This window comes from Aegilops tauschii, chromosome 1, assembly GCF_002575655.3.
Source record: "Aegilops tauschii subsp. strangulata cultivar AL8/78 chromosome 1, Aet v6.0, whole genome shotgun sequence".
In the NCBI taxonomy this organism is placed as follows: domain Eukaryota; kingdom Viridiplantae; phylum Streptophyta; class Magnoliopsida; order Poales; family Poaceae; genus Aegilops; species Aegilops tauschii.
This window is the reverse complement of record NC_053035.3, coordinates 476,494,580-476,566,668: the sequence shown is the minus strand read 5'-3', so window position 1 is coordinate 476,566,668 and position 72,089 is coordinate 476,494,580. Positions and strand designations below refer to the sequence as shown.

At 48.5% G+C, this 72,089-nt stretch overlaps 1 protein-coding gene and 1 pseudogene across 1 annotated transcript; both read left to right on the top strand.

Moving 5' to 3' along the window:
- Positions 1-13,957: 13,957 nt before the first annotated feature.
- On the top strand, positions 13,958-17,749 carry LOC120972841 (uncharacterized; annotated as a pseudogene).
- Positions 17,750-18,661: 912 nt separating this feature from the next.
- Positions 18,662-21,297, top strand: LOC120965387 (B3 domain-containing protein Os03g0212300-like). The gene is made up of 4 exons (XM_040391076.3): positions 18,662-18,785; positions 20,113-20,184; positions 20,274-20,555; positions 20,648-21,297. The coding sequence occupies exons 2-4, from the start codon at positions 20,122-20,124 to the stop codon at positions 20,732-20,734; spliced, it is 432 nt and encodes a 143-aa protein (XP_040247010.1). The 5' UTR covers positions 18,662-18,785; positions 20,113-20,121; the 3' UTR covers positions 20,735-21,297.
- The last annotated feature ends 50,792 nt before the right edge of the window (positions 21,298-72,089 follow it).

The window sequence follows — 72,089 nt, the reverse complement described above, 5'->3', positions numbered from 1 at the left end:
AAACATGTATGGGTTTGATCTAGTAGATATTAAAAGAGGTAACCTATTTATTCTTGGTGGACCAGGAAGAGGATTTCTTAATGGTGCCAACAAGAACACACATGGGATAGTTGTCAATGTACTGAAAGAAGTTTGCCCTTAATATTATTTTTTCAAGAAGTATGGTTTAACAAAAAATAGTAAAGCAAGTTGAAAACTTCAAAAACTTTTACCAAGATTGGCAATAAAAACCAGATAAGGATTTTTTTGAAATATAATAACAAATCTAGATTTAAGAATTAATGAACTATGGTAGCAATATTTCTGTGAAGATATAAAACATGCGAATGATCTTGAGATGAAAAAGAATGCATGATAGCCACGAATCGTCAAGATCCATTCATAGATCTTTAAGATCCACACATTGATCTTTAAGCAGACGGAAGGCATCGCGTAAAGTACAAATCTCACTAGAGGCAGTGCTTTGAGGTTGATCATGGCTGAGACAAAGTACTTCATAGTTTCAAATTAATTAATGATGTCACCAATGGTGCTTTGACGTGTGAAGGAGTCCTGGACTAAGGGGTCCTCGGGCGTCCGGCCTGTTAGCCATGGGCCGGACTGATGGGCCATGAAGATACAAAGACCGAAGACTCTCCCCGTGTTCGGATGGGACTCTCCTTGGCATGGAAGGCAAGCTTGTCGACCAAATATGAAGATTCCTTTCTCTGTAACCGACTTTGTGCAACCCTAGTCCCCTCAAGTGTCTATATAAACCGGAGGGCTTAGTTCGGAAAAGGATATAGTCATACAGGCTAGACTTCTAGGGTTTTAGCCATTACGATCTCGTGGTAGATAAACTCTTGTAATACTCATATTCATCAGGATCAATCAAACAGGAAGTAGGGTATTACCTCCATAGAGAGGGCCCGAACCTGGGTAAACATTGTGTCCCCCGTCTCCTATTACCATCTACCTTACACGCACAGTTCGGGGCCCCCTACCCGAGATCCACCGGTTTTGACATCGACATTGGTGCTTTCATTGAGAGTTCCACTGTGCCGTCCTCAAAAGGTCGATGGCTCCTTCAATCGTCAACAACGATGCTGTCCAAGGGGAAGCCTTCTTCCCAGACAGATCTTCGTGTTCGGCAGCTTCGCACCGCGGGCCAACTCGTTTGGCCATCTGGAGCAGATCGACAGCTACACCCCTGGCCACCAGGTCAGATTTGGGAGCTTGAACTACGTCGCAGATATCCGCGGAGACCTGATCTTCGACGGATTCGAGATCGCGGCAGTCCCTCCCCGTCGGCACGATGAACATGACTTAAATCTATCATCGGACCATACTCAGGAAATTGCACCTGTAACCGCTCTGGCCCTAGATCCGGAGCAGATCGTGCCATCCGAGGACGGGAAGCTCTACGCCGCCACGGAGGCCGCAGACTCCGCGGCGTTGGAGCCGCACACAGACCTAACCTCGGGTGATGTCTTTGTCACCGGAACCTCGGACTCGTTTCCGGCTATAAGTTCCGAGCCATGTACGTCCGCGTATGTCGAGTAGGATCGGTCATCGATTGCCGAATTCAGCGCCGCAGACATCTCCCGGCGCTCACCTTTAGGCGATGTGCTGAACTCATTAAAGAATCTATCCCTAGCGGAGGACTCTCAACCGAATTATATCTGGTTTAAACTGGAGGCTGATGATGGAGAATTTCGTTTCCCACCCACCGCCCACTTCATAGCCACTGTCGAAGACCTAACCGACACGCTTGACTATGACTCCGAAGACACCGACGGTATGGACGACGATGCCGAAGAAGAGGAGGCCCAAAACCCGCCGTTCACCAGACGATGGACGGCCACTTCCTCATATGACGTATACATGGTGGATGCACCAGAAGATAATAGCGGCGACGACAAGGAGAACCCAGGGAAGGATGACCCTCCTAAGACACAACCAAAGCGCCGCCGTCAGCGTCGCCGCTCTAAATCGCGCCGCAGCAAAGACAGCAACACCGACACAGGAGATGATAACACTCCGGATGGTGCCGAAGACACAGAAGACCCCGATGAACAAACTTCCGAACACGACAATCGGGAAGATGGGCAAGTTAGCCCTGATGAACAGGCCATAGAAGAAGACTCGGAGGATGGTAGTTATCATCCACTCTTTGAGGAGGAGGTGATCCTCGACAACGAGGATTTCATCATGCCTGAGGAACCTCTCGAGCAGGAGCGCTTTAAGCTTCAGCTAATAGCCACTGCGAGGAGCCTGAAAAAGAAGCAGCAGCAGCTTCAAGCTGACCAAGACCTGCTCAATGACAGATGGACCGATGTCCTGGCAGCCGAGGAATACGGCCTTAAACGCCCAGCCAAAAGTTACCCGAAGCGCAAATTGCTACCTCAGTTCGATGACGAGGCGCCAGAGCCCGCACCAGCGTCGCGCAATGTGGCTGACCGACCACCACGCGGTCAGGATAAAACGGCAACTCAAGCCGAACACCAGACTGCCCCACCTCGCCGTAAAGGCAGGGATAAGGCAGCTCGGGGTTATATATATGACCTTCGTCAAGACCTGGACAGTAGAGCAGGACATACAAGATCAAACTACGGATCGCGAGGACGTGCCTTGACACGCGAGGACAGCTATCTATTCGGACGTGAAAAACCTAGTAACGCCCGGGCCAAAAACCGCAGACAGACTCCATCGGAGCTACGTCGCGATGCGCCCGATATAGAGGCGCTGCACACCCTCTTTTCTTCACTAACGAAGTAATGGATCATGAATTCCCAGAAAGGTTTAAACCCGTAAACATTGAATCATACGATGGAACAACCGATTCCGTGATATGGATCGAGGATTTTATTCTCCACATCCACATGGCCCGCGGGGATGACCTTCACGCCATCAAATACCTCCCACTAAAACTGAAAGGGCCAACTCGGCACTGGCTAAACAGTCTGCCTGAAAATTCTTTTGGCAGCTGGAAGGACTTGGAAGAAGCTTTCCTGGACAACTTCCATGGTACATATGGCGGCCACCAGATGCCGATGACTTAAGTCAGATAGTCCAATAGCCTATAGAGTCAGCCGGGAAATTCTGGACTAGGTTCCTAACTAAAAAGAACCAGATCGTCGACTGTCCGGATGCCGAAGCACTAGCGGCTTTTAAACATAGCATCCATGACGAATGGCTTGCCCACCACCTCGGCCAGGAAAAGCCGAAGTCCATGGGAGCCCTCACGGCTCTCATGACCCGCTTCTGTGCGGGTGAGGATAGTTGGCTGGCCCGTAGCAAAAACACAGCAAGCGAAATAGGCACCTCCGAGGGCAAAAATAGCAACGGCAAGCTCCGATGCAACAGACACAAACGCCGAAGCAATGGCGACAACACCGATGACACGACAGTCAATGCCGGATTCAGTGGCTCCGAGTCTGGTCAGCGGAAGAAGCCATATAAAAGAAGCAATCAAGGACCATTCAGCTTGGACCGCATACTCGATCGTCTGTGCCAAATCCACGGCACCCTGGACAAACTAGCCAATCATACCAACAGAGATTGTTGGGTTTTTAAACAGGCCGGTAAGTTAAATGCAGAGAACAAGGAAAATGGATCACAAAGTGAGGACAATGACGAGGAGCCCCGGCAACCGAACACAGGGGGACAAAGGAAGTTGCCCCCTCAGGTCAAAACGGTGAACATGATATATCCCACACACATCCCTAAGAGAGAGCGCAAGCGGGCGCTCAGGGACGTCTATGCGATAGAGCCAGCCGCCCCAAAATTCAATCCATGGTCGTCATGCCCGATCACCTTTGATCGCCGGGATCACCCGACCAGTATCCGTCATGGCGGTTCAGCCGCACTGGTCCTCGACCCAATCATTGATGGATTCCACCTGACGCAAGTCCTCATGGACGGTGGCAGCAGCCTCAATCTGCTCTATTAGGATACAGTGCGCAAAATGGGCATTGACGCATCACGGATCAAGCCCACAAAGACTACCTTTAAAGGAGTCATACCAGGTGTAGAGGCTCGCTGTACGGGCTCAATTACGCTAGAGGTTGTCTTTGGATCTCCGGACAACTTCCGAAGCGAAGAGTTAATCTTTGATATCGTCCCGTTTCGCAGCGTCTATCACGCACTGCTCGGACGAACCGCAATGCGGTGCCTCATTATGCTTACCTCAAGCTCAAGATGCCCGGGCCACGCGGCGTCATCACAGTTAATGGAAATACAGAACGTTCCCTCCGTACCGAGGAACACAACGCTGCCTTAGCAGCAGAAGTACAGAGCGGCCTTTTCAAGCAGAACCTTAATTCGACGGCCAAGCTCCCGGACATTGTCAAGAGGGTCATGACTATTCTGCAGTAGGACAGCTCGGCTCGTCAAGAGCTCGACTAGCAATTTGGCCTCCGTCCCAGTCCCCCTCAAGTGGTGGCATTTGTACCGCGCATACATAACTACGCACTCAAAATACCATGGTCATAGACGGAGGCATAACTAGCTTGTGATCCGCAATACGGCTCGACCGCTCCCGGACACACATACTTTCACTGTTTATCTTTCCCCTTTTCAGATCTCTTTTCCACGGGCTTTCCCTGATGGCTTGATCATCGGCCCTGTCAAAGGATAAACACACCAAGATGGCAAGAAGCACAAGCGTAGAGGGGAATTTCTAGGTGTTTTCTTTAACGATCACACTACCTATTTTCAGGACCCACACGCAGCTGTCCCTTGGTCGCGGCATGTCAAATAGCCTGTTGCTTATCGCACTATTTGTACTCAATGCGCTTTGACATATTAATAAAATTGCAATGAAAACAGTTTGCGGCCCAAATTATGCGGCCCTAGCTCATTACCTTTGCTCCTTTTCTGTTTTCCTTTTTTTGTTGATAACCTTATCAAATAGCACCCGTACACCTTGGTACGTTTCCATTTGCCAGGGGCTTCATAGCGCCCCGCACTACGGCAACAAAGTTCGAACACTTTTTACAGTACAGTTCGGCACCCCGAATTTAGCATTATATGCATTGGCTCCGAATCATGTCTTTGGTCAATAGTTGGGTTGCCCGGCTCTTGTGCTTGCTACCTTACGTTCCGCTATATCGGCTAAGGTAGTAAAGAGAGAACTACTTCGATTGTGCCCTAGTTTACCCGATGGAGCACCTCAGTAGAGAAATCCGAAAACTGACTGTCACGATGCGGCGAGAGCCGGTCAGCTCTTCGGAGGTCTCAAAACGTTGGAGATTTTTTCAGCATTACGCGAGGGATCGGTACTTACCTGATCAGGTGTTTACAGCATCCTAATTCGGATACTAGGGGTTGCGCCAATATTTTTATTGTCAAACTCCTATGGCTAAGTGAGGGTGTTCAAGCCGCATAGTCTGATTGCCTGGTTCGTTGCGCTAAACACCTCCTTCAAGGACCAAACAATTGGATCAAGAGTGTTTAGATTCCATCCCGAATACCCCCGTACTACCTACGTGGGGGCAAAAGCCGACGACTGGCCAACCCTCAGATTTTATACGACACGGCCACACAGGAGGTAATTTTTTTATTATATTACATAATGATACGTCTCCAACGTATCTATAATTTATGAAGTATTCATGCTATTATATTATCTGTTTTGGATGCTTATGGGCTTTATTAAAAACTTTTATATTATTTTTGGGACTAACCTATTAACCCAGAGCCCAGTGCCAGTTTCTGTTTTTTCCCTTGTTTCAGTGTTTCGTAGAAAAGGAATATCAAACAGAGTTCAAACGGAATGAAACCTTCGGGAGCGTGATTTTTGGAACGAACGTGATCCAAGAGACTTGGAGTTGAAGTCAAGGAAGCTTCGAGGTGGCCACAAAGCAGGGAGGCGTGCCTGCCCCCTTGGTGCGCCCCCACCCTCGTGGGCCCGTGGCTCCCTTGGCCGACTTCTTTCGCCTATATATGTCCATATACCATAAAAACATCAGAGAACAGAATAGATCGGGAGTTCCACCCGCAAGCCACTATAGCCACCAAAAATCAATCGGGACCCTGTTCCGGCACCCTGCCAGAGGGGGGAACCCTCACCGGTGGCCATCTTCATCATGCCGACGCTCTCCATGACGAGGAGGGAGTAGTTCACCCTCGGGGCTGAGGGTATGTACAAGTAGCTATGTGTTTGATCTCTCTCTCTCTCTCGTGTTCTTCAGGTGATACGATCTTGATGTATCGCGAGCTTTGCTATTATAGTTGGATCTTATGATGCTTCTCCCCCTCTACTCTCTCGTAATGGATTGAGTTTTCCCTTTGAAGTTATCTTATCAGATTGAGTCTTTAAGGATTTGAGAACACTTGATGTATGTTTTGCATGTGCGTATCTGTGGTGACAATGGGATATCACATGATTCACTTGATGTATGTTTTGGTGATCAACTAGCGGGTTCCGTGACCTTGTGAACTTATGCATAGGGGTTGGCACACGTTTTCGTCTTGACTCTCCGGTAGAAACTTTGGGGAACTCTTTGAAGTACTTTGTGTTGGTTTGAATAGATGAATCTGAGATTGTGTGATGCATATCGTATAATCATACCCATGGATACTTGAGGTGACATTGGAGTATCTAGGTGACATTAGGGTTTTGGTTGATTTGTGTCTTATGGTGTTATTCTAGTACGAACTCTATGATAGATCGAACGGAAAGATGGCTTCGTGTTATTTTACTACGGACTCATGAATAGATCGATCAGAAAGAATAACTTTGAGGTGGTTTCGTACCCTACCATAATCTCTTCATTTGTTCTCCGCTATTAGTGACTTTGGAGTGACTCTTTGTTGCATGTTGAGGGATAGTTATATGATCCAATTATGTTATTATTTTTGAGAGAACTTGCAATATCGTTTACGCTCACTTTTATCGCTTGCTACCTTGCTGTTTTTATGTTTTTAGATTACAAAAACCTATATCTACCATCCATATTGCACTTGTATCACCATATCTTCGCCGAACTAGTGCACCTATACAATTTACCATTGTATTGGGTGTGTTGGGGACACAAGAGACTCTTTGTTATTTGGTTACAGGGTTGTTTGAGAGAGACCATCTTCATCCTACACCTCCCACGGATTGATAAACCTTAGGTCATCCACTTGAGGGAAATTTGCTACTGTCCTACAAACCTCTGCACTTGGAGGCCCAACAACGTCTATAAGAAGAAGGTTGCGTAGTAGACATCAAGCAGTTTCTGGCGCCGTTGCCGGGGAGGTGAGTGCTTGAAGGTATATCTTTAGATCTTGCAATCGAATCTTTTAGTTTCTTGTTTTATCACTAGTTTAGTCTATAAAAGAAAACTACAAAAAATGGAATTAAGGGTGCCTCATATGCTTCATCTTTTTAATGTCTTTCGCGAAAATGATGGGAAGGATAATTTTGCTCAAGTACTAGAAGAAGAATTACATAGAATGCTTGGCATAAAATATGTGAATGATGAGCATGATTGCAATGTTGTTAGTATGAATTCTTTGAATACCCTTGATGCTAATGATATGCAAAGCCACAAGCTTGGGGATGCTATGTTTGATGAAGATGATATGTTTTGTCCCCTAAGTTTTGATGAGCAAATTTATTATGATGATAGCATGCCTCCAATTTATGATGATTATATTGATGAAAGTGAGTTTGGAAGAGTGTAAACTTTAGGAAGTAATGATCCCACTATTTTGGAGGGTGTTGAATCTTATTGTGATAATTATAAAAGTGGATTTGGAGAGGTCATGACTTTATTTAGTGATGATAACACTATTTTGTAAGAGGTTACAATTGATTATGAGAACAAAGTTGCTATCTATGATGATTATTGTGATGACTTGTATGCTATTAAGAATAATGATAACCATGAAACTTTTCATCATGATTTTAGTTTTCAATTGGATTATGCCTCACATGATAATTATTTTGTTGAGTTTGCTCCCACTATTATTCATGAGAAGAAATTTGCGTATGTGGAGAGTAATAAATTTTCTATGCTTGTAGATCATGAAAAGAATGCTTTAGGTGCTGGTTATATTGTTGAATTCATTCACGATGCTACTGAAAATTATTATGAGGGAGGAATATATGCTTGTAGGAATTGCAATAATATCAAGTTTCCTCTCCATGTGTTGAAAATCTTGAAGCTATGCTTGTTTTGCCTTCCTATGCTAGTTGATTATTGTTCCCATAAGTTGTTTGCTCACAAAATCCCTATGCATAGGAAGTGGGTTAGACTTAAATGTGCTAGTCATATTCTTCATGATGCTCTCTTTATGCTTCCATTCTTATCTTTTGTGTGAGCATCATTGAAATCATCATGCCTAGCTAGGGGCGCTAAACGTTAGCGCTTGTTGGGAGGCAACCCAATTTTATTTTTGTTCTTCACTTTTTGTTTCTGTTTAGTAATAAATAATTCATCTAGCCTCGGGTTAGATGTGTTTTTATGTTTTAATTAGTGTTTGTGCCAAGTAGAACCTTTGGGAAGACTTGGGTGAAGTCTTTATGATCATGCTGTAAAAAACAGAAACTTTAGCGCTCACGAGATGTGCTACCATTTTTTACTGGAGAGTGCTTTTAGGTTGATTCATTTTGCAGATGATTAATATACAAATTCCTAAGGTCCACCAATTTATTTTAGAATATTTGGAGTTCCAGAAGTGTACGTTTGATACAGATTACTACAGACTGTTCTGTTTTTGACAGATTTTGTTTTCAATGTGTTGTTTTCTTATTTTGATGAATCTATGAGTAGTATCGGAGGGTATGAACCATAGAGAAGTTGGATACAGTAGATATTACACCAATATGAATTTAGAATGATTTCACAACAGTACCAAAAGTGGTGATTTATTTTTTTATACTAACGGAGCTTACGAGTTTTCTGTTGAGTTTTGTGTTGTGAAGTTTTCATGTTTTGGGTAAAGGATTCGAAGGACTATGGAATAAGGAGTGGAAAGAGCCCAAGCTTGGGGATTCCCAAGGCACCCCAAGGAAATATTCAAGGACAACCAAGAGCCTAAGCTTGGGGATGCCCCGGAAGGCACCCCCTCTTTCGTCTTCGTTCATCGGTAACTTTACTTGGAGCTATATTTTTATTCAACACATGATATGTGTTTTGCTTGGAGCGTCAATTTATTTTGTTAGGATTTGCTTGCTGTTATCTAGAACAATGTTTTGCATCTTTCACTTCAATAAAAGTGGCATTGATAGCCTTTACTATGCTTATTTTACAAGTCTTCATGTTGTTGTTTGAAAACAGAAAGTTTACCGCTGTTGCAAAAATTCCCTAGAAAAGTCAGAATGTGATAAAATGTTGAAACTTTTTTATAATAAGATCTTTTAAATTTACTACAGTGGGAATTTTCTTTCATAATTTTTGGAGCTAGGGAAGTATGGATCTTGCTGCATTCTTTACAGACTGTCCTGTTTAGGCAGATTGCTGTTATGTTTGCATTGTTTGCATATGTTTGCTTCTTTAATGATTCTATTTGAGGATAGGACTATTAAATATGCAGAGGCATTTAGTATGCAATGTTGAATAATAATTTTAGTGATTTGCTACAGTATAGTATGATAAGGTTTTTGTATTGGTTTATACTAACTTATCTCACGAGTCCTTGTTGAGTTTTGTGTGGATGAAGCTTTTGAGATTTAGGGAGACCGTGATATGAGAGGAATTAAGGAGACACAAAATCTCAAGCTTGGGGATGCCCAAGGCATCCCAAGATGATATTTCAAGAAGTCTCAAGCATCTAAGCTTGGGGATGCCCTGGTTGGCATCCCACCTTTCTTCTTCGACAACTATCGGTTAGTATCGGTTGATCCTAAGTTTTTGCTTCTTCACATGATGTTTGCTATTCTTAGAATGTAATTTTATTTTGTTTTGCTTGATGTTTGAATAAAATATCAAGATCTGAAATTCTTAAATGGGAGAGTCTTCACATAGCTAAATAATTATTTAACTACTCATTGATCTTCACTTATATCTTTTTTGAGTAGTTTGTCATTTACTCGTGTGCTTCACTTATATCCTATGAGTAAATAGTTGAATGATTGGAATATCATAAATCTGAAATTATATATGTTTCATATGCTTATCCCATGGGGAGTAATGACTTCACATATAAGAAGTAGAGGTGGTAAATTTATTGAAGGTTAGCAAACATTGTATTGGTCACTTGAACAATTCATGAAAGAATATTGAGGGAAGAGAGATTTCACATATAAATATACTATCTTAGACATATTTTATGATTGTGAGCACTCATTAAAATATGACATGCTAAACGGTTGATGTTGGACAAGGAAGACAACGTATGTTGAACAAGGAAGACAACGTAATGGGTTATGTTTTCTTCTATCCGAAATAAATTATATTATCATGGATTGCCCAACACGTTGAGCTTGCCTTTCCCCCTCATGCTAGCAAAATTCTTTGCACCAAGTAGAGATACTACTTGTGCTTCCAAACATCCCTTAAACCAGTATTGCCATGAGAGCCCACCATACCTACCTATGGATTGAGTAAGATCCTACAAGTAAGTTGTCATCGGTGCATGTAATAAAAATTGATCTCTAAATATGTATGATCTTTTAGTGTGGAGAAAATAAGCTTTATACAATCTTGTGATATGGAAGCAATAAAAGCGACGGACTGCATAATAAAGGTCCCTATCACAAGTGGAAATATAAAGTGACGTTCCCTCGCATTAAGATTTTGTGCATCCAACTATAAAAGCGCATGGCAACCTCTGCTTCCCTCTGCAAAGGGCCTATCTTTTATTCTTGTCTTTTACCTTATGCAAGATTCATGGTAATCTTCACCTTTCCTTTTTACATTTTATCCTTTGGCAAGCACATTGTGTTCGAAAGATTTTGATATATTATATCCAATTGGATGTAAGGCATCATGAGCTATTATTGTTGACATTACCCTTGAGGTAAAAGGTTGGGAGGCGAATCTATAAGCCCCTATCTTTCTCTGTGTCTGATTAAAACTTTGAACCCATAAATATCGCGTGAGTGTTAGCAATTGTGGAAGACTATATGATAGTTGAGTATGTGGGGTTTGGTAAATCAAAGCTCTAACATAGACTCTTCCTAAAAATAAGATGAACTGTATTTGTCTGATGACTGATAACACGGTTTGCTAGTTTTCAAGAAAGTTTATGATCTATACTTTAACATGTGAATAGCTTGTTACTTGATCATGAGAAGCTTTATGAGATGAGCTACTGTTATGATATATAATGATGCTAGAAAAGGTGATTGAAATTATCATTGATCAAACTTGTGCACCTGCTAGCATTCACACTTCATAAATTATTTCTTTTATCATTTACCTACTCGAGGACGAGCAGGAATTAAGCTTGGGGATGCTGATACGTCTCGAACGTATCTATAATTTATGAAGTATTCATGCTATTATATTATCTGTTTTGGATGTTTATCGGCTTTATTAAACACTTATTATTATTATTTTTGGGACTAACCTATTAACCGAGAGCCCAGTGCCAGTTTCTGTTTTTTCCCTTGTTTCAGTGTTTTGCAGAAAAGGAATATCAAACGGAGTCAAAACCGAATGAAACCTTCGGGAGCGTGATTTTTGGAATGAATGTGATCCAGGAGACTTGGAGTTGAAGTCAAGGAAGCTTCGAGGTGGCCACGAGGCACGGAGGCGCGCCTGCCCCCTGGGCCCCTCATGGCTCCCCTGACCGACTTCTTTCGCCTATATATGTCCATATACCCTAAAAACATCAGAGAAGAGAACAGATCGGGAGTTCCGCCGCCGCAAGCCTTTGTAGCCACCAAAAACCAATCGGGACCCTATTCCGGCACCCTGCCGGAGGGGGGGGGGAACCCTCGCCGGCGGCCATCTTCATCATCCCGGTGCTCTCCATGATGAGGAGGGAGTAGTTCACCCTCGGGGCTGAGGGTATGTACCAGTAGCTATGTGTTTGATCTCTCTCTCTCTCTCTCTCGTGTTCTTGAGGTGATACGATCTTGATGTATCGCGACCTTTGCTATTATAGTTGGATCATATGATGCTTCTCCCCCTCTACTCTCTTGTAATGGATTGAGTTTTCCCTTTGAAGTTATCTTATCGGATTGAGCCTTTAAGGATTTGAGAACACTTGATGTATGTCTTGCATGTGCGTATCTGTGGTGACAATGGGATATCACGTGATTCACTTGATGTATGTTTTGGTGATCAACTTGGGGGTTCCGTGACCTTGTGTACTTATGCATAGGGGTTGGCACACGTTTTCGTCTTGACTCTCCGGTAGAAACTTTGGGGCACTCTTTGAAGTACTTTGTGTTGATTTGAATAGCACTACAAGAAATATGTCAACTTATGACCTTCTGTCAGTGACCCTGGAAGAATTGGTCATAAATTTATGACCATTTTAGACCAGTTGGTCAAAAGCTGTTCAGCGGGCTCCAAACCCTAACCCATAACGACCATTCTGGTCAGAAAGGTCGTAATTTCATTAGAGGAGATGGTCATAAAGCAGACAGCCCTGGTTCGTGCCTCATTTCTAACAAATTACGACCAATATGAATGGTTGTTACACTTGAGTTTTAATGCAGTTGTATGATTAGGCGGCCACCTCAGCAGTCTCGCCTATGTGGAGTGCTTAGTTGTCATTTTTGCTTACATGTGTATATTCAACAAGAGCTCGTTTACAGGAGGGACCCACTTGACATGCCCTAAATTTGTTAGTAAAAAAGATGCGCGAGGCGGGACTCGAACCCACGACCTCGCGCTGTTTAACTTGTTCGCTACCACTAGGCTAGAGAGGGATTGTTGTCCATCTAGCGGAATGGCTCTGCATATTATATAAAACGGCGGTTGTCTCTTGCCAAATCTAAGTCATTGACAAGTGGGACCTATTCCCAGGATCGGACAGAGCCAACACTTAGCCAAAAATTTCTAGGTCTTCCGACCAGGTGGCGGCGTGCTGCGGGCAGGGGCGTGGCTGGTGGACGAGGGCGGGGCCGGCTGCCAAAGCCACCAGCAGGGGCGGGGGCGACCGGCGGTGGTGGGGGCGGGGGCAGGAACGGCCTCGCCGCAAGTGACCTCGCCCACGACCTCGCCGCAAGTGACCTCGCCCATGGCGGTGGTGGGAGCGGGGGCAGGAAATCGGCGGGGGCAGCAGCGGAAGCAACCGGCGGGTGTGGAGGCGGGGCTGGCTGCCGAAGCGACCAGCAGGGGCGTGGGCCACCTGCGGTGGTGGGGGCGGGCGCAGGAACGACGCCCACGCAAGGAGAGGCTCGCCGAGCATGGGGGACTCGCCGCCGCCGCAAGCACACCTCCCGGTATGCCCCCTCTCCTCTCTCACTATCTGCACCTCGTCGCCGAGCATAGATGAATTTTGTTGATGAATTTTGTCAGATGTTCTTCAACATAGATGAATTTTGTTGATGCACTGTTAGGAATTAGGAGATAGCTTGCTTGTTTGGTAGATATTGCATAGATGAATTTTCTTGATGTACTGTTAGATATTGTACTGATGAATTTTTCTTGATGTATTGTTAGTTAATTATAAGCCTTGTTCGGTTAAGATTTGGGGGGAAGTTGAGCTAGATGGGATTTAATCCCTGCCAATATCTGTTAACCCCTCTCATTTATCAAGGCCAGAAACAAGTCTTTGGTCTTCAATTGTTTGTCTACAGATTGGTTGGATAATTGTAATTGTAATTGATAAAAACAACATAGTATTTGTTAGGAGCTAGCTAGCTAGTTTGGTTTAATTTGAATTAGCCTTCTCTGCAACATAAATTCATGCCAATTTCAGTGTTGGTTTGATTTATAGTTTGGTTTGTTTCAATGTTGTGGTTAGGCAATTAGCATATAAAATTTTCTGGAATTTTAGCTTTCATTACTTCCATCCATTTTCATTAATTAATGTTGATGCACTTAGATTGATTTGCTAAGTTGCAACAATTTGTTGTCTTTGGCAGATGGACAGAAGCTGGATTAGAAAAGGAGTTAGAAAGTTTTTGAAAGAACATATGAAAGGAGTTGATGATTTCATTGCATTTGTTCGGGCAAATTTTGCCAACGATGCTCACATTCTTTGCCCATGCTGCGAATGCCTCAACCGTTCAAGAATGGCTCAAGGAAGAGTGGAAGATCATCTACTTCTTAATGGGATGTCCAGCACCTATGATAGGTGGATATATCATGGAGAACCTTTAGACAGACAACCTCAACATTTTGAAGCTGATACAGAGGCCCCTCATATGATGGGTGGTGGTGATGCTGGCATTGATTTCATGGAAAAGGTTTTGCGAGATAATGCTGGTTTGGAGGAAGAGGATGGGCATGAAGATGATATGTTTCCTGACCTATTGAAGGATTTGTACGATGCTGAAGATCGTGCTGATGGACAGAAGTCATTGTTTGCTGAGGTGTTAGAGGAGGCGAAGCGCGTAGCTCATGAAGGGGGTAAATTTTCAAGATTTACCTTCACTGTGTAGTTACTCCACATCAAGTCTTTCTACTGGATTAGCAATGCTGCATTCAACGCAATACTCCGCCTTTTGAGCTTGCAATTCCCTGATAGTTGTGTTCCCAGATCTTACGATGAAGCACTGAGCATAATCCGCAGGCTGGGGTTAGGTTATGTGTCAATACATGTGTGCCCAAATAACTGTGTCTTGTTTCGGAAGGATTTAGCAAAGCATGACAATTGTCCAAAATGCAATGCCTCTAGGTGGAAAGATGCTGATGGGAAGAAGTCAATACCAGAGAAGGTACTGAGGCACTTTTCGTTGATACCAAGGCTGCAGCGGATGTTCATCTCGAAGAAATCATCGCGTGAGGTACAGTGGCACAAGCTGAAACGGCAACCTGTGGACAATGAGCTGAGCCATCCAGCGGACGGAGAGGCATGGAAAGAGTTTGACCGTATACTTTTAGATTTTGCTGCAGCTCCAAGGAACATAAAACTTGGCATTGCCACAGATGGGTTTAATCCGTTTGGTAACATGAGCACGTCTTATAGCATGTGGCCAGTTTTTGTGGTGCCGTACAACCTGCCACCATGGGCGTGCATGGATCAGTCCAACTTCATGATGTCATTGCTTATCCCGGGTCCAGAGTCTCCAGGAAAGGATTCTGATGTCTTTATGGAGCCCCTCATAGAAGAACTGCTCCATCTCTGGACTGGTGTACCTACATACAATGCCTTGAGTCCAGAAGAAAAGTTCAATCTACGTGCTGCAATCATATGGTCCATCCATGATTTCCCGGCTCTACACACTCTGTCTGGGAGGATCACAGCGGGTTATAAGGCCTGTGTCCATTGTGACAAAGACCCTTGCTCAAAGAGAATGAGCAAGATCTGCTATATTGGGCACCACCGCTTTCTTCCCCGAAACCATCGCTGGCGAAGAAGCAAAGTTTTTAATGGTGAGAATGAAACCCGTGACAAGCCAGCTGAATTCACTAAAGAAGAGCTGGAGCAGCAACTTGAAAAGGTGAAAGATGTGAGACCAGGAAAGCTTGCGAAGAAAAGAAAGCGTGAGGAAGGTCAATGTTGGGACCGGAGGTCTTGTTTGTGGGACCTGCCATACCGGGCTGATCTGAAATTAAGGCATAATATCGGTGTAATGCACATTGAGAAAAACATATGCGAGAATCTGCTAGGGACATTTCTAAACATTGAAGGGAAGACAAAGGACACGGTTAGTTCTAGGCTTGATTTGGAGGACATGGGCATAAGAGAAGATTTGCATCTACAACACAATGAAGATGAAGATTCATTTGAAATGCCACGAGCATGGTATACAATGAGTAAAGAACAAAAGCTTGCATTCTGTGAATTCCTAAGAGCGGTGAAATTTCCAGATGGTTATGCTGCTAACCTAGCAAAGTGTGTTACTTCTGATGGATTCAAGATTTCAGTACTGAAAACCCATGGTTGTCACATCCTCCTCCAAAGTATTTTACCGACGGGCCTCCGAGGAATCATGGACAAGGATATATATGAAGCGGTTGCTGAGCTGGGAAATTTCTTTAGAGAACTGTGCTGCAAAACACTCAAGTTAACTGTCCTGGAAAGACTTGAAAAATAAATCCCAATTATTCTTTGCAAGCTCGAGAAGATTTTCCCTCCAGCTTCCTTCACCGTGATGGTCCATTTGGCGGTGCACTTACCAAAAGAGGCAATGCTTAGAGGCCCCGTGCAATATGGTTGGATGTACCCAATCGAAAGAAGGCTGCTTACTTGTAAGCGTTATGTGCGAAACACGGCAAGACCTGAAGGTTCTATTGCTGAAGCATATGTCGTTGACGAGTGCTTGACTTTTTGCTCTAGATACTTTGGCGATGTGCAAACAAGATGGAACCGGCCGGGCATAAATAGAGAGCGGTCTGATTCACAAAGTGGTGATGTCTCTGTTTTCAACCATGGTGTGAACTTTCTTGGAGCCTCACAATACTTGGAGGCTGGTGATGAGTATGACAAGATGGTTTGGTATGTGCTCAGCAATTGTGCCGAGGTTCTACCATATATCGAGTATGTTTTATCTTGTGCACTCATTATATATTTTTTCTGCTTGGGTTGGCACCAGCCTAATGTTTTAATTCACATGTTTTGTTTGCATTGCAGGAAATGCAAGGAAGAGTTAAATCAGGAAGAAAGCAAGATCAATGTTGATAAAAGGGTTGCCAAGGGGTTTGCTAATTGGTTTAAGAATCATGTGAGATCTTTAGCCACATGTTTGATGTTTTCTGTGTTATTCACCAATTGTTAAATACCATTGTTTGCTAAATGATTTATTTGTGCAGATTGGAAAGTTGCATGAGGAGAAGAAGGTCAGTGATGATCTATTTGCTTTGGCATGCTTACCGGATAAGCGAGTGAGAGTGTATTCAGCATGCATTGCTGACGGTGTCCGGTACCACACCGTTAACCGCGAGGAAAAAAGGAAGACACAGAATAGTGGAATCGTCATTGAGGGGTCACATGATCGTGAGATCATTGACTTCTATGGTCAGTTGAGAAGCATCGTAGAGTTGCAGTACAACTCTAGTGGAGGCATCCATCGCTCGGTTGTCTTATATCGCTTTGACTGGTTTGAGCTTGGTAGCAAGAAGAAGAGAGACTCTTTTGTCAAATATGATGGCCACTTCAAAAGCATCAACACTGCAAGGTGCTGGTATAAGAGTGATCCCTTTATTCTAACAACACAAGCAACAAATGGTGTTTTATCTGCCAGACACTCTTTTGCACGGGAAATGGCGAGTTGTGCAAAACTTTGAGCACAGACACTTGTGGAGTGTGACTGAAGCTGAAGTGGAAAAGGGCCCCGGTGATGGTGGACTAACATACCAAGATGATGACTCTACGGAAGTTCAGTTGCAAGCTGATGATGACTCTATGGAAGTTCCGGTGCAAAGCAGAGTGCGAAGGGACCAGGAATGTGTGATCGTTGATACTGCAACAGTTGACGGCATCAAGAAAAGAAGAAAGGTGGTAGCGGATGGACATGAGAGCGAGGATGAGGAAAACAGGACTGATCATACTATGCTGCAATATTGTAGTGATGATGAGGAAAACATGAGTGGGCATAGAGTTCCTTGTTTTCGTATCAACGACGATGAGTAGCGAAGGTAAATTTGGTCTCCTTGGTGAGCTAATGCTATTACTACATGTTCCTGATGTAGTTTTTGTACTACAATTTTCTCCAGGTAGCAAAATGCATCAGACTGATGGTTGTAGTGATGGAGAGGCAGATGATGGTTGATCATGATGTTTCAGGGAAAATCATGTAGTTTTGGTGATCATGATGGCTCTAGTGATGGAGGCGCAAAATGCATAGTGGCTCTAGTGATGTAGTTTTGGTGCCATGTTCTTAGTTTTGGTCAGAGCTTTTGGTTGTGATGATCCTAAAGTTGTAATGCAAAATGATGTTGTAATGATCCTGAAGTTTTTGAACTGAATTGAGATGTTGTTTTCAGAGCTATTTTTCATACTATTTTTAGAGATAGTGATGTTGGTGCAAAATAGTGATGTTGTTTTTAATTGTGATGATGAAGATGTTGTTGTTGGTAAAAAATGATGTGATGGAGGGCTGTTGTTTTGGTGCAAAATGATGATGTCTGAATGTTGTTTTGGTGAACTGAAGATGTTTTCAGAGCTGTTTTAACTGAATTTTGCACTACATGGGCGCGCTCCATCAGACAGCCGTCTGATCCCACGCGCGGCTCCATTTCATTGCGAGCAAAAAAATATGCGCGAGCGGGAACTCGAACCCACGACCGTGCGCTCATTTCACTGTGTTTCTACCAGTGGGCTAGGAAGAGGCTACTGGTCTTCTCCTCTATGCCATCTCTTTTAAACTCATCAAACTAGTCAAATATCAAACACACACCTCGCTGACAAGTGGGCCACTCGACCCACTCGCTGACAAGTGGGCCATTTTTCTACTCTACCCAAGCTACCAAAAAATATGCGCACGGCCAAAAAATATGCGCCAGCGGGGGCTCAAACCCACGACCGAGGGCTTGTTTCAACACGTTCACTACCACTGAGCTAGGAACAGACTGTTGGTTATGTACCCGAATGAAACTACATGTGTTGGAGAGACTGGCTCTCTCTCAAACAAGTGGACCCTCCTCTCCCGCAACTGACAAGTGGACCCTCCTCCTCTCATTTCCCCATTCTTTTCGTTCCTCTCCCGCAACTCCTTCCTCTCCCGCAACTCCTTCCTCTCTGTCATCATCGCCGCCGCCGCAGCTCATCTCCTTCCTCTCTGCCACCGTCGCCGCCGATCGCTGGAGGTTTGAATCCGCTGCCTTCCTCTCCCGCAACTCCTTCCTCTCCTGATAGGTTAGGGTTTTCTGCTGCTGTTTACTGGATTCGATTAGGGTTTGAATGGATTAGGGATTAGATTCGGTTAGGGTTTGATTCAAATGGAGGGGGAGTTGGTGGGGTGGTGTTGTTCCGGCCTTGGATTAGGGTTCGTTTGGAAATTTGGGTTAGATAATTTTTAAGCCCACAACTAAGCTGACTGACCTAGCAAAATATGATTTGAATCCTTCCTCTTAACTTAGTAGCAAAATATGATATGGTTCAAATTAGTTAAAGTAGATTGATTAGGTTTCTTATCTACTATTGAGGCCCTGTTGATGTTGATGTTTTTGGTGCTAGCAAAATATGGAATGAGTAGAAGAAGAAAACAGAGTGATGTTGATGTTTTTGCCATCAGAAATGTCCTTGTTTTTGCCAAGATAGAGTAGTAGCAAATTGAGGCCATTGCCATTTATAGTAGTATTCCAAATTGAGGCCTTGGCAAACACATGTAGTAAATATCCAACTTGGCTCCGACACTAGTAAGATCAGACTCATATCTTCCCATATGGTTCATTTATAGATATGCAAAGGGGTAGATATGTTCATATATGCTCATTTATAGATATAGATATGTTCATGCAGATATCTGCCCATATGTTGGATTAGATATGTAGATATCTGCCATATCTACATGTCTGCCCATTTATAGATATTTGATATGGGAAGATATGTTCATTTATAGATATAGATATGTTCATTTGTAGATATGGGCAGATATGGTCCTTTTATAGTAGCAAATTGTTTTGCCATTGAGATTGAGATTGAATATTTGTGCAGTGTGACTGAACATTGAGATTGTTTTCTGTTTCTTTCGATGATTTGTGTGGTTCAGTTTCTGAAGTAAACTGGAGATGTTAGAAATTTGATGGTTGTTGTCCATATATCTCCACTTATGAACATATCTATCCAAATTTGATGGTTTCTGAAGTAAACTATATATATATCTCCACTTATGAACATATCTGTCCAAATTTGATGGTTTCTGAACATGTGCCTTAATACCTTTTCTGTCATTTGGTGTCCATGGATTGAAATGTTGGCTGTTATATATTGATTGTAGTATATTTGTGCATGTTAATTCAGTGTTTGTGTTGATTTGATGCCAATGTTCAGAAACAATATTTTGATGTTGCTGTTGCTGTTGTTATTCTTGTTGTGGTTACCTGAAATGTTGATATTCTACTTTTTTGAAGTGCTTGTTTCCTATTTATGTCCAGTCCTGTTTATGGTAACTTGTTGTTTACTACTTTTCAGAGAAGTGAGATGGCTAGCTTGGAAGGTTTCGAGTTCTTCGAGATCGTAATTGAGAAATCTTGCAGTAGGCAGGTATATTTATCATCACTCATCTCTTTATCATCACTCTGCTGTCTAGTGCTTGATTGGCACAATTAACCACTACTTGACCCTTGCTGCAGAGGCTGCCTGACAAGTTTGCGAAGATGCTCGCCGGCCGTGAGCCCCACAAAGTGAAGCTGCGGGAGGCCGCCAGCGGGCTTCGCAGGCTGTGGGACGTGTTGGTGGTGTTCAATGGCGAAGGCCACATGTACATAGGGCCCGGCTGGGATCATTTCGCCCGCGCCCATGAGCTACAGCTCGGGCACTTCCTTGTCTTCCGCTACGACGGCGACACCATGTTCACCGTGAAGATGTTCGACAACACATGTGCCGCATGTACTACCAGCACGACGACGATGCCAGTAAGCTTTCTACCTCTCTTCTTCCTGTCCTTTTGGCTTCCTCTACCTGCACGACAACAACACCATGTTCACACTTTGTTGCATTTGGCCAGGCAATGGGAGCAGCAGTGGGGATGACGAGAAGCAGAGCAGGGATGACGAGGAGCAGTCTATTCTGGCTGACGACGACCTTGCTATGATGGTGGCTGACGACGACCCTGCTATGGTGCTGGCGGATGACGACCTTGCTATGGTGGTGGCTGACGACGACCCTGCTATGGTGCTGGCGGATGACGACCTTGCTATGGTGGTGGCTGACGACGACCCTGCTATGGTGGTGGCGGATGACGAGCTTGCTATGGTGGCTGATGACGACCTCGCGATTGTGGTGCCCAATGATGACCTCGCAACGGTGGTGCCTGACAATGACCTCGGGATGGTGGTGGCGCCTGCAATCCCACAGCTTGGCGACAAGACCATGCCAATTGTGGTAGAGGAGTACATCCACGTTGGGATTCGCCACTCTGAGCGCATCAGGTTGATGAAGGAGAAGGAGGAGTGAAGATGTTAGGAAATGAAGTGGCAATGTTAAGCATGTTAGGTTTAAGCTTGTTAGTGTAATCTGAACATCTCAATGTTAAGTATGTCAGGTTTTATTTTGTGCATGCTCATGGATGCTGTATGACAGTGTCATCTAAACATGTCAATTTCTTAATTATGAATATTCAGTTTAGTAATTGATGGGAATTGAATTTTTTATGCATGCTCATGGATGAAAGATAAAATTATGGGTTTTTGTGCATGCTCATGTATGAAACAATATAAGTTTCATTTTTTGCATGCTAAAAACATGACTCAAACCCTAACCACAGACGACCGCCGCGACGAAATCGGCCGGTTTTTGAAAACACTGTAAAAAATTCAAAAACCGTTTTTCATTTTTTGAATGCTAAAGACATGTGTTTTTCGTGAAGCGGCTACAAGGAGGGTCACCCCAAACGGCGCCATTCCATGTCTATCTCAAAGTAGACCCTATTTTACGGATGGTCGCCAAAAAGCATGCATTTCCGACCCTCGTAGCTACTCCCGGCCATTCAGACCACCTTCGGCCGATTCAGATGGAACCGGCTGGAATTTGAACTGCGGGTCCTCCATAGCTTGCCCGTTATTTTTTCCAAAAATCATTTTAGCTTCGCATGTAGGCATTTCATCAAAGAATCGACAACAGATTGGCACGACTCAAACCCTAGCCACGGACGGCCGCCGCGACGAAATCGGCCGATTTTTGAAAACACCGTAAAAAATTAAAAAACAAACCAAAAAAAGGGAGACCTACACGTCACATCATCAAATGTGGCCTACCAACTAGAAAAAATACTAAACTTGCAATACTAGTGTTTTCTTGAAAAAGTGTTGTCAAAAACGACCTACCATGAACGAAGATTCATGGCTTTCAAGCCAAACTAGCAATGATATGGCCGCATCCGTTGAATAGTTTTTGATAATATGCCCAAATTTGGCGCATGCCTCCGTCTTGTGATGGCAAACAATGTTGCCAAAGCAAGGTTCCAACTTGTTTAACAAAAAAATGTTTTTCATTTTTTGAATGCTAAAGACATGCATTTTTCGTGAAGCGACTACAAGGAGGGTCACCCCAAACGGCGCCATTCCATGTCTATCTCAAAGTAGACCCTATTTTATGTACGGTCGCCAAAAAGCATGCATTTCCGACCCTCGTAGCTACTCCCGGCCATTCAGACCACCTTCGGCCGATTCAGATGGAACCAGTTGGAATTTGAACTGTGGGTCCTCCATAGCTTGCCCGTTATTCTTGCCAAAAATCATTTTTAGCTTCACAGGTAGGCATTTCATCAAAGAATCGACAACAGATTGGCACGACTCAAACCCTAGCCACGGACGGCCGCCGCGACGAAATCGGCCGGTTTTTGAAAACACCGTAAAAAATTCAGAAAAAATCAAAAAAATGGGAGACCTCCGCGTCACATCATCAAATGTGGCCTACCAACTAGAAAAATACTAAACTTGCAATATCGGTGTTTTCTTGAAAAAGTGTTCTAAAAAACGACCTACCATGAAGATTCATGGCTTTCAAGCCAAACTATCAATGATATGGCCGCATCCGTTGTATAGTTTTTGATAATATGCCCAAATTTGGCGCATGCCTCCGTCTTGTGATGGCAAACAATGTTGCCAAAGCGAGGTTCCAACTTGTTTAACAAAAAAAACCGTTTTTCATTTTTTGAATGCTAAAGACATGCGTTTTTCGTGAAGCGGCTACGAGGAGGGTCACCCAAACGGCGCCATTCCATGTCTATCTCAAAGTAGACCCTATTTTACAGACGGTCGCCAAAAAGCATGCATTTCCGACCCTCGTAGCTACTCCCGGCCATTGAGACCACCTTCGGCCGATTCAGCTGGAACCGGCTGGAATTTGAACTGCGGGTCCTCCATAGCTTGCCCGTTATTTTTGCCAAAAATCATTTTTAGCTTCACATGTAGGCATTTCATCGAAGAATCGACAACAGATTGGCACGACGCAAACCCTAGCCACGGACGGCCGCCGCGACGAAATCGGCCGGTTTTTGAAAAAATCGTAAAAAATTCAAAAAAATTCAAAAAAATGGGAGACCTCCGCGTCACATCATCAAATGTGGCCTACCAACTAGCAAAAATACTAAACTTGCAATACCGGTGTTTTCTTGAGCTATTCGGTATGATTTTAACCATGATTTCTACAAAGTTTACAAAAAAACCTGATTTTTTCTGCCTCCAAACCTCTAAAAACTGGTGAAAATTTCCCTCCTACCCGACCAAAATTTCCCTCCTAGCACCAAATTTTCCCTCCCACCCCACAAAAATTTCCCACCACTTCTCTCCCCCTACCATGCGGGACCCACCACCCCTCTCCCACTAAACACGCGGGATCCCACTCCCCTCCCCTACCACTCCCCAAAATTTCCCCATTCCATTCCCCCCCTCTCCCCGACGAACCCTAGCTTCTCCCCACTCCCTCCCCTGCTCCGCGCCGCCCCGCCGCCCCACTCCCTCCCCTGCTCCGCGCCGCCCCACCCCCACTCCCTCCCTTGCTCCGTGTCGCCATGCCGTTGCACCGCCCGCCGCGCCGCCCTCCCCGATGACGAATCCCCTCCCCTCGACGGCTACATCGCCCGCATAATCGACGATGACGGCGGCTACATCGACTACATCGACGACGACGACATCTGCATCGACGACGGCGGCTACATCGACGACGACCACCGCTGCATCATCAACATCATCTGCCCCTAGGTACTTCCCCATCCCCCCTCGATATTCTAGGGTTAGGGATATGATTGGTCGTTCGGTGGATCCATCTCCCTTCCTCTGCTGGATCCATCTCCCCTCTGGTGGTTCGGTGGATCATGGGTTAGGATCTTCTAGGGTTAGGATCTCCTGGTCCTTGTTCATGGGGTCATGTTTATTGTTGCATGGGGAATTGGGGATGATCTCCGTCTGGTTCATGGGGTTAGGGTTAGGGTTCATGGGGTCAGGGTTTCATGGGGTTCGTGGGGATGATCTCCCTCTAGTTCATGGCTAGAACATGATGGGGTTAGGGTTCTTGTTGCACGCCATTGCAGCAGATGTTGTAGGGGTTTGCATGGTGATTGATATATCACTGCTGTACCAGCAACCCATCCTGATTGTTCAAGTAGAAGACTTCTTTTATGATGTGCCCATGGGGTTTGTAGCAGTGTTCTTCTTTTATGATATGTGCATGAAGCTTGTGTTCTTCTTTCCATTGAACAAGAGAATGCTTAGTACTTATTGTGGTATTGGAATTCCTGGTGTGTTAAGGCAGTATGACTAGTTTTAATATATACTATATTGGTGCTAGATAATTTTGGGTGCTGTAATATACAAGGTTGATTCTAATTGTCGAAATGTCTGAATTTGTGTTCTTCTAGTCTGTAGCCATGTTTGGTGTGTAGAGGCAACATAATCAATAGTTGAGTATAGTTTTTTCATCTGCTTTTGTACTTCTGCAAGTATAGTTGTTTCATGCTTTACGAGTGGCAACATCTAGTTGTTTTGAAGGTCCTCATGATATACTCTTCTAAATTGCCTGCATAAGCATGATTTCAAGGCCTAGTATTATTGTTAACACTGCTTGCTTCTTTATTCATCAACTGTTGGGCAATCAGTATTATTGTTAACACTGCTTGCTTCTTTATTCATCAACTGTTGGGCAATCAGTTGCTCTGAATGCATAAGCTTGCCTCCATTAGGGAAAACAGTTGAGTAATTCATTTGCTTATAGATGATTGCAGGTACATGGATAAAATTGCAAGTTAAAACATAAAATTAATTGTTGTAAATAGTTGTTTTCGCTAATCCACATTGCTGAAGTATAATTCGTGTGCACTGTATTTGTATCCAACTATATATAATTGTAATACATGTGAGTTCTGTTCTTGTCTCTGGTACCACAACCTTAATTCACTTAGCTTGATGTAGTTTGCTTCACATATATTACTGCTAATGCATTGCTTCACATATACAGTTTTCTTCAATTTAGTTGCTTGCTAGCATACATAGGGTTAGGGTTTGTATCAACAGTACTACTAGCACTTTGCTTGCTTGCTGTGTACTTTATATGAGGCACTATGAAGATTTCTTGATGTACATTACTACCTCCTGCTTGATGTAGTGAAGATATTAAGAGATGCTTCATATCTTTCCAGTGTGCATGCATGCTTGTTTAGTGCACTTACATGTTTGCTTAATTAATAACACTAGATCACTGTATTGTTGATCCATCAAGTTTGTTTCACATGTATTACATGTATGTGCATGATGGTCCAAATGCTTTCCTTTATTGATACAAGTGCATCATTTTACTTTATCCCTGTTGTATTTGATTGTTGTTTATTCTATTTTGCAAGCACCACCTCAAGATCATCCATGGCAAGGAGGACAAGGTCAAACATGAGGCCAACCGTTGGTATGCAACTTGCTCCTTGTGGTTATACTGTCAGTTTCATAAAATCCGTGTCTTAATATGCTAAGTGAAATGTATTGCTGCAATCTGAATAAGCTGGCTTAATTGTGCCTGTGTGCTGTTAGTCTTCCTTACCTGAATAACTAGGATTAAATGATAATAAAATATCATAAGATATGTTTGGCTGTCTGTCCATGCATTTCAAACATTCACCTAATAGTTACGTTTCCTTTATCATGCAAAGAAGAGCCTCTCACCGAGTGCGAGAAGGTTAGGGCTAGAAATATCATGAGAAACAATCGGATGTTCTAGTCCCTTGGCATCGGTGCAATAGCGTCGATGATTAGGAAAACAAATGGTGTACAAGAAGGTAGAAGTGATGAAGTTCAAGAAGGTAGTGGAGTTATCAATGATGACCCAGAGTACAATCCTAAGGAGGATGAAGTTATTGATGGAGAGGAAGTGGATGATGTTGTAGTGAACAAGACTGTTAAGGTGCAAACTCTGTCTTGCTTGGAGGGTTGGGGTTCTTGTATGCTATGTGTTTCCTTGTGCTCACATATTTCTCTTGTGATCTAATGCTTTTTTCCTTGATCTTTATACGAGGCACTGAAGGAATCTAGGACGAAGAGGCCTGGTGTTAAGAAGACAGTCAGCAAGAAGAAGAAGAGCTCAGAAACATCCGCTGCAATGCCTCGAGGAAGGGTGATGGACCCAGATCCAGGACAAAAAAAGAGGATCCTGGAACCTGATGAACCTGCCCATGATAGAGTCACAAGGCAGAAAGCAAAGATTGCAACTGCGACGGATCATCAGGAAAGTCTGCTGCGCATGGACTCTGAGACCTCGGTGCAAATGGGTGATGAGTTGCCGCCCATGGATGAAGGAACCACTCTCAGCATGGATGGAAGTGGCACTGTTTGCCTAGATGAAGGAGGAACTATCTGCGTTGATGAAGCAGGCACTGTCCACACATACCTCAGCCCTGTTGCACCTTCTATTGACAGGAATGCTGTCATCAATGAAGAAGAACAGCTGCTTGTGCTTCAATCAGGCAAGTTGACCTTTGCAATGCTATCTTTTACTAGTGCATTTTCCAAATGGAATGATCATGTATGCTTTTGTCGATTCCTGCCCTTGTCGATTTCTATTCTAATTTATGAGTTCAATTTCATTTTCAGATGCAATGACTACCAAGACTAGACTTAGAAAGGGCAAAGGGCGAGAATCACCAAGTCGCTTGGTAGCAAGGTGCCTATCCAAATTGCCGAAGGAATGAAGCGTCCAGAGAAGCCTCTGCAGGCAGCAAAGCTTGCTTCTGAGTGTGGACTCGTTGCAAGAAGCCATCTTCCGATTCTTCCTCACTTCAAGCTATACAAAAAATGCTAGTCTATTAGAGAAGTACATTGGGAAAGTTGCTGTAAGATACTTGTTTCATTGTTAATGTGCTATCTATTTTCTGTTACACCTATGGATGATCACTAATATTGTTCCTACCTTGTTTGTTGTCTTGGTAGGCAAATTTTGAGATGAACACGGACTCGGAGACCATCAAGACCGCGTGCAAAGATATTTTGCAGAAATATTCAAAGAACAGACGCCATCAGATCAAGAAGAAGTATTTTGACACCGTAGCCGCAAACAAAGTCAGCATCAAGTCTTCGGTGCCAGATCTGACGGACGGTGAATGGCAAGCTCTGGTGGAGATGTGGTCTACCCCAAGACACAAGGTTTGTCTCTGCTTTGTTTGATGCTTTATGTTCTGCACATGATATGCTAGTGCTAGATCATGCTGACAGTATGCTTTTTTGTAGGAAACCTGTGTGTCGAACAAGATTAATCGAGAAAAAGTTGTGTACAATCAGAGAACTAGTTCCAGGCACTACACAACACACATTTTTGCCACTGTGTGAACTTTTCTCTAGAGACCTTACCGTTTGATCCTCCTTGAATAACATTTCTGATTCTTGCTGTATAACATTTTGATTTTTGTTGAAAAACATTTCAGAAAGAAGAGCGTAAGGGTGAGGAGCTATCTGCGATAGACTTGTTTAAGGCCACCCACAATAGCAAGAAGCACGGGTTTTCGGAGCCAGTCAAGACTGCTATAGTAAGTCACTCCATGCTTTGTCCATGCCCTGTTTGATTCACAGCCAGCTTTGATGCTGTTTGATGCTTTGATGATTTGATGCTGTTTGATTCGGAGCCAGTCAAGAACACACGCTATGTTCCATGCTCTGATGTTGTTTGATAGTTCAACAAAGATATCAGAACTTGCTGTAGCTATTTGTTGCATTTTTTCTGATATGATGAAATTTGATCTGAATGTTAGTTTGATGATCGGCTCACTCGGGAAGCCATCTTATATAGAACCACCATTCTAGGCTTAATGAAGCGATCATATTGTTCCAATTGCATGTCTCCAGGTCACATAAGTTACTAGTCAAATACTGCTGTCAAGTTACTAGTCATCATCTTCTTTTGTTTGAGTTTGAGAAAAATAATGTATAGATTTTGTGTGCTGGTTTGGTTTCTCTTGCTTGGTTTGGTTTGCAAAATGTGAAATAGATCTCCCACTAATGCCTATCATTTTCCTCCATATGCTAGCTTGAGATGGAAAAAATGAAGGACGCACCGGCACTAGAAGGTGAAGAGCCAAAGTCTGCTGCTGAAATTGTTGAAGAAGTGCTCAAGACTGAAGTCAAGGAAAGCACATTCCTCAGGAATGTTGGGCTCCAGTCATCTAGGAACAACTCTGGCAAAGCAACTGCTGAAGTGGCTGCTCATGTTCGTGATCTTGAGCAAAAGCTGAAGAGGTCGGAGCTTCAAGCTGAAGTGATGCAAGAAGAATTGGCGGCAATCAAGATGAAGGCGGAAGAAGCTGAAGCTGCACGTGACAAGGAACTTGAGCTGCTGCGCAAGAAGTCTCAAGAGCAAGAAGAGAAGTTAGCCCACTTGATGGCTCTCTTTGGAGCTAAGGTAGTTTGATGGCTATGCAATTTGTCTTTGAACCTGTGATCTGATGCAGTTTTTCGTAGTTTGAAGGCTTAGAAGTTACGTCGTAGTAGGTCGTGAACTTATGTAGTTTGTTGCATTTTGCACTTTGCAAGCGAACCTGGGAGCACTTGTGAACCTGGGATCTTGTGAACCTGGGAGCACTTGTTGTTGAACCGGTGAACTTATGATGGCTCATTTTGGAACCAGTGAACTTGTGATGGCTCATTTTGGAAGCTATGTGTATTTATGCATTTTCTGAATTATTTGAGTTTTGTTTGGATCACAGAATATTATTTGGATTAATTGGGCTGTAAATTGAGTTGGACTGCAAAAATGCCGAGGCCCAAACAAGAATTTGACTAAAAAGGCTTGGGCCTAAAAAAGAGTTGACTGTAAAAAAAAGTTGGTAAAAGGCTGCATCCATGAAAATAAAAAGGCCAATGCCCAAATTAGAACTAGACTAAAAAGGCTGTGGCCTAAAACAATAGTGGACTTTAAAAAAATCATCAGAAAAAGGCTCCATTACCAGAAAATAAAAGGCCAAAGTATTGGGCCAGACCCATGCAGATGAGCAAAACAAAGAGAAAAAATAATTAAATGTGCTGAATTATTAGGCTTGGCCCATGTAAACGGCCGATATGGACCGGGCTGATTCTATTTTACGACCTTTTCATTTGGTCATAATTCTGCCACGTCAGCTTGCCACGGTGGATCTGACGTGGTGTGGGCGGATTGCTAGTGACCAAAATAATTGGTCGTTAAATCTACGACCTTTTGTTGGTCATAAACGTCTACGACCATTCCAGAAGAAAGGTCGTTAATTCTAGTTTACGACGGCCAGCTTTTGACCAACTGTTTTTGGTCACAAAAAGGTCACAAAAGGAAAATTATGACCATTCAGTGACCAATAGTGGTGGTCATAAGTTGACATATTTCTTGTAGTGTAGATGAATCTGAGATTGTGTGATGCATATCGTATAATCATACCTACGGATACTTGAGGTGACATTAGGGTTTTGGTTGATTTGTGTCTTAAGGTGTTATTCTAGTACGAACTCTATGATAGATCGAACGGAAAGAATGGCTTCATGTTATTTTACTACGGACTCTTGAATAGATCGATCAGAAAGAATAACTTTGAGTTGGTTTCGTAACCTACCATAATCTCTTCGTTTGTTCTCCGCTATTAGTGACTTTGGAGTGACTCTTTGTTGCATGTTGAGGGATAGTTATATGATCCAATTATGTTATTATTGTTGAGTGAACTTGCACTAGTGAAAGTATGAACCCTAGGCCTTGTTTCCTAGCATTACAATATCGTTTACGCTCGCTTTTATCGCTTGCTACCTTGCTGTTTTTATATTTTCAGATTACAAAAACCTATATCTACCATCCATATTGCACTTGTATCACCATCTCTTCGCCGAACTAGTGCACCTATACAATTTACCATTGTATTGGGTGTGTTGGGGACACAAGAGACTCTTTGTTATTTGGTTGCAGGGTTGTTTGAGAGAGACCATCTTCATCCTACGCCTCCCACGGATTGATAAACCTTAGGTCATCCACTTGAGGGAAATTTGCTACTGTCCTACAAATCTCTACACTTGGAGGCCCAACAACGTCTACAAAAAGAAGGTTGCGTAGTAGACATCACATAACAACTTTGTTTCATCATACAAGGCAGAGACAACATGAATGTATTCATTCAAAGATAATGTCTTTCGCACATTGTGTCGCCACAATCCGAGACCCCTCCAGGACGTCTCCAAAATATCGCTCGGGTGTGCGGTGCTCCTTCCCCTCAGGCGGCCCCTCGGTCGCCAGCTTGACGGCATCCATCTTCGCCCACCACACCTTGACATGGGCGAAGGCCAGCCGCGCACCCTCGATGCAGACCGACCGCTTGACGACGTCCAGCCAAGGACATGCATTCACCAGCCGCTTCACGAGGCCGAAGTAGCTGCTGGGTATAGCTTCGGCAGGCCACAGCCGGATTATCAAATCCTTCATGGCCAGTTCGTCCACCCTATGTAGCTCGACCAGCTGTTTTAGCTGATCGGTGAAGGGCACTGGATGTTCTGGCGCAAGGTACTGTGACCAGAACAGCTTCTCCGTCGAGCTCCCTTCTTCGGCCCGGAAGAACTCCGCAGCGTCTGACATGATGCGCGGCAGGTCCGCAAACGCCCCTGGGGAACCCCGAATTCGGGTTAGTAAGAAATATTTCTTCTTCACATACTTGCTTTGCATACTAAATGCCTTACCCGCCGCGATCTTCTTGGCCTCCTGGATCTCCTGGAGGGCACCCTGGGCTTCAACCCGGGCCTCTTCCGCACATTGGCGAGCCTTGGCGAGTTCGGTCTCTCGAGCCGAAACATCGCCCTCCAAGGCATTGCACTTTTTCACCGCGTCCTGGAGCTCTTGCTAGACCTCGTTGAGCTTGGCCTTGAGCTTTTTGCGGGCGGCTTGCTCCTTGGCAGCTTTCTCCTCGGCTTCGGCCAGGGCCTTTTTAAGGGCCTCGACCTCGGTCGTCGCTCCTACACAAATCATGACATTACTGTCAATACACATCATTTATTCTTTCCATACCTTGCTGCTCTTCCACCTGCTTCCTCGCTTGGCCGAGCTCTCCCTCGTCCCGCTCCAGCCACTGCTTTAGTTGGGAGACTTCGACAGTGTGTGAGGTCGCGGCCAGCAACGACGCCTGCTTATTCATATAAGACACATGTAGTTAGTTCCCTGTGAAAATTAATTGATCCTCTGTCCGGCTTTTCTTTCTGAACACCGGACAGTGTCTCAGGGGCTACTGTCTATATTGGGACTTTTCTCTTTTGCGTCGCTTACCTCAAAACCTGTCAACAGGCCGCTGCAGTCTTCGGTCAGTCCGCTTTTGATGGACTGAACCTTCTCAATCACCGTACCCATAAGGATACGGTGTTCATCCACAATGGAAGTGCCTCGTAGCGCTTCCAGCAGATTGTCCAGTGCCTCTGGTTGGACGGAGGTCACCGGCGGGATGGGCACGCCTCCTTCTTTCGAGGGAGGCTGCTTGCCGGATTCCGGAGCCTTGTAGGTCTCCGGAACCGTATTTGGTTGGGAGCCGAAATGAACCTGGCCCCCATCATCAGTCCCCATGGGGATCTGTTCCCCCATGTGTCCGGCGGCCGAGGTCTCACCCTCTGGCGCCGCCCTGACAGCCTCCGGAACCTCTCCCTGGCCTGGGAAGGTCCTTTGGGACACCACCTCGTCGTCGCCCTTGGCCACGGGAGAATGAGCGGCCGGCGGTGACTCGCTGGCCATCGCCTTTGAATCTAGCGAACCTCCTCATGAGGATCACTGGGAGCTGTCATGGGTCGGACTGCAATAGTGCAATTAACCATGTTAATATAATGAAGAGGAGAGGCCGGATACACGGACGAATACGAGTCTGACACTCACGACGCGGCCAGGGGCTTGTTCCGGGGGCGTCGCTCCGGACTGCAATCGACGTCCCACGCGGTGTTATCCGCAAGGGAGCCCTTCCCCTTCTTGGGCGCCTCCGCCTCCAGACTTGTGGAGGCCGCCCTCTTCTTCCTCCTCCCATCAGGGGGAGGGTTGCTTTCCTCCTCCTCCTCGTCGTCATCTTCGGCGGCAGAGGAGTGAGTCTGGTCTTCGGACATCACGTCCGAAGCGCCCTTGTGGCGGGGGCCACCCCGTCCCTCCTTGGGCTTCTTCTTGGCCTTCTTCTCCGGCGGCTGATAGGGCACCGGGACCAGCATCTTCGCCAAGAGCGGGATGACTGGTTCTTCGGGCAGCGGAGTTGAACATTGAATCCACTCCGCTTTCTCCGTCCATACCTGAAAAGAATAAATTAGTAAAGCTTAGTTACTTTCCTTGAAATAAACAAGTAGAAGGTACGCCTTGAGACGCGAAGGACTTACCGCATTGGCGGGATGGGCAAGATCGTCCCCACGGTCCGAGTCTATGGCCGGCGGCTTCTCGTCGCCCTTGAAGAGCAACTTCCAGGCATCTTTGTGAGTAGTTCCGAAGAGCTTCACCAGGGTTTGATGCTTCTCCGGATCGAATCCCCATAAAGGGGAGGTTCGGCTCTGGCAGGGGAGGATCTGGCGAACTAGCATCACCTGGATCACGTCGACAAGCTTGATGTTTTTGTCCACCATGCTTTGGATGCGCGTTTGCAGCGCCATCAGCTCATCCGACGATGACCAATTTGGGCCCTTCTCCATCCAGGAGGTCAGCCGCATTGGAGCTCCGGACTTGAATTCGGAAGCCGCGGCCCAGGTGGCGTCGCGGGGTTCTGTGATATAAAACCACAGCTTCTGCCACTCCTTGACAGTCTCCACAAACGTGCCCTTGGGCCATATGACCTTGGGCATCTTGCTCACCATGGCTCCTCCGCACTCCGCGTGTTGGCCATCCACCACCTTCGGCTTCACGTTGAAGATCTTGAGCCACAAGCCGAGGTGGGGCTGGATGCGGAGGAAAGCCTCACACACGACAATGAATGCCGAGTTGTTGAGGAAAGAGTTCGGGGCTAGATCATGGAAATCTAGCCCATAATAGAACATAAGTCCGCGGACGAAAGGGTGGATTGGAAAACCTAGCCCGCGGACGAAATGAGGGAGGAACACCAACCTCTCGTTGGGTTTCGGTGTGGGGACAACTTGTCCCTTGGCCGGAAGCCGGTGGGCGTTCTCCTTCGCCAGATACACGGCCTCCCGAAGCTCGGCGATGTCCTTCTCCTTGACAGAGGAGGCCATCCACTTGCCTTGCCCTCCAGAGCTGGACATGGCTGAGAGCTTGCTCGGGGTGGAAGAAATGAGAACATGGGCGCTGGAGCTCGAGAATGGAAGGGCAGAGGAAGAAGGAAGGCGTGGGTGAATAAAGGAATCCTTATCTCCTTATAAAGGTAGTGAATATCGAACGCCTCCCCACTCGCCTTAAAACTCGCCTATTCCCAAGGGTCGTGCAAACGCACGGTTGGATTACCCACGCCCGTATTGATGAGAATCTCGCAATAAGGGGACACAATCTCTGCTTTGACAAGACATGCCAATGGAAACCGCATCTCGAAATGCGGAACGCCAGACGAAAACGGTTCGAAATAATGACCGGGCGGACATGATGTCATCTTGCAAAAAGTTGTCAGCGGAGGGGACTCGTGAAATATTATACTCTCTGCGGTTGTGTGTGTGGTACTTGTGTTGCAGATCCCGACACGTTCGTTGCGTCCGAAGACTATCTTGGAGTGTTCGGGAAGGGGAACCCGCCTTGCGATGCCGAAGACAATCAGCGCGCCGGACACCTCGTCATTGAAGCCTGGTTCAGGGGCTACTGAAGGAGTCCTAGACTAAGGGGTCCTCGGGCGTCCGGCCTGTTAGCCATGGGCCGGACTGATGGGCTACGAAGATACAAAGACCGAAGACTCTACCCGTGTCCACATGGGACTCTCCTTGGCGTGGAAGGCAAGCTTGGCGACCAAATATGAAGATTCTTTTCTCTGTAACCGACTTTGTGCAACCCTAGTCCCCTTCGGTGTCTATATAAACCGGAGGGCTTAGTCCGGAAAAGGATATTGTCATACAGGCTAGACTTCTAGGGTTTTAGCCATTACGATCTCGTGGTAGATCAACTCTTGTAATACTCATATTCATCAAGATCAATCAAGCAGGAAGTAGGGTATTACCTCCATAGAGAGGGCCCGAACCTGGATAAACATTGTGTCCCCCGTCTCCTGTTACCATCCACCTTAGACGCACAGTTCGGGACCCCCTACCCGAGATCCGCCGGTTTTGACACCGACAACGTGGATCTTGAAGTAGAATAAATATAGATCTTACATGAATATTAGTAATGATCTTTCAAATGGGTCAACTATAAAATCTCCTATGTTATATCTCACTATAACTGGAGGATTGTCAAGGGTCATGACGTAGAACAAAGAAAATAGATCCTACCAAAAGAATAGTATTGGTTCTCCAATAAAGACAATGAAGTGGGCCTCGAAGTAAAGATCTCTCTGTGATCGATGCTTTGAGGTGGATTATCGCCATAAGAGAAAATGGGTATCATCGTGGATAGTTCTCGAGATACTAAAATAATAATGATTTTGAATAAAATAGTAAATTGAGTCAGAACAAACCTTAGAAACTCTAGTTGACTTTTATCAAGAATAGTAATAAGTCTAAGCGTTTTAAGAAAAATATCATATATCTAGATCTATGGAAACAAAGAACTGTGTATGACCTACAATATTCCAAAAATTCTAGAAAACATAAAAGTGGACCTCGATATGAAAAAAATGCACAATGAACATAAACCTTCAAGATCCAAGAATCTCAAAGTAAAAGGGGAAGGTATTACTCAAAGTGTATACATATCCCACTAATGATGCTTTGAGAAGATCATGACAGAGACAAAAGTATAAATCTTGCAAGAAACAACGTTATGAGACTCCCCGAAGTCAAGGTAAATATCTCGTGGGTGATGCTTTGACATGGATCTTGAAGTAGGACGAGGTGTAGATCCTATGTGAACATCAGTAGCGATCTTTCAAATGTATCAAGAGGTTGAGCTCAGATTTTAGATCTAACCAAAAGCGATGGTAAAAGATGGTCATGGCATATAACAAAGAAAGTGATCTTACCGAAAGAGTAGTTCTTGAGTAGGCAACAAACATGTAAAACATTCACCTACTGCTTTGTCTGACTCGTAAGATCTTGAGTAGTGGGTGATGGATTTTTCTAATTCTAACGCTTTGACATGTGGGTCCTTAGATGTGCATGGCAAAAGATATCAGTAAAATTTAGTGGTAGATAACAAAGATATATAACACATACTAACATATATAGAATAATCTTGCCATCATGGCTAAAAGAATGCATCTAATGCATGAAATCGTGGCTAAAAGAACGCATCCAATGCATGATTGTGATCCTCTAGTAAAAGGGTACACATTTCGCGAACATTACCTTTTTAAAGAAGCGTCTCTCCCCTCCACAATACGTACATATGCCCTTGATATTTAAATTTTACATTGAGTACATTTAATAGAGGCTTCACTCACACAATGGAATATATATTAATATATAGCACATGAAGTTCATCTGTTCTCATTTTCCCCTCGATATTACACTTCATATTGGAATGAGAAAAGTCCACCTTACACCATTGCACTATTTGATTTGTCTAAGATTCAACCCTAAACTCTAAAAAAGTTTTAGAATCAACCCCGAACTCTGGAAACCGACAGGATTCAACCCTCCGATCAACTAACCTTGGTTTTCGCTAGCACGTGTTGGGTTTGACATTGTTGGCCATCCGGTTAGCAACCACGTTAGCACATCGACTAAAATAGGGCAGGAAATGAAATTTCACGGTATGTTTAAATCTGTTTGATTAACACATCGAAATTTTTACCAGAATGATTAGTATATTTATTGTTTTAATTAATCATTTCATTTGAGATACCTCTATTTTTTGTCATAATTTGACAAAAAAGGGTTCAAAATTCAGGATATTTAATAATTTCTTAAGGAAAATATTTGAAAATTTCCCTTAATGATCAGTAAATTACTACTAATTTTACAAGTTTTTCCAATTTTTGGGTTTTATGTCGAAGCAAAGTAAAATAACTTAACAAAATTGGCCACTTCAAATAGGTTCATTGCTCCGGCCCAGAATACGATTAATCCGGGTTTAGGGTTAGGGTTTAGGGTTTTTTGGACAAAATTTCACCAAGAATGTGCCTGAAATCGTAATTTTAGAGTCTTTTCAAACACGTTTGGAAAATTTATCTAAATCATTCCTAGAATTTTCAGTATAGTAGTCTTGATTTTATAATTATTTCAAATATTGCTGGATACTTTCAATACTTGCACACAATTTGACAAAAAAGTGGTCGAAATGATAATTCCAATGTATTTTTAAATCAAATTGGCAAAAAATATGTGAAACTACCCTATAATTATTAGTAATTATTATTGATTTTACAGAATTTGTTCAAAATTTTCTTTGTACTTCCATTTTGTAATGTTTTTGGTGAGAAGGGCGTGAAATTGTAATTTAAGGGTATTTTTAAATTTGTACGACACAAATAATTGAAATCTTATTAGTGTTGGTTCTACCGAATTATTTCCAATTTTACTGGATACTTTCATTGTTTTGATAAAATTTTACCAAAAAAGGCAATATGTTGATGTGACTGTTGACTTGAAGGTCAAAGGGTCAAACCCGACCTACTTAGTAAAAATCATGTTCGGGAGAGGGGACGGTTGAATCCTAGACTGTTTTGAATTTAGGGTTTAACATTAGAAAAATTTAGTGATCTGGCTTGTATGTTAGATAAACATAATAGTTTAGAGTTGTGATGTGGACCTCTCTCTATTGGGATAGACATATGGTTTTCCCCTGTTGTTTTATTTAACTCCCTCATCAAACATTTTCCCCAAGGCTAGCAATTTCAAATCATTTTGTGACATTTTTAGCATAGAGAATTTTGATATTCTTGTTATATCGTTTTCCCTTGTTAGTTTATTTATAAGAGTAAATTATGTTTTTACCCGATTTTCACATTTTTTACACTAATTACCCCGTTTAGCAAAAGTGTTGCCACAGTTTACCTTGTTTAATATTTTGTGAGCATTCAGATAGGAGGTCCCAATTGTGTTGCCGCAATTTACCCTGTATACTATTTTTCAAGTTGATGGTATTGTCCTATTATATTTATAAAACTGATCATTCTCCTATTGTTTGCAACAGATCAAGGATATCCAATGCGAAAATTTTGTGTTATGACAACTATTTTTTGCCTATTTGTTCCCTGGGTCATGATGTCAATTCATCTCCTGATTCACGGATCATGCTGGCAAATTATCTCTTTTTTGTCAAACAGCTTCTATTTATGCTTCACGCTGTCAAAACTGATCAGTATAGGCTACAGATTGCTCTGGATTCACATGTTCAAAACAGGTTGAGTAATGCTGCCAATTTATAGATAGCACTAGGACCTTACAGTATAGCTGAATAACATCACATATATGGGTAGCTTCACTAGTTCACAACTACACAAGCTACAGAATACGCCAAACAGTGGTAGTGGCAATGACATGCTGCACAAGCAGCGACACAAACACCTTGTCAGTCTTCACATTTCTTAGGTCCTACACCTTGCAAAGCTCTTCATCCGGGTTGCTAACAGCATCTTGTCCTCCATGGCTTCTAGGAGCCGTCACAAACCATAAAAATCATCCTCCATCTCCACGCCTTACAACCACCAGAGGAGGTCACTCCGAACGAATTGATTTCAGAGCAATTCTAACAAAGGCTCGGCAAACTGAAGAAGTAAAAGAATTTCGTCAATATTCATAATGTTGAAAAATAACTTTAAATAAATGTACCTCAGTTGCATAAGGGTGACATGTATACACATTACCTTCTAATATGCATATTAATTATGCATGAATCAAATGCCTCACCGGCCAATGCATAATTTCTACAAGTTCTGTCGGGCAGTGGTGGCAGTGTTTGGACCGCAATACTTGCGAACGCCCAATGCGGAAGACACTGCTCGCATCCTAGCACAGAAAGGAGCAAGAAGATTTCATGGGATGCTTGGAAGCATCGACTGCATGCATTGGAAATGGAAGAACTGCCCATTTGCTTGGCAGGGGATGTACAAAGGCGCCAAAGGCGGTTGTAGTGTGGTACTTGAGGCGGTGGCCACACAAGACCTCTGGATTTGGCACTCCTTCTTTGGTATGCCAGGAACTCACAATGACATCAACGTGCTGCAGTGCTCCCCTATCTTTGCCAAACTCTTGTTGAAGGTCATTCTCCTCTGGTGAACTTCGAAATCAATGGGCGGCACTACAACAAGGGGTACTACCTAGCTGATGGCATCTATCCGAGATGGTCTACATTTGTGAAGACTATCTCAAACATTGTGCCAGGAGGAAAGAAGTCCCACTTTGCCAAGGTTCAGGAGGTTTGCAGGAAGGATGTCGAGCGGGCATTTGGTGTGCTCCAATCTCGATTTGCTGTTGTCCGGTACCCTGCTCAGACCTGGTCGAAAGATCAAATGTGGGAGATCATGACTTGCTGTGTCATCTTGGACTGTAAGTCGGAAGCGTTCCTACTCCCTCGTAAGGGAGCCGCATTGGTTTTTATTGATCGAGACAGGAAGCCCCTGTCGTGGCTTACAAGTTTCCATCTATCGCTAGGATACGATGGTTTACAGAAGAGAGGAAATCAAACCAGATACGGGAGAAAGAGAGATAGGATAGAGGTTGAGATTACATGAGTTTAAACTAGATTCTATCTCTAACTCTAACACCCTCCCTTAATCTCAACTATCCTACATTAAGATTCCTCTTGAATTCCGCAAATGGTTTGCTTGGTAAAGCTTTAGTGAAGCCATCCGCTATCTGATCTTTGGAGGGAATAAACCTTATGTCCAACTTCTTCTCTGCAACTCTTTCTCGCACAAAATGAAAATGAATTTCAATGTGTTTGGTTCTACCATGAAAAACCGGATTTGCAGAAAGATAGGTGGCTCCCAAATTATCACACCATAAACATGACACACGATGTTTCTTGATTCCCAGTTCATTAAGCAATAACTCCAACCAAATGATCTCAGTAGTGGCATTGGCCAGTGATTTATATTCAGCTCAGTACTTGACCTTGACACTGTACCTTGTTTTCTGGCACTCCAAGAAATAAGATTAGAACCAAAGAACACTGCAAATCCTCCAGTTGACCTTCTGTCATCGTTACATCCTGCCCAGTCAGCATCAGAGAAAGCACTGACAAGAGTGGAATTAGAGTGTCTGAACTGAAGGCCTAAGCTTACAGTATGTTTTATATACCGTATAATTCTTTGAACAGCTGTCCAGTGTACTGTAGTAGGTGCATGTAGGTACTGACAAACCTTATTAACAACAAAGGATATATCTAGTCTTGTCAATGTTAAATACTGCAAAGCCCCTACAGCACTTCTGTACCTTGTGCCTTCTTCTTCCTTGGGTGGCTCTTCATAATCCAAGCCGTAACATTGTTTAAAACCTTTTGCAACTAAACGTGCTTTATACCTGTCAATTGAGCCATCTGCTTTCTTTTTTATTCTATAAACCCACTTACAGTCAATAATATTTTTACCTCTTGGTTTCGGTACAAGGTGCCATGTCTTGTTCCTCATAAGTGCCATGTATTCCTCATCCATTGCAATTTTCCATTTCTGATCCTTCTGTGCATCCTCCAACTTTGTTGGTTCTCCTGCGACACACAACATTCCATATCGTATAGTGCCATCAGTTCAAACTTTTGGGTTTCTAATACCTTTTTGTAGCCGAGTCGTAACACGTGAAGTTACTTGTCGTTGATGCCTTATAACCTGCTGCACAGGAGGTGGTGTAGAAGACTCAGCCGCAGCAGATCCTGGAGAGAATCTGGACCCGCTTTGCACAAGAGATCCTGCAGCTTGTGGTGTGGCGGAAGAAGTTAATGCATCATCTATACCGGCCGAAGACGATCCCATGGAATCATCCTGCACATGCATGCGGAGCCGGCAATCAGTGCGGGATGCGCTTGGCGACGCGGTTTCTGGCGACACGGTTTCTGGCGATGCCGTGGGCCTATGCGCGAGGCGCGGGGTGGCAAGCGATGACGTGGCGCTCGCGGGCTGGTGCAGAGCGCTTCTGCCTGGCACGTGATCCCGCGCGTATCTGTGCGCGCGATCCGATGAAGACTGCAGCACAGGAGTTCCAGGCGATGCGAAATCTTCCTCGTGTTCCACCCCCGCTTCATCATCTGCTCGCACATGAAATACAACTCCGTTTTCTTCAAAAATTTGATCATTTTCTTGATCATTTTCTACACCGTTTTCTGCTGCAACTTCTGCATGGTCCTGCACATGAGTAGTACTAGTAGGATCATCAGTTGGGTTAGTACAATCGTCGCCCCCTTGATCAAAGTTTTGGAGATTGGGTGGAAGAAGGATAATTTCTTTTCTAAGAAGTGCTCCGGCATTAGGATGAAGAGACTCAAAAGGATACACTGATTCATCGAACACAACATCTCGAGAAATATATACCCTGCCGGTGGATACATCTAGGCATTTAACTCCTTTGTGAATAGGACTATATCTAAGAAATACACACTTCTTAGAACGGAAAGCAAGTTTGCGTGTATTGTATGGGCGAAGATTGGGTCAGCAAGCACAACCAAACACACGAAGAGATTTATAATCAGGAATAATGCTAAAGAGACGTGTGATGGGAGTTTCAAATTTGATGACTTTGCTAGGAAGTAGTTTTATGAGATATGTGGCAGTCAGGAATGCTTCATCCCAAAAATTTAATGGCATGGATGCATTTGCTAGCAGGCTAACCCTACCTCAACAACATGACGATGTTTTCTCTCGGCAGATCCGTTTTGTTGATGTGCATGGGGACATGAAACATGATGAGAAATACCAAGTTGCTGAAAAAAGAGATTAAGCTTCTTGTATTCACCTCCCCAGTCGGTTTGCATGGCAATGATCTTAGTGTTTAGTTTTCGCTCAACAAGATTCTAAAAATTCTTGAAAACTTGAAACACTTCAGATCATTTCTTAAGAAGATAGATCCAAGTAAATTTGCTATAATCATCAATGAAGCTTACATAATAAGAATGTCTACCAACAGAGGTAGGAGCTAGCCCCCAAACATCTGAGAATACAAGTTGTAAGGGTGCAGTGGAACTGCTGACAGAAATAGGGTATGGCAACTGATGACTTTTAGCTTGTTGACATGGATCACAAACCGACTCAACGCTAGACTCATGAGAGTGGGGAAGTTTATTCTTACTAAGAACAAGCTTAACAATAACTGATGAAGGATGACCTAATTTACTGTGCCACTTTGCTGAAGAAGGCTTGACAGCAACTAAAGCATGCTTATTTGATGATGATGACGATATGATTGGGTAGAGACCTCCCACACACTTGCCTCTAAGAAGAACCCTCCTCGTGTCCAAGTCCTTAACCAAAAAGAAATAAGGATAGAATTCAATGAGAACACGATTATCAAGGGTAAATCTATGAACAGAAAGAAGATTTTTTGATGTTTCGGGCACATATAGAATTCTGTTTAGATGAAAGTTTTTCACGGGGTTTTAACAATTGAACTACCAACATGAGTAATATCCATACCAGAACCACTTGCAGTGTGAACTTCATGATGTCCTCGATACTTGTTTCTGATTATCAACTTGTCGAGCTCACCCGTGATGTGATTTCTTGCTCCAGTATCCGCATACCAGTTTGTATCAACGCCATACACTACAAAAAAAAGACACATCCGTGACATTTTGGGCCGAATGAATTTTTTTTCTGTCATACATATGACACTTCTATGATGATAATTGTGACAAAACCCTGTATCATCATAGATGTGGTGGGCTCCTACTTCTATGACAAAAAATCATGACAGAAAATGGGCTTTTTGTCATGGGCGGGCCGGAGACGCAGCTGCATGACATTCTTTGGGCCGTCCATGACGGTAAAAACCGTGGTAGAAGCGAGGGGGAGGAAAATTTCGGGGAGTTCCCAGTTACGGTGGGAGGTCGGGGGCCGAGCGATGCACGTTTCTCTCGTACACGTACGCGCGTGTGTGCGAGGCGTTGGCTCTAACTGAACCCGAGCGAGGCGTTGGGCTCTAACTAAACCCGAGCGATTGGACTGCAGGCTACGCGTTACTGAACCCGAGCGATCGATCGATGGCTGTTAACTGAACCCGATCGAGCGATTCCTTCGCTACTGCTGCTAATTGAAGCCGATCGATGCTGCCTCTGGGATGAACAGTGAGCGTTGCGGGGGGGGGGGGGGTTGGATGAACAGTGAGCGGTGGCGTTGCCTTTGGATGAACATGACCCCGTGGTGTGGTGGAGGGCTGGATGAACAGTAGACGGTGGAGGGGTGGTTGAACAGGACCCCGTGGTGTGGAAGGCTGGATGAACAGTAGACGATGGAGGTGTGCCCGTGGAGGGGTGGTTGAACAGGACCCCGTGGTGTGGAGGGCTGGATGAACAGTACACGGTGGAGGGGTGCCCGTGGAGGGGTGGTTGAACAGTAGCCGGTGGAGTAGCGTGCGGTGGAGGCTGGATGAACAGGAGCCGGTGGAGGCTGGAGGAGGTCGACGGTAGCCCGTGGAGGCTGGAGGAGGTCGACGGTGGAGATGAACATTATCCCGTGGAGTCCCGTTTTGCGGTACGCCACACCCCTCCCGATGAACGGGACCCCCGTTTCGACCATAGGAGGTCCGTTTCATCCGTTTTGCGGTACGCCACACCCCTCCCGATCAACAGGACCCCCGTTTCGACCGTAGGAGGTCCGTTTTGTCCGTTTTGCGGTACGCCACACCCCTCCCGATCAACTGGACCCCCGTTTCGACCGTAGGAGGTCCGTTTCCTCCATTTTGCGGTACACCAGACCCCTCCCGATCAACAGGACCCCGTTCCGAACGTAGGAGGTCCGTTTCCTCCGTTGTGTGGTATGCCAGGCCTCGTTTCCATCGCCTGTTCCGTCCAAGCCCTCCCGATGAACACGACCACGCATTCCGTTCCGACCTAGCCGGTTGGCTCCCACGCGTTCCGTTCCCTCCCGATGAACATGACGCATTCCGTTGCCTCCCCATGAACACGACGCATTCCGTTGCCTCCCATGAACACGACGACGACGCTGTTTCTCCGTTCCGACCCAGCCATGTACACGAGCCCTGGCCGTACGTATGCGCGAGTAGGCGTTCGAGACCCCGCCCGTATGTACACATATGTGGTCGTATTTTCTTTCTTGCACCCTGGCCGCTGTACGTACGTGTACATGCTACGTGCGCGCCTCTACTACGACACGTACGCGCCTCTAATACGACACGTGCGCGCCTCTACATCCACCAGTATATATGTACGTACACGTTCGCGACCAGAATGACAACGCTACGTACGCTTCGACCAGGTGGGTCCCGACTGTCAGGCACTTCCTTGCCTGCGAAGATGTAGATGGTGGGTCCCAGCAGTCAGGGGGGCGAATCGTTATTTTTGCCCGGACGCACTTCCTTGCGTGCGAAATGTAGCTGGTGGGTCCCAGCAGTCAGGGGGAAATGTTTTTTCACGAAATACAGTGGCCCGTCCGGTGGGTCCCAGCTGTCAGGTGGAGGAATCATTATTTTCCGCGTAATAAGGAGGCACTTCCTTGCTGCGGTCGTGGACCCAGCTGTCAGCCTCTCCACGTACAGTCCTCGTCCGATGGAAGTCGTTCCTTGACCACGTTGACCACGCCGCGCCGAGAGCACCAGGGCGGTGGACGACGGCGAGGCCTAGGAAGGGGACGACGGGGAGCCGGGGAAGACGCGGCAGTGGAAGCCCGCGCGGAGAGGAGTACGAGGGTTCACTGGTTCGGCTGCGGTGTGAGGCTGCCGTCGCCGCAGGGCCTGGCCAGCGGTGGGAATAGTAGGGGCGGTGAGGCCTCCGCGGCAGCACAACCGGCCACGGGAGGCGGGAGCATGCGGCACGACCGGCGCTGCTTTGGGCGGCTGGAGCAAGAAGACCAGAGGTTGAAAAAGCACTATGGCCGTTGGATGGACATCGTACGGTCACTGGAGCTAGAATCGTTCATATTGACTAAAGTTGAGAAAGGCCCCCGTCCCAGTCAACTTAGTAGGCCCACAAGTCAGCCTCCCACCATGGTGGGTCCCAGCTAGCAGGGGGAGTATTCATTTTTTGTGCGTAATAAGGAGGCACTTCCAGTGGGTCCGAGCTGACAGCGGGGGGAACGTTTTTTTCGCGAAATACGCTGGCCAGTCCGATGGGTCCCAGCAGTTAGGGGGGAAATGTTTTTTTTTGCGAAATAAGGTGGCCCGTCTGGTGGGTCCCTGCTGTCAAGTGGAGGAATAATTATTTTGCGCGTAATAAGGAGGCACTTCCTTGCGGCCGCCTGGACCCAGCTGTCAGCCTCTCCACGTACAGTACTCTTCCGATGGAAGTTGGTCATTGACCACGTTGACCACGCCACGCCGAGAGCACCAGGGCGGTGGTCTGGACGACAACGAGGCCTAGGAAGGGGACGACGCGGAGCCGGGGAAGACACAGCAGTGGAAGCCCGCGCAGAGAGGAGTACGAGGGTTCATTGGTTCGGCTGCGGTGTGAGGCTGCCGTCGCCACAGAATAACAGGGGGTGTGGGTGAGTAGAGGGATGGCCTGGCCAGCGGTGGGAGTAGTACGGGGCAGTGAGGCCTCCGCGGCATCACAGCTGGCCACGGGAGGCAGGAGCACGCGACACGACCGGCGCTGCTTTGGGCGGCTGGAGTAAGAAGACCAGAGGTTGAAGAAGCACTACGGGCATTGGATGGACATTGTACGATCACTGCAGCTAGAATCGTTTATATTGACTAAGTTGACAAAGCCCTTGGTACGCGTCAACTTAGTAGGCCCACAGCTCAGATTTGGCAGAGAACATATAGCCCATTTGCAATTTGTAAGAATGTACATCCCATTTTTTAATTCTAATGGAATTTACTACAGCCCATTTACAGTTTGTTAAAAGTACAGCCCAACTTCTAGCTAGGACAACGATTAATAATTTCAAACAACCGCTCAAAACAGAATTCAAAAAAAAAATTCCCACATTTTGATGGGATCCGAAATATTTTTATCCAAAATTTCTAGTCGGGTTAAATATAATTTCAAAATAAAGTTGTATTACGTTAAAATCCAACAAAATATTGCGCGCGCAACAAGTAATGAAATTAATATTTTCAAATTCCAAAAATAATATATTTTTCAAACTAATTACGTGTTTGGTGCATAGTAACTGTCGAGTTATTATAATTACATCCCATTTATTATTTCTTAAAGTCCATTTTCTTGTTAAGCCTAATGCATACCTCCTAGGAAAGTTTGCAGCCCAGCGGGGCGGAGAATAACAAGTTGGCCGGGGTATTGTGTACAACTGTCGGCCCAGTTGCATTGCTGATGTTGAAAAAAAGGCCTGTGTAGTATCGTACAACCTAACATGGTTACTCAGCCCACATTCAGCGACGCCGGAAAGGCCCAAACAAGGCTTCTGTACAACTTTTTGAAGTCACTGAGCTCAATTAATAACTTAAGAAAAGTTAGATTACAGTGGAACCTAATTAAAAGCTGTCACGAGCAAATAAATAATTCAACGGGTCCCACTTGTGCGTGTGCGCGCGCGTGTGTGTGTGTGTGTGTGAGAGAGAGAGAGACCCATCGGCCGATGCTCGTAAATACATCTTTCAGCCATATGCATTGCTGATGCTCAGTAAAAACTTATATAGTTGCCACAATCATATAGAACATCATAGCACACTGAACTTGCATACAAAAATTTCACGCAGGTGGCACAATCAGGATGGAAGCAGTGGATCGCTACGGGAAGGGCTATGTTGAAACCAACGAAGTCGTACATGACGGTTCATCGTCTTTATCAATGACGGGGAAATATCTTGAATGTTGTGCAAAGAAAACAGACAGACAACACAATAAGTTCTGCTAGCACATTAAGTTGACGTACATCCCTTTCTAAAAAAATTTCAGGTACAAAATTAGAGCAGGTCACAATCAAATGTACTGGCATATCAGTGCTTCACACCCATAGCTCAGATTTAACTAGTATCTGACAAGATTCAGTTGTTACCTCAAATTAGAGCACATCCAGGCAGCCAACCCTGCCTCTTCTCCCAAAGAAGCAGTGGCCTCCGCCGCGCGATGGAGTAGGCCCTGTGCCATCCATCGTTCCGAGCAACACGGGGAAAGTCTGACGTTGACTCCTGTAATGGACGTCGTCTACGGACCCTGGCACCAGCGGCGGCGGCAGGACTTCGATTGATGGATTGACCACTTCTTCGACATGCACGAACACTCGATATAGGTACATCCCTAACGTGGTCCACGGCGGCCTTGGTGGTGATGAATAGTACAACCCCAGTTCCTGCACCAGTATCTCAACACCAATCACCTTCGGTATGGTGGACGGCTTCTTCATCCATGCCATAACCGCCAAAGCCACCTGTCTGGAGGAACAAACATACTTACGAGCTCACCTCCAAGGTCATTGATAAGCTCGTTCATGGACTCGCTATTCCAAGCACGTCGAGGCATGCCGTGGAAGGTAAGATTTGTTAAAAACTCAAGCTCAGAGGGCACGGAGCCCCATCCTGGGTGCCACCGATCAAAGCTCACCAGCGCGCCATCGCAGAACAAACGCCGGGAAGATTCGAACACACGACTGCAGTCGAAAGTTGTCCGGAACCTGACAAAGTAATCAGCCGGTGGCGGACAGACTTCGACGAGCAAGTCACTTATTTGGATGCCGTGCGCAATGCCAAGAGCTTTGACAAGGTCGTCCGGCGAGACGGGAGGCCGGTCGCCGTTGATGGTTACCATCAGCACTTCGCCGGCAAACTGGTCGTCAAGCGCCGCCATGCCACTGTTGAGCGACAGCACGCAGCGACCGAAGGCAGGACGGACCTCAGGATCTCCGGCTCGGAGATCCGCGTTGACCGGCGACATGATAGTGCGCTTGAGTACAGGGAGTACAGGAGGGGGATTAGGGGTAACTCGAGTAGGAATCGAGATTCCAGAGGTGGGGGAGGGGTGGGAGACTGGGGATGAAAAGGTAGCATGAATTTCGAGCACGCGCCAATATGCTCTCGGCGCACAAGCGCACGAAAACACCAGTGGCGCCCACATGTTGGCCTAAGAGTCCTTATTCTTTGTTTTTTGGAGAGCCCGGCCTTTTTTTTCAGGATCTTTTGAGAGCCCGGCCTGAGAGTCATAATTGACTTGTTTGGCATTGCGTTACTACTCGGCCCATATTCAACGACACCTCACTGGCCCAAACAAGTGTACATCATCGAAAAGACACTGAGCTCAAATTATATAACTTGAAAAAAGGAGATATACTCTGAACACTGGAGAATGGTGATGCCCTCATTTAGCCCACCAGTAGTTCGAGACAATAAACAGTTCGAAACAACGATATATACAACATTCAAACACTGACTAGTGACTACTACTGACATAAACAGCAAGACATGATAGTTCATAAGAAGTCTTGCTACACCACCAAAACGCACCCATCTGCAGCGCTCAGACTCTCGTGATCCAGACGAGAATGACATTCTAAACAAAAGCAACTATTACATAGTAAGAGTGACATAGACGAGGATGACCAAATGACAAGGAATATGCATAACAAAAGAAAGAACTACCCATCCAGAACCAGCAGCAAAGACAACAAAGTCATTCGAAGAGATGATCCAACACCATCATAATTTGCAGCCCCGCTTCAGCGACCAGTGATCCGGAGACACTAGTACTCCACCCTTTCGATGCAACATCCCAATTACCTATCAACCTGAAGGCTTGAACCGCATCACTGCCTGTCGTAATTGAGACATCCAAGGATCAAAGTTAATCCGGATGCCTTTGTCATTCTCACCTTCTTTTGGCTGCAGGCTGCATCGTTGACAATCAGGGGAGTTTGCTCGCGAACTCCTAGGGCTCGCCGTGTAGACACAGTTTTCCATAGCAAACAGAGCCTCTCTGCCATCAAGGTCCTTGCCAACGGTGATCTCCTGGTTAATCGGATAACTGAGTCCGAGAAACAGAGAGTGTGAACCAAGGCTGTTTACCCGCCTCCAACTAAAAAATCCTAAAGGCCCCAACAAGCTGGTATCCTTCTCATAGACGTAACAGCCACTGTCCGGAGACTCACGTATTACACGGTGCTTGTATACAGTGGGGTTTTTGCAATATAACTTTTCCGGCTCATCTGTCCAAATGATCATCAGTCTTTTGCCGTCGTCTGATCGAGCGAGGAACCAGTTGTGCTTCCCTGTTTTTGGCAAAGGTGGTGTGATTACAAGGGGCAGTAACTGTAGGGACACTGCATCATATCAAAAAGGACATGCATTGTTAATGTAAGATCAGCATTGTTCAGAGTATGAGTACGATAATGCAAGAAACAGCATTGATATGTCCCTGTTGGAACTGGGAGGAAAATACAGGGAAATGTATACTGGGTTCGAAAATATAGAAGTGCCATGCATGGTTATACTCATGTTATCTCGCAATCGATTCTTCACAGGAAACTACCATGTCATGCATGTTATGTACTCCCTCCGTTCCCAAATATTTGTCTTTCTAGGCATTTCAAATAGACACAACATACGGATGTATGTAGACATATTTTAGAGTGTAGATTCACTCATTTTGCTCCGTATGTAGTCACTTGTTAAAATCTCTAGAAAGACAAATATTTGGGAATGGAGGGAGTAATCATGTTCTGTCCTCACAAACAAATTCTTCAAGGTAACTAACAGACCATGCATTGTTATATACTCGTGTTCTGTGGGAAATTTTTTTGTGAGGATATTATTCTAGCCATTGATTGCTGAAGGGCGAATATAGGTATGTACACATGGTAAGCATTGCAGGATTTCACTACTTCCAAATATAGTTCTCCATATGCACATTTACTTCCCTAATGTATGGTTAGATGAAACCAACAGTGTGGTGCATGTTTCTACATCATGAAAATGAGGAAACTAACATGGCCATTGATACACACTCATATTTAGTAGTAGTATATAGATTACTGTAAAATAAGGGTAATATCCATATATTCCTAACCGTTTGATTATTCAGGGTACAAATTGGCTGTAATGACATGGTCACAATCACATGAATTAACTCATTCCAAATATAGCTGATTTACGGCGTCTCTAATACATTGCCATAGTTCTACTCAAATTCTGCTCAAACAGGGATATGCCAATCATCACAAAAAGTTCAAATAGTGTCATGGCGTCATCATTAACATGAGATGGAAACAACTTACATGCGCCGTCCCAGCAATACGTGGTGCCATCTGCTTTGTCGATCGCGTAGATGATGCCATTGTGTTCAATAGAATCACAGAAGTGTGTATCAGCTTTGACGATGATCCACTGCGAGCCGAGTTGTCTCTAGCTAAAGAAGGCACCGGCGTAAAGATAGGCGAGTCCCCGGTCGAACAAGGCAATTAGCTTGAAGTCTGCGTAATTCGCATGTCGTGTGGGCACTTGGCAGATTACAATCTTTTGCAAAACAAGGTCCGTCCAACTGACGTAGTAATCTAGATGACTTGGACCGCGATGGTAATACTCTATATAATCCAACGGAGGAAGGATATTCTCATGGGACGTCTGGAAGTTCACGAGCACCAACTTTTTACCGTCTTCTCTGAAGGCAGCCATCCAGTGGGAGTTCATGCCGACCCAGTACATACCTGCCAAGAAGTTTCTGGCGATGGTGATCGGATCGATGTCGAGGGAAATGATGTACGGCGACCCACTACATACCTGCAAAGAAGTTTCGGCTAATGGAGATCGGATTGAAGTCGAGGGGCATCATGCACGCCTCCGTATCATGGTGAGCCAATCTCGCAAGACCAGATAGCAGCAAGCAGGGTGTCTTGAAAAGCTTAGGCCTCTCTTAGACGATGGCCGTGTGCATGTCCCTCGAGCATGCAGCCAGCCGCAGGGTGCTCAACATATCCATACACGAACAACAGAGGTCGAGGATGTCACTGGGGAGATTTCTCCAATCGTGGCTCATATGGATGCTGCGCGGTTCGCGTTCGGCCATGGTGGAGTTTGGAAGGGGGCTTGATTTACGGGGGAGAAGGATGTCGGTGCTGAAGCGGCTAGCGAGGGAATAGTGGTACTGGAGGAGGCGAGTGAGGCCACGATACACGGGGGCACAGTGAGATGGAGACGGAGAAGGGGATGGAGATGGAGTGGTGCTATGGGAGTGGAGAGGGAGACGAGGTGAGGCGCCAATGTGCTGTACAGCGGCGGTGACAGACTGCACAGTGCACAAGGTGAGGCTGATTTTGGTAACCCGAACACGCCGCCTGGACTAGTGTCAGGCGCAGGGTGTTGTCACTTCACTGTGCGGACCGGATGAATAATATTTCGATCATCAAGTGTGCCACAGTTGTACTACTACTACTACTACTAGTAGGAACATGAGTACTCCAGTATTGTATAGCGGAAATAGGTCTCCCGTGCTAGCATGCCTGTTCACTTCATCATTCAGGTACCATCCATATTGCGAGCAGAAACAAATTCTCGTGCATGCCCAATCAACGCCCTGCCGCGATGCATGCAGTGGTCGTTCTGGTGCATCAAGGACGGCATGCAGATCGTTCCACACTTGAGAAGAGGAAAAATGGAAAGGTAGAACGCGGCAGCAGAGGAAGAGAACGCTGGCTAACGAGGCTGGGAGGGGATCGAGCAGGAAGTTAATGCTCCATGCCTAAAGGTTTTGGAAAAACCTGATTTTCATAAGGTGACTTATACTCACCTAAACGGAGGGAGTATTCCTTAACCAGAGAATGTTGTGTCTCCCACTCACGCACTCAAAAAAAAAACTACGACACATTTTTTTATCTGTTTGCATAGGTCCCACCTATCAGGAAGGATGGGTGTCGGGTGGTAGGTGCGACATATGCCAACGGGTGGCTTATCATTGTGGGAGCCAGTAAAACATCGCCGGTGCCTGGAAACGGGATAAGGCGAAGACATGCACGCCGGCGAATCTTACCCAGGTTCGGGGCTCTCCGTGGAGATAACACCCCTAGTCCTCCTCTGCGGGGTCTCCGCATGATCACTAAATCAAAACAAGTGGCTACAAGTGGCTCCTTGAGCTGTTTTGCTGGAGGAAGAAGAAGGGCAAGGCTAGCTCTCCTCTTCTCTCTATGTGGTGTCTAAAACTCTCCGAGATCCCCTTTGCATGGGTGCCCCGGGGGGCTTATATAGGCCTACCCCCCAGGGGTACAATGGTAATCCGGCTGGGCGCGGGTCCCAGCCATCAGTGTCTATGCTCGCCGGCTTCTCCGCCGGTCATTGGGGCCCGCCGACTGCCGGCCTCTTGGCCGGCAGGCCGGCCCCACTGCTCGGGGGCTTTGTCGGCGGCTGGTTACTGTTGCCTCACCTCTGATGACGAGGGCTTTGTCGAGGTAAGCGTGGCTACAATGTCACCGCCTTGCGAGCTCTCACTTTAGCCTTACCTCGTCTTGTCTCCTTAAAGGGGCGCATGCTTCGAGGGAGGGAGGTAGCCGGCTATTGGGAGCCGGCCACATCCCTGGCCGACTAGAGGAGGCCATGCCGCCTTCAGATGTCTCTCTGGCAAAGGGGCCCGCCACCCACGGGCTGTACTGGCACCTGTCGTGGGTGACATCAAGGCCAACATTGCTACAGTGTCACGCCGGACGGGGGATGGCTGGCCCGTACGGCGCGTCTTGGCCGGCTTCTGGGAGCCGGCTTTCTTCGTGGCCGGCTCCTGGGAGTCGGTCCTCTTTGGGCCGGCTTCCAGGAGTCGGCTATCTCGTATCTTTCTTGGAGGAGGTTTCTGAGGCTGGGTCGCCTTCTGGGAGTCGGCCCTCGGCCGGAGGAAGGCGGCCCTATGCTTTGCATGCTTGAAGGCTTGAATGGCCTGGTAATTTTTCTGAAGAGCCAGGGGGAGTCGGTTAGGCTACCCGTGGCCATTTACTCCGACAATAGTCCCCGAAGCTGGTTGGGCTTCGAGGCTGAGAGGAGGTCGAGAAGCTCGGTCAGCTTCTTATCTTGACGAGCCCGTAGCTGGGAGCCGGCTTCGGTTGGGCGCGCCGTCTTGGCGAAATTTTTAAAGTCGGAAGGCGGGAGTTTGTTGGCACGTGTGCCGGGCTGTGGGCCGGCCGCTCGCCGCCTGCGAACCACGTGGCGTTCCTTGGCTGAAAAGAGCCTGCCAACCCACGCGCGCGACAAGACGTCGCCGCAGGCCGAGGGCCCGCCACTCCTACGCCTAGGCCCAGGCGCGGATTCTTTGCGGCCCACAACTGTCCGCACGTCTTCTGGCGGCGGTTTCCGCACGCCGTTAGGGCGTAATAATCACGGGACGTGGGGGAGTGGGCGCAGTTAATCCCACGCTCCTCCCCACGCCTCGCCTCCTCGGCTTCGCTGCACGAGGCTATAAGTAGGGGAGGGAGGGGAAGCGGATGACGCTCGCACGCTCCTCTTCTTTCCGCCATCTTCTTCCTCCTGCTTCCCCTCACAGCAGCGACTCGCCGCCGCGCCGTCCCACCAATCTTCACTCCGCCCCGCAGCTCTGCCGCCACGAGGCCGTGCTTTCTCCACTGCTGCACTCTTTCTTGCCAGCCTCACGCCACCATGCAGTACGGCGGGGACTGGGACGGCTCCAATGTCCAGATGGACCACATCGAGTTCCTCCGCAAGACGCGGCGGTTGCCCGGCGCGGACCAGGTGCGGGTCTGTCTCGCGCCTGCGAGGGAGATCACGCCGGAGCCGAAGGAAGGTGAGCGGGTAGTCTTCCGCTCGCATTTCCTGCACGGCATCGGCTTGCCGGCGAGCGCTTTCTTCCACTCCTTCCTTGACTTCTATCAACTCCAGCCGCACCACCTCACCCCAAACACAGTGGTGCTACTGTCCGCCTTCGTCACCATGTGCGAAGGCTTCCTTGGCGTTCTCCCCACCCTCGAGCTCTGGGGGGAGTTCTTCCAATCTAAGCTGGGCACCCGCATGCAGGGCGTGCCGGCCCAGAGCGGCGCCTTCATCGCGATGCGGAGGCCGGCGGCCAACAACCCCTTCCCCGTCATCACGTTAATCCAGTCGGTGAAGCGCTGGCAGAAGTCGTATTTCTACATGAAGAACGTCGCCCCACAAGGTGACTACGTCAACTTGCCGGCTTACGTAGCCGGCCCGCCGGCTGGGAGGTGGCCCCACTGGTCCTATCGGGCCGCGACGCTGACGCCGGCTGGAGCCGCGGCCGTCGCCCGACTGCGGGTGATGATCCAGTCGGAGGGCCTGATTGGGTCCGACTTGCTGGCCGCCTTCGTCGCGTGCCGGGTGCTTCTGCTTCAGAGCCGCCCTCATCTGATCTGTCAGATGAGCGGCCAGCTCGATCCGAGTCGGATGTGCACCAAGGACATGCCGCACGACGAGGTTGCCCATATGGTGAATTACCTTGCGAACTGCAAGCTCTCCGCAGAGTTGCGGTTTGGCAAGGAGCCATATTCCCGTGCACATCCTCCGCCCACGGTATGTTCTCTTTTTCCTTTTCTTTTCTTAGTTTTGTCGCCGAGTTCCTTCCGGCCGTCTCTGATTAGTCGGCACGCCTTGGTAGAGCCCTCTCCTTCGACCTGCAGCCGGGTCGGAGGCGGAGCGCCGATTCCTCCCCGACTGAGCGGAGCATGACCTGGAGGACCACGACTTGGGGGCGGCCGCCATGGATGACAACACCGAGGCGGGTGGCGGCGAAGCCGGCGGCGATGCTGGCAGGTCCGGGCTTGGAGCCAGTTTCGACGACTGGCCGGATGACGATGAGGCGGAAATCGTCCCGCGCCGCCAGCCGGCGTCTGTCCACGGCGCGGGTTCCACCGCCGCGCCGCCTGCTCGGGGCGGCGGGCAGAAGCGCCGTGCCGCGTCGGGCTTGTTCGGGAGCCGGCCGAAGAAGCCCAAGGGCGGGGTGGCGGCGACCAGGCGGGATGAGGCGGCCGCGAAGGTGGCCCGCTTCCGCAAGGTGGTGAAGCAGCCGCAGATGGTGTCGGCGTAAGTGTATATTCCTTTGTACATTCTTTCTTCTTTTCTTGGTGATTTCTGAATCCTTGCCCTTTCTCAAAAAATCAGGGCTCCGCTTTCGCTTGAGCGGGTTGCTGCCGCCTCCGTCGTTGGATCGCCGGGAGGATCGGGGAGCACCCGCCGCGTGGACCCCCCGCGCCGAGCTTCAGGCGGCGACGGAGCGAAACGCGCGGGAGGCGCGGGAGGAGAGGGAGGCGGAGGAGTTGAGGGCGGCTGCCGCCAAGGCGGCACAGGAGGAGGAGGCGGCGAAGGCGCGCGCCGACGCAGCGGCCAAGGCCCAAGCTGTGGCTGCGGCTGCGGCAACAGCGGAGGGGGCCTTGCTCGTCACCCCTCTGCGCGTCGCGGCGCCTAAGGCCCCAGAGCCCCCACCAGAGGAAGCCGGCGGCGACCAGCCGGGATTGGAGAGGGAGGACGATGTCGTCGTCCCGGAGAGGGAGGCGGCACCGGCCCCGCCGACTGGGGCGACCCAAGGCGGCCGGCCTAACGTGCCGCCTGCGCAATCGGCCGGGGGCGAGCCGGCCGCGAGGACGGATTTGGTGGTCCAGTCGCCATCGCGCCAGCGCACGGGGAAGGCCGCATCGGACCCGCAGAAGGCCGGGCTTCAGCTCGTCAGCCCAGGACATGGAGGCGGCCAGCGCCAGCTCGGGGTGGACGCCGGGTGGAGGGACGGCTGTGGTGAACGTGGCAGCGCAGGACGTCCGAAACCGGCTTCAGTCCCAGGCTGCGGCGCTGAGGAAATACAATGACGAGTTCCTTGCGACGCGGGCGGCCATTCGGGTTAGTCTTCTTATTTTTATTTTTGATCTTGGTTTCTTCCGTGGGGGCGCGTCAGCGCACCCACTGGGTGTAGTCCCCGAGTTCCGAGTCGGCTACTGAGCAGGCGGCTTGGAACTTCTTAGCGGGCTTTGTTTTGCTATCTTGTTCTCATTCGCTCCTCTGCCTGTCTTGCAGGACTACCACAACCTCCGCGCGGTTGCCTTCAACTCCCAGGCTCGGGAGCTGACCCAGAAGAATGCTGACCTATCTGAGAGCCGGGGTAAGTGCTTCGTCTTTTATCTCACGTGGGGGCGCGTCAGCGCACCCACTGGGTGTAGTCCCCGAGATTCGGGCCGACTGCTGAGCAGTCGGGTCGGATCTTCCTTGACGACTTCTTCCTTATTGCTTCTTTCTTTTCTGCCATCCCTGCAGCGGCCAACGCCAGTCTGAGGGAGCAGCTGGGCGGGGCTCAGGCCGCCCTCCGTGCCAAGGAGGCCGAGTTTGACGCCTTGGTTCAGGAGCGTGACCGCCTGGCCAAGAGGTTGGCCGACCAGGAGAAGAGCCACGAGGTGGCCCTGAAGGCGGTGCAGGACAGCGAGGCCGCCCTCCAAGCCGAGTATGAGACAGAGGCGACCAGCTGGGCCGAAGCGAAGCAGACGCTGATCAACGGCTATGGCCAGATCAAAGACTTGGTTGACGGTAGGCCGCCTTCTTCTTCGTCCTTACTTGCCGCTTGCCGTTTGGCTCATTTTCTGACTTGGTGTTTTTCTCTTCTTTCTCTTTCTTTCTTGCGCAGAGTACTTCCCTGGCCACTCTACCGCCGCCAACCAGGTCGTCGAGGCCCACCGCGAGGCACGAAGGCAGGCTGGCGCCGAGATTGCGCCGAACGCTCGCCGGTCGCTGGAGGAGCAGCTCTTGGCGCCCGCCTCCAGCCGGCTCATCGCATGCTCCGCCGGCTTCAGCGTGTTGGGGCGCAGGTGTTGGCCGCTCTCTGGCCTGGTGAGGTGATTCCCCGCACTCCCAGTCGGACTGCCGACTGGCTGGAGGTGGCGGTCGGCCGCTTCGAGGCCTGGAAGGCTTCTGCGGCTCGGTCCGGCGCCAGGCAGGCGCTGGAGTTTGCCAAGGCCTGGTATCCCGAGCTGAGTCTGGACCAGCTGGCCACCTGGCGGCAGGAGGCCGACACGGAGCTGGAGCCGGCGCGGCCGGCTATCATCCAGCGGGCGTCGGCGATTGCCGACTACACCGACACCAGCGCCTTCGCTCCTAAGGTGGACGACAACAGCGTTGCCCAGCCGGAGGAGTGGTTCGGGCTGAACCCGGCAGACGGCGAGGACTCGGCGGAGGAGATCGACTCCAGCGACGAGGGCGAGGAGGAGGAGGAGGAGGAGGGTGAAGACACCGCACCAGATGGTGGAGCGGCCGGTCAGCCTCAGCTTGACCGTGCCTCCAGCAACAAGGCACGCGCGGGTGCACCGCCTGCAGCCGGCGATGATCAAGCCGAGACCCGCCAGCCGGCCACTCCTCCAGCCGGCGGCGCCGTCTCCACCGACCAGCCCGGCTCCCCTGCAGCGCCCTTAGTCTAGTCTGCTGCCTCTACTCTCCTGTTTCACCATTCTTGGAACAGTATTTTGTTAAGTTTGCACAATTCCACCCACTGGGGGTGTATTTGAACTATATTGACTGCCGGCCTGTTGGGGGCCTTATGTGTAAATATAATTATGCATGCGTTTGGCTTTCCCTTGTTCTTTGCTTTTCATCCTTCGGATGTTTCCTTTGCCACCCTCCCTTGGTTGCCGCCTTCCCAGCCGGAGAGCTGCTCTGCAATCTGTGGCTGGAGAAGTGCTTGGCCAGTTGGGAGGGCAAGTACTCTAGCTTTGTTGGATTATAGCGAAGTGACTGGGAGGCCGGCCAGCCGGCTGGTTTGATAGCCGGTAGGCGTGGTTGGAGGCCGTCTTTGCGTTATATAAGTTCGTTAGTCCTGAGTCGTTTTTCGTGTGGGCATCCTTTCTGCCTTTGGCTCTTGCCAGTCGGACAGTCGGTTCTTCAAGCTGCGACTTTCAACAAGAGAGGGCTCGGGTGCCGGCACACTACTTGTCTGACTGCAGGTAGAAATTTTAATATAACTTAAGGCAGCCAGTCCCCGGGCCGACTAGTCGAACTCGGTGCCAGACAGAAAATCAAATGTAATAATACATTCATGAGTATGACACTCGTCATTCATAGATAAAGGAGGGCAGTCCCCGAGTGCTCCTCGGGGGGCCCGTTTGTCTCATATTTAATAAAAACGGTAGCATGGTACATACTGCTTTCAACTGTAAAATCTTCTCAGGAGGTTTGTGTTCCATGGTCGCTCCGACTCCTTGCCGGAATCATCCCTCTTGCATGCTCTTGGTTTTTGTGCGTCGATCAGGTAATAGGAGTCGTTGCCTAGTGCCTTGCTGACGATGAAAGGGCCTTCCCAAGGGGCCGAGAGCTTGTGCTGGATCAGCCGATGCACAAGGTCGCCCTCTTGGAAGGATCTTGGCTTGACCTTTCGGTTGTGGTAACGGCGCAAACCCTACTGGTAGATGGCGGACCGGCTGAGCGCTAACAGCCGACCTTCTTCCAGCAGGTCGACGCCGTCTTCTCGCGCTTCCTTGGCCTCCGCCTCCGTGTACATGGTGACCCGAGGCGAGTCAAACTCGATGTCAGTCGGGATGACAGCCTCGGCACCGTATACAAGGAAGAACGGAGTGAAGCCGGTTGACTTGTTTGGGGTAGTACGCAGACTCCAGAGGACAGCCGGCAGCTCGTCGAGCCAGCAGCCGGCCAAGCGCTCCAATGGTACGACCAGGCGGGGCTTGATGCCGGAGAGGATGAGGCCGTTTGCTCGCTCGACCTGGCCGTTTGACTGCGGGTGGGCAACAGACGCTAAGTCCAGTCGGATGCCTTGTGTCGCGCAGAAACGTGCCAATGCTCCTTTGGCAAAGTTTGTGCCGTTGTCGGCGATGATGCTGTGCGGCACGCCATACCGAGTAGTGATGTCGGCAATAAATGTCACGGCAGTCGGCCCATTCAACTTCTTGATCGGCTTCGCTTCGATCCACTTGGTAAATTTGTCCACGGCGACAAGCAGATGTGTTAAGCCATCGTGGGCTGTCTTGAATGGGCCCACCATGTCCAGCCCCCAGACGGCAAAGGGCCAGGTGAGGGGGATGGTCTTGAGTGCAGAAGCCGGCAGGTGTTGCTTGGAACTGAAGACTTGGCATCCTTTGCAGCATTTGACTATCTCTTTGGAATCTTCCAAAGCAGTCGGCCAGAAGAAACCGTGGCAGAAGGCTTTGGCCACAAGTGATCTTGATGCTGCGTGGTGGCCGCATTTGCCTTGGTGGATATCCTTGAGGATTGCTACACCCCTTTCTGGCTCGACGCAGCACTGGAAGACCCCAGTGACGCTGCGCTTGACAAGTTCTCTGTTTATTATTGCATATGCTCCGGCTCGGCGTTGCACTAGTCTTGTCGAGATCTCATCAGTCGGCAGCTCTCTGTTGACTAGGAAGTTGAGGATGGGCTGGGCCCATGATGGAGCTATGACTTCCTCTACTGTTAGTACGGCCACTGTGACTCGGGTGGGTGGGTTGGGCGGTGGAGGGTTTGAGTCGGCCACCACTTCTTGTGTCACTGCAATCCCCGGGCCGACTGCTGCAGTCCCCGGGCCGGGTTCTGAAGTCCCCGAGCCGGGTGCGACTACGGTAGTCCCCGGGCCGCTTGTCGAAGTCCCCGAGCCGCCTGCTGGGTTCCTCTAGTCGGATCCGGCTGCATCGGGGGCAGGTGGTACGAAGATAGAGTCTGATTCTGGAGACGGCTTGATAGATGGTTTGAGGAGGCGCTGGAGAGAGACACCGGTTGGTATAGCCTGTCGGGTGGAGCCGATCCGTGCCAGGGCATCTGCTTGGTCGTTGTCGGCCCGTGGCACGTGAAGGAACTCGCACCCTTCGAAGTACCCACTGATCTGCTGGACGAGGAATCAATAGCTCGCCATGTTTGCATCCTTGGCGTCCTAGTCGCCAGATGACTGCTGGACCACCAAGTCTGAGTCGCCGTAACACAGGATCCGGCGTATGCCGAGCTCTTTGGCTAGCCGGAGCCCGTGTATGAGCGCCTCGTATTTGGCCACGTTGTTGGAGGCGGCAAAGTGGATTTGCAGTGTGTATCTGAGCTGTCGCCTTTGGGAGAGGTGAGGACGATGCCGGCTCCCAAGCCGGTGCGCATCTTGGACCCATCGAAGTGCATCCGCCAATGAGTAGAGTCGGGAGCCGGCGGTAGGTACTGGGTCTCGGCCCAGTCGACGAGGAAGTCGGCCAATGCTTGAGACTTGATGGCGGTGCGGGGCTGGTAGAAGATTGTGTAAGGCGCTAGCGCAATGGCCCATTTAGCCACCCGGCCGGATGCATCCCGGCTGCCTATGATCTCGGCAAGCGGCGCGGTGCATACGACCGTGATGGGATGCTCTTGAAAGTAGGGCTTCAGCTTCTTGGCGGCGAAGTACACTCCATAGCACATCTTCTGGTAGTGTGGGAAGTTTTTCTTTGAGCTGGATAGTACTTCGCTTAGATAATATACCGGCCTCTGGACTAGCTGGGCTCAGCCTTCTTCTGGGCACTGGACCACGACGACTGTACTGACCACTCGGCTAGTTGCGGCAATGTAGAGGAACATGGGCTCCTTCTCAGTCGGCGCCGCCAGGACAGGTGAAGTGGTCAGCATCTTCTTCAACTCATGGAAGGCTTGGTCTGCTTGGTCATTCCACTCGAAATGAGTGGATTTCTTCATGAGTCGGTACAGGGGGAGAGCCTTCTCTCCTAGCCGGCTGATAAAGCGGTTTAGGGAGGCCAGGCACCTGGTGAATTTCTGTACGTCTCGCAACTTGGTGGGAATCTCCATTCTCTCAATGGCCTTGATCTTCACAGGGTTGCACTCAATGCCGCATTCGGAGACCAGAAAGCCTAGAAGCTGGCCGGCTGGTACTCCGAACACGCATTTCTCGGGGTTGAGCTTGATCTGGAATCGGCGCAAGTTGGCAAATGTTTCTTTGAGGTCTTCCAGCAGGGTGCCACGCTTTTCTGTCTTCACCACAATATCGTCTACGTAGACGTGGGCATTTCTGCCGAGTTGCTTGAGGAGGCATTTCTGCATGCAACGCTGAAAAGTGGCACCGGCATTCCTCAAGCCAAATGTCATAGTCAGGTAACAGAAAGCTCCGAATGGTGTGATGAAGGCGGTCTTCAGGCGGTCTGCTGGGTCCAACTTAATCTGATGATATCCTGAGTAGGCATCCAAGAAACTCAACAGCTCGCATCCGGCTGTGGAGTCTATTACTTGATCAATCCGTGGCAGAGCAAACGGATCTTTGGGGCAGGCCTTGTTGAGGCTAGTGTAGTCTATACACATACGCCATTTGTTATTTTTCTTCAACACCAAGACTGGGTTGGCAAGCCACTCTGGGAAAAACACTTCCATAATAAAGCCGGCGGCAAGGAGCCGGGCTATCTCTTCTCCTACGATTCTTCTCTTCTATTATGATAGTCTGCGGAGGGGCTGCTTGATCGGCTTTGCATCCGCTCGGACGTGTAACTTGTGCTCGGCGAAATCCTTCGGAACACCCGGCATGTCCTTTGGGGACCATGCAAAGATGTCTTGATTCTCACGGAGGAAGTCGACGAGCTCGCCTTCCTATTTACTGTCCAGGTTTGCACCAATGACTGCAAACCTCTCCGGGTTCGCCGGGTCCAGAGGTATCTTCTTCATCTCCTTGGCCGGCTGGAAGGAGCCCTGTGCATCATATTCCTTGGGGTTGGGGGACAAGGCCGGCTGCTTGCCGGCCATGGCCACAACTCGATCCAGCATCTTCTTCTCTTCTGCCACTACGAGGGACTCGGCCAGTCGGCTGCTGGCTGCAGCGCACTCGATGGACTTCTTGTAGTCGCCGGCCACTGTGATGATCCCCTTTGAGCTCGGCATCTTCATCTTCAAGTAGGCGTAGTGGGGCATAGCCATGAACTTGGCCAGAGCAGGTCGGCCGAGCAAAGCGTGGTAAGGGCTTTCCAGATCCACTACCTCGAACCAGATCGCTTCTCGGCGAAAGTGATCCTTGTCTCCGAAGAGAACATCCATCTTGATCTTGCCGATCGGGGAACAGGACATGCCGGGTACGATGCCGTGGAAAACGGTCCGACATGGCATGAGCTGCTTCGCCTTGAGGTTCAACTTCTCCATGGTGTCGCGGTACAGTATGTTGATACTGCTTCCGCCATCAATCACAACGCGGGAGAATTGGGCAGCCCGCCTCTCTGTTGCGAGGGTGACATCCAACACTAATGCGTAGGAGCCAGGGGACGGCATCACCTCTGGGTGATCGGCCCGGCTCCAGTTGATAGGCCTTTCGGACCAATGCATGAACTCGGGGTTGCTGGAGGCGACTGTGTTGACCTCTTGGTGCTGTCGGTGCCGGCTGCGCTTGTCTTCAACCTGGCTTGTGAAGACGACATAGGCAGCGTGCTCATCAGGGAACTCATCTTGAATGGCTCTGACTGCTGGTCGGGCAGCCGGCTGCTGGGGGGCTGGAGGCGGCGGGCCGGGAGGCGGAGGCGGCACCAGCCCCTCGCACTTGGAGATCTGGGTGAGCCAGTGGCACTTTCGGGTCGTGTGGTTGGACGGCTTCGCGCCGCTGTGGAACTTGCAGGGGGCATCGAGAGTCTGCTCGTAGGAGAAGGCCGGCTACCAAGCCCGCCTGCCGCCCTTCTTCTTGGGAGCGGGCCGCTCTTCGGGCTGCTCGTCTTCGACTGTGGCCACCTGCCGACTGGTGGAAGGCGGCATAGGGGCCTTGCGCTTGTGGTCGTTCTGGTAGGAGCGCCGATTGGAGTCGCCAGCCGGCGTCTTAGGAGCCAGAGCGAGCACCTTCCCAGAGGCGTCCACTCGGAGCTCGGTCTTCATCGAGGAGTCGGCTGTGGCGTACTTGTCTGCAATGACCAGCAGTTCGTCGAGGGTAGCCGGCTCATCGCAGAGGAGTCGGTGCTTGAGGAGGATGCCCTCTCGGCACCCGGCGGTGAAGTATTTGATGGCCTGCACCTCGTGCACCCCCTCGCAGGAGTTGCGGAGCTCGGCCCACCGCGTGAGGTAGTCGCGGGTCAATTCGCTGGGCCCTTGGACGCATAAGGAAAGCTGGTGGGGCTTGGGAGGCCGCTTGTACGTGCTGGTGAAGTTGCGGACGAAGACTTCCGTGAAGTCCAGCCAGCTGTTGACGCTGTAGGGCTTGAGGCTGTTGAGCCAGGTGCGTGCCGTGCCTTGCAGCATGAGAGGGACGTACTTCACGGCTACGCGCCTGTTGCCGTTCGCAATGCTGACGGCGGTAGAGTAGTCGATGAGCCAATCTTCCGGCTTCACAGAGCCGTTGTACTTGGGCGTGTCTCTGGGGAGCGAGAACCCTTTGGGGAAGGGCTCGTCGCGGATGCGGGGGCCAAAGCATGGCGGGCCGACATCGTCTTCTTCTTCTAGCGCCAGGGATCGAGCTAGGCGGTCGATCCGGTGGCGGGCGTCGTTCTCGCCGACTCCCTCGCGGCGGCCTAGTCGGCCACCGAGAGTCGGATGCGTGACAGGCGGCGGGGTGGGACATCTCTCTCCACGAGGCGGGGGAGGAGGCGGAATTCCCTGGCGCTCCACCGCTCGAGGGCGGCCTTCCGCGTCGCGCTCGATGGTGATTCGAGTCCGGCTGCGGCTAGCAGCCGGCTCCTTGTCCTTCCTTGCAGGAGCGCCGCTCGCAGTCGGCGACCGGGATGTCGCGGCGTGGTCTCGGCGCGGGGGAGGACTCTCAGCGCGGGCGCCGGCTTCATGCCGTTCTGCGGCCGCATCGATCAGCTGCTGGATGCGCCTTGTCATGTAGGGGAGCTCATCAGCCCCCAGCTCATTCAGCTCTTCTGCTGCCGCCTGAGCAGCTCGCAGATTTTCGAGCGGTGTGGCGTAAACGGGGCGGTCCGCCCCCAGCATGCTGGCGATGGCCGCGCCGCGCTTCTTGACGAGGCCGACTCGGCTCGGCCCGCTGTGAGGCGGCGTACCAAAAGCGGCGCGGTCGACTTCGTGCTGGTGGGCCTCAGTGAGGCGTCTCATGGAGGCTATCTTCTAGCCCTCCGCGATGAGGGCGAGGCGACGTGCCTCAAGGGTCTCAGCATCGGCATCGGCCGGGATGGGGATGGACAAGTCATGCATCGCCGCCTGTAGGGCGTCGTGGGCGCTCTCGCCCGAGTCGGAGACGTGGCTGATGACCAGCACCTCAGTGACAGCGCTGCTGCCACTATCAGCTCAAGGGAGAGGGTCGTCGAAGACTACCACGTCGGAGGGGTAGGCGTCGAACGATGCCGTGTCGGAGTCGACAAGCATCGGGTCGGTGGAGCCGACCGACTCCAAGTCTACAGCAAGCTCGCTGGAGACGTGAAGCTGGTCGAGGAGGCTGATGAGGCGGCTCTCGGGGTAGTCCGTGCCCGCGTCGGACGCGGGCTCGTCAGAGATGCAAGCCTCGCCAAGAAGATCGGCGAGGCAGCTTGCCGCGCAAGCGTCGTCGACGCCTTGCAGCGCGTCCGGGCAAGCGCCGTTGGGCGTAGCAGGCTGGCTGCGCTCGCGGGGGAGAAAAAGGGTTCCCGTCCAGAACTGGTCTCCGGACGACGGTGCACCTGGCCCCACGGTGGGCGCCAAATGTCGGGTGGTAGGTGCGACATATGCCAATGGGTGGCTTATCATTGTGGGAGCCAGTAAAACATCGCCGGTGCCTGGAAACGGGATAAGGCGAAGACATGCACGCCAGCGAATCTTACCCAGGTTCGGGGCTCTCCGTGGAGATAACACCCCTAGTCCTGCTCTACGGGGTCTCCGCATGATCACTAGATCAAAACAAGTGGCTACAAGTGGCTCCTTGAGCTATTTTGCTGGAGGAAGAAGAAGGGCAAGGCTAGCTGTCCTCTTCTCTCTATGTGGTGTCTAAAACTCTCCGAGATCCCCTTTGCATGGGTGCCCCGGGGGGCTTATATAGGCCTACCCCCAGGGGTACAATGGTAATCCGGCTGGGCGCGGGTCCCAGCCGTCAGTGTCTATGCTCGCCGGCTTCTTCGCCGGTCATTGGGGCCCGCCGACTGGTGGGTCCCGCTGGCTGCCGGCCTCTTGGCCGGCAGGCCGGCCCCACTGCTCGGGGGCTTTGTCGGCGGCTGGTTACTATTGCCTCGCCTCTGATGACGAGGGCTTTGTCGAGGTAAGCGTGGCTACAGTGTCACCGCCTTGCGAGCTCTCACTGTAGCCTTACCTCGTCTTGTCTCCTTAATGGGGCGCATGCTTCGAGGGAGGGAGGTAGCCGGCTATTGGGAGCCGGCCACATCCCTGGCCGACTAGAGGAGGCCATGCCGCCTTCAGATGTCTCTCTGGCAAAGGGGCCCGCCGCCCACGGGCCGTACTGGCACCTGTCGTGGGTGACATCGAGGCCAACATGGCTACAGTGCCGCGCCGGACGGGGGATGGCTTGTCCGTACGGCGCCCTGTGGCCATGCCTGTTCGGGGATTCGGGGGTAGTGGGCTATACTGCGGCCACACCCCACCCTATCGCCGCTATGTGGGTACAGTCTTGGTTGGTGCAGTCTTGGCCGGCTTCTAGGAGCCGGCTTTCTTCGTGGCCGGCTCCTGGGAGTCGGTCCTCTTTGGGCCGGCTTCCAGGAGTCGGCTATCTCATATCTTTCTTGGAGGAGGTTTCTGAGGCTGGGTCGCCTTCTGGGAGTCGGCCATCGGCCGGAGGAAGGCGGCCCTATGCTTTGCATGCTTGAAGGCTTGAATGGCCTGGTAATTTTTTTGAAGAGCCAGGGGGAGTCGGTTAGGCTACCCGTAGCCATTTACTCCGACAATGGGCACGTACATGAATAGGTACGACTCATGAGTCTACCAGCATAGCCTTTTCGTTTAGTCTACCTAGCCGTCTAATCAACTGCCTGCACGCCACTTCTCCCATTTACTTCTCCATCGGGAACCGATTCTCCTCGGCTTCTTCACCTCCCCTTTGTCTTCATTTGCATCCAAACCCCACTGCGTTCACATTGTTTTAACCTCTTTAAATAATCATCTACTACTTCAGTTAGACTAGCCATCTAATCCTAATTCTCCAAACCATAGCCCTCCGTTCCAGCGATTCCAAATGGCAAAAGAGATCGAGATGCAGGTTTTTAGCGTCCAACATGTCCTCGTCGAAGGCTCGATGCGCATAGTTGCAACCGTCACCGTCCACCCAAGGGTTGTTCGGCAGTGGATCAACAATGTATCCAACTCCCTCGAAAAGGTAGAGACGAGGGTCATCGGTCTCGACGCAGAGTGCACGGAGCGTGCCCCTGGGAAGATCCAGCGCGCTGCCGTCCTTCAGTTGTGCCTCGAAGATGATGTTTTGGTGTACCACATCATACACTCGCCCTCCATACCAGGTGAGCTTCACAATTTCTTGTCTCGGGAGGACGTATACTTCTGTGGGGCAGCCATCGAAGGGGACAAACAGAAGCTGGAGCCGTACAACCTTGATTTGAAAAGCATCACTTCTGTACAAACCAGAATCAAAATTCCTGTAGAAGATTGTGATAAACAGGCACCATCCCTATTTGACGTAGCAAATTTTGTGCTCGGTACAAATCTTCAGAAGGGTGACGAGACGGTGGCACTAAGGTCGTCTGGATGGGAGAATTATCCCTTGACGTACGAGCGGATAAAATATGCTGCCCTCGATGCCCGTGTGAGTTTCGACATAGTTGCAAGGTCCAAAGAGCTTGTTGTGAAGCCGTCTCCCATAGAGAATGAGAAGAAGAAGAAGAAGAAGAAGAAGAAGAAGAAGAAGAAGAAGAAGAAGAAGAAGAAAAGGCTGCACCAGCAGGAGGGCATTATGGATGGATGAACTATTTCCTCTCTTGTTAAAAAAATTATTCCCTCCCGGTGTATATTGATATAGATGGACTATTTCGATTGTGTGCATATCTTTGGAACCGAGTAGTAGCGTGGGTCCGCTTGACTATAAGGAACTATTTATCCGCATATATAGCTTTCTCTGCTACTCCTTCCAGTGATCGGTATGCAGTGCATGTGTCCGTAGACATGACAGCTTGTCCATGGAAGTTCAACTACGGCGACCATCATGTTTCATCTCGCGATTCCCACGACGCCTCTCCAACCCACGGCACCACGCCCCCCGACGTGCCCCTCACCCCTCTCGGCCGCACTGCCCCTCTGCCTTTGTGTGCACTACATGTGGGCCACCTAAAATGTGGCGAGCATCAAGTTTCTACCACAGCCACCCACGATTCCCATGACGCCGCTCGAACCCATGAAACCACACGTCCCCCGACCTGCGGCTCACCCCTCTTGGCCCCACTGCCCCTCTGCCTACAGAAGCATTACATGTGGACCAGTCACCTATCGGGTCTACATGTTATTGACTCAAAGGTAGGTGTAGTAAGGCGCTGAAGCTCAGTCCCGACAGCCCTGAGAGGGAAATGTAACTCCTGTGCCAGGGCTTGTGGTGCTCCCACAGCACGAACTCGTGCCAAACTCGAGATTTGTTTCTTTACTATACATGCACGCAACGATTTAATGGACAATGTAATCTCAACATGTGATGGGGAGCTCTAAATTTGAATCTGAAACTTATAAAACGAAAAGATTCAAAACAAATAAACTGGGAGAGAGGGAGTATATCGTAGGATGTGTCCCATACAAAATAAGTCCCCTGGTTTGTCACCGCGAAGATGCGGTTAGAAAGAAGCATAGTGTCTTCCTACTCGTACGGCACAAATCGGCCGCAGACAGCATGGTCCACCTTTGACCGCCATGTGCAAGGTTCGTGCTATCTTATTCAATCTCACCGTGGTTGCATCGTACCAATTCATGCGGTGGCCTGTTGCATGGATGATCCCAATGTTGGACAAAGGTTCTACGGGAACGGTGTCACCATTGTAAATGTTGTGGAAATTGATGTTGGTACCCTCCCGTACATATGCAAGCCAATCTCCACTCGCAACGAGCCTAACCTGTGAAACAGTGGGCAGGGGGAGAATTAGGAAATGGACACGGAAGTAGTCTTTAGAATGCATTTACTACGTGATCAAACTCATCTTACCTGCTCATCGGAGGAAATCCGAGTGCCCCTCAACGTCGGCATCTCAAGAGGCGTCAACTTGGAACTACGGCCACGCCGCGCTGGAGAGACCCCCAAGGAAACATCCTCGTGTGTTCCACGGAACATCAAGATGCATTTGTATTAGTAGTTTATCTTGTGAGAGAAAAGGATGAATGAGGGAAGGCCTCTAGAGATAGAGATGGACACTACTACTACCAATGTGCTGGCCCGTGCGTTGCAATGGATCCAAAGTAGTAGAATAATACTTGTTCACGTGCTTGAAATATAAACACTCTAGTTTTGATATACATGTGTCAGCAGACATGACAGCTTGTCCATGGAAGTTGAACCACGGCGACCATCACGTTTCTTGTTTCTACCACTGCCACACCCACACGCGATTCCCACGACGCCGCTCCAACCCACGGCACGACGTCCCCCGACGTGGACATGGATCCTCTGACGTGGCTATCACTGCCTTGCCCTGCCTTTCCTTCGCTGACAGGTGGGACCCACGCTTATGGGTCCGACATGTCAGTGACAGAATGGTAGGATTGTTCGCGTCAGGGGATCCTCATCCCCCCGACGTGCCCCTCATCCCTCTCGGCCCCACCGCTCCTCTACCTTTGTGTGCATGACATGCGGGCCAACTGAACTGCGGCGACCATCAACTTTCTACCACAGACACACCCGATTGGACGCGGTTTGCCTGCTCCGCTGCTGTGCTCCGATCCGTACTCCCGCACCATCGAATTTTCATCCAGCGGCTGTGACACATTTCTTCCCGGGCATCAATCCTCAACTGGAGTACTTATGTACTACAGGTAGTACCCGCCGGTGTGGCCATCTACGCCTCGTAACGCCCCGACGCCCAGCTGTGGCACCCTCGCCACGGCCATGCCACCACCGGCCGGTTCATCTCGAACGAGTGAGTCGTGAACCACGCCACCACCATGAGAATGACATGTGGGCCAGCCGCATATAAGGTCCGCATGTCATTGACTCATAGGCCGGGCACTAAGCCACTGAAGTTCGGTCCCGTGGGCCCCGAGAGGGAAATATAACTCCTGTGGTAGGCCTTGTGGTGCTCCCGCAGTACGAGCTCGTGCCAAAACTGGAATTTGTTTCTTACTACTACCAACTAGTACTAGTAAGGTACACGTGCATTGCACGCATGAGATTCTGGTGGTTTGTGCATTATGCTTCTACATGTGGAGCTTTCTGGATTCTAACATGTGGCAAAATCTGGTGGAATGTAAGGTTAGGCAAGTTTGATTAACTTAGGTGAGTGTTTGGTTCAAGCCACACCTTAGGCAAGCCACACTAAGGCCCCACATGACATACACACAAAAATGTGGCAAGATTCCCTTAGGCTTGCCAACTTGTGCTCTCATTTTGAAGAACTATTAATTTTGCCTAAGCTTAGTTGTGGCAAAGTTAGTCATGAATTAAGTTCAACCATGGAGTCTTCTAGATTATACATGTGGCAGAATCTGGTGGATGATATCCAACGGCCAGTAGTGCTCGGATTTGCCATCTTTGTACCGTCGGATTGGCTTCATCCAACGACCAACTTTCAAAGTTTTTCACACACTATATAGGGGGTATAGATATAGATGTGCCGATCCGTTGCAATGGATCCAAAGTATATCTATTTAGTGGAGTGCACTCTAAACACATTATCTATTTATTTTTCTCTAACCTTCCGTAGCCATGCAACCAAGCCACATAAGCTTCATGGGTGCCCCCCACATCATATTATTCATACTACGTTGATTGAAAAAAAGATAAATCACCCAAAACAAGATCTTCCCTTTTTTTGTTCCTACGATGTTGTGTCGTGCACGTACCTACTAGTTGTATAGTGGTAGTACTAGTAATATAGTATTAGGAGTACAAACTTGGTACTAGTAGGAGTAGTACTAGTACGGAATGCTCCTACTCTATCAACGAGCCCCGTCTGACACCAAATTTCTTGGCTTCCGTGCTACAGCTAGATCTTCCCCTCGTTTCTGTTTTCCAACCCGGCGGCGGGCGGGGTGTCGATTTGCTCAATGGCGGTCCCACATGAAAGTGAAAATGCTAGGCAACACGCCTTCCCTAAGCTATGTGTCGTGCCGGACGGGCCGTGTTGTACTCCCGATTCCCGGCCGTGTGGGGGTGCGACGCGAACGAGAATGCAACAGCACAATAAGAATTAAGGCCACGATGATGCGATCGCAGTGGTGGTTACAGAAGGCAAGAAGAAAGATGGATCCACGAACGTATGACCTCCTCCTCCTCAACTTAGTGCGCCGGGCCACCGACCGGCGGCTAAGGAGCGGCGGCTTTTGTGGCGAGGTCGAGGTGCTTCTCAGCAAAGGCATCCAAGGCTTCCAGCCGGTTGAGGAAGGCCAACGTCGTAGTGTCCTCACTGGCCTTGTAGATACCTATGTACACGATTTGCTCGTACACGTGGATGTGTAGGAAGACGAATTCTTGCAGGGCGAGGCGCCTCGCGGCAAGCGCGACCTCCAGGTAGACATTCTTCGTGGCGTCGGCGGGCAGTCGCAGGGCCACCAGTGCTTGATAGAGGTTCCGGCCATGGAGGCCGATTAGGGTGGCAGGCAATGAGGAGCCCGGGCGCGCGGGCTGGAGGAGTACGGCGATGTCGTCCGCGAGCTTCTTGAGGACGGTGAACTTGTTGCTGGTGGCAACGATCATCTGGTCCAACTGAGAGTCGTAGTTGGCGTCGACGGCGGCCATCCACCAGCCGGTCTCCAACACCGTCTGGAGACGATCCTCGGCGCCATGCTGAAGGCCGGCGTCGTGGACCATCTGGCGCAGCCGCTAGTCGCTCACGCGCATAGCCGCCATGGGTCTGGAGTGACCTCTTTTGCGCTTAGTGTAGGTGCTTAGGCAAATGCTTAGGTGCGTACGATGTGGTAGATGCATTGGAATGGAGGGGCGCCTTTATATGAGGGCAAACTGCGTTGCATTCACATCGTGCAGCCTCTTTTCCCAGACCTCCTCCCATTACTTCCCTCATGCATTAATTGAAGGAGGATGCATTGGCCGTTCAACATATCGGGAACCGCTACTCCCTCCCTCGTCTGCATTAAAGCCGTATCGGGAACTGCGCCGCCCGCTGTCAAATCGAATACTCCCTCCGTCCAGGTGAGTATTAAGTCATCTTACGAAAACCAAATAGTAAACACATAGGCGTGGTGCATTAACTCTCACATTGTCTCTTATTTTTTGACATAAATAGAGGAATCAACCAAGAAGAGATGTGGGGCTTGTATGCTTTTAATGACTTGAGACTATCAAACATGACATGCAGTGGTCAGTTCGTTGCACAAGAACAAATACAACCCACGTCAGCACACACGCATCTTATATAGCATCACATCCAATGGCTATAAAAGATGAATGAGACCAAATTATATCTCATCTAGATGAGTTCTAGCAAAACTGTATTAATAATACTTAGTACTCCTGCGCCATGTATCATATATTAGTATCATGCAGTACTTTATTTATTGGCATGTATGACACATAGTGCTCAACTCTCTCTCTTTCTTCATTTAATTCTATCACACCTCATCAAAATTTCTAAGGCTAGTACCATTACAACCAGCCTTAGCAAATACTGAACATTAAGTTCTCTCGTTTTCCTCTCCACCTTGGCCACCTAGATGGAGGGAGTATACTCCGCGGCCTTTTCCTGCGCGGTAGGCGGGGCAGTTCCGCCTAGTCGGTTCGACAGAGATGCGAGAAGACGAGGGAGTAGGCTGCTGCAAACGTAGGGCTGTGTGATTTGACAGCGAGTTACTGCTGGACAGGTGGGGCCCCGTGATTTTACTTGCCATTATCATTTTAACTGTGGCGCTACGACCAGCGTGAGTCTCCCGATTCCTGACCACCTCCATACATGTGCCTCTCCAATGCTCCACCATGTAGTAGAGGCTGGCTCTTGCATGAGAGCCCACTTCTCCACTTTTTCCTTGTCTCTCTTTCCTCCACATATGCAAAAATGCCATGTAAAGCGCACTATTGTACTTACTTGCTCCTACAGGTGCTTAAGCTTGCCACATAGACATAAAGTCTGATGTGGCAAGTTAATCAAGAAGAGAGAGACTAGTTTGGTGACCCAAGGAAGAAACGGTGCTAAGCGCGTGTACCTAGGTGAAAAGACAATTTTGATTCTATAGATAATTAAATGAAGCAAACTTAGCAACACCATTTCATTGGAAGAGGTCACTCCTTGGCAAATGCAATAAATACTTGTACTCCCTGTGTCCCATAATATAAGAACGTTTTTGGCACTACACTAGTGTAAAGAACGTTCTTATATTATGGGACGGAGGGAGTACGAAGAAAGAGATAGAGAGAAGTAAAAAAAATACACTTATAGCCAACCTTATAGCCAAAACCTTGTTGTAGTATGAGTGACTAAGTGATGACTATGTATGACATGCCAACATCAGATAGCCTAACGCACCGTGTTAAATCTCCAAGGGCGCGACCGCACGAGCGACGCGACGGTCGTGGTAGGTGCGACCATGATACGGGCTGCTGGCAGCCCTTGGATCTGAGATCAAACGGTCGCATGCTAAGTTGCTGAAAATTTGTAGAATAACCCTCCAGGATAGGATATTCACCCATAGGTCTAGAATCACGCCATGCAACCGTTCGATCTTAGATCCAAGGGCTCTCGGAAGCCCGTATCATGGGAGAATGGAAAGTGACTACCCTGCCGTTCGCACGCTGGCAGTTCGCTCTTACTCGTCCCCGCACGTCCTTCAATACTACGGCGGTTCCCTCCTAGTCATCCCGTCCATTCACATTACGGCAGTTCCACTAATCCTAACCCTCCTCCCAAATCCATGGTGTCCCAAATCTCCCCGATCAGCGGTGAGTACAAGGTTAGAACCATCACCGGCGATGAGTTCGACGTCATCTACACCCGTTCTTTCGCGACGGTG

Bases quoted from the DNA above. Each gene is read 5' to 3' on its own strand.
- LOC120965387 (XM_040391076.3), top strand. From the start codon at position 20,122: ATGGCTAGCTTGGAAGGTTTCGAGTTCTTCGAGATCGTAATTGAGAAA. The intron at 20,185-20,273 runs GTATATTTATCA...CCCTTGCTGCAG, and splicing joins AGAAATCTTGCAGTAGGCAG to AGGCTGCCTGACAAGTTTGC. The intron at 20,556-20,647 runs GTAAGCTTTCTA...GCATTTGGCCAG, and splicing joins CCAGCACGACGACGATGCCA to GCAATGGGAGCAGCAGTGGG.